This window comes from Esox lucius, chromosome 6 (genome assembly GCF_011004845.1).
Source record: "Esox lucius isolate fEsoLuc1 chromosome 6, fEsoLuc1.pri, whole genome shotgun sequence".
In the NCBI taxonomy this organism is placed as follows: Eukaryota; Metazoa; Chordata; class Actinopteri; order Esociformes; family Esocidae; genus Esox; species Esox lucius.
In genome coordinates, this window is record NC_047574.1 from 17,615,244 (window position 1) to 17,676,191 (window position 60,948).

Consider the following 60,948-nt stretch of genomic DNA (forward strand, 5'->3'; position numbering starts at 1 on the left):
CACGTGGCCTGCAGTTGGGAGGCTGGTTGGACGCACTGCCTAATTCTCTAAAATGACGATGGATGTAGCTTATGGCAGAGAAATGAACACTCAATTCACTGGCAACAGATCTGGTGGACATTACTGCAGTCAGCATATCAAGTACAGAATTGTTGTTGTTTCGTAACTCAATTTTAGAGTGTGTGTGGCATTGTGTTGTCTGATAAAACTTCCCATTTTCCTGTCTTTTTTTGTTCCCACTACATGGTACCTGATTAACTTGCAGCTCAATTCAGACCATGATAATAGGAAAGCAGACATTATAACCACAACTTTAGCACAAGATAAATGTCAGTTGAAGCAAATGTTTCATCCAGCTTATAGATAAGAAAATAACCATTCTTGCATGTCAACCACCTACACAAGCCAAACACTTAAATGTATTGTTTTAATAATTGTCCACAAAACCAAGCTGCGTAGCTTTTTTAAGCAATAAAGCAAGAGGTGGTATTGTATATGGCCACAGTTGAACAGCTGTTGGTAGGCATAAAGCATTGTGGACCTATGAGATACCTTACTGCTATTACAAAACGATTACCAATGCAAAGTTAAAAGTGATGTGATGGTGTCATATACAACATCTGTCAGCCAATCAGCATTCAGGATTCAAAGCATCTTGTTTATATCACTGGACCAAACATCTGCCATGCTCACATACAACGAGGAGACCCCTCGCGTGTGCAGGCTCAGTCCTCAATTTTTTATTCACCCACAACTCCAAAGCCTCACATGACTCCCACACCATCTTTGCATTTGCTGATGATAGAACTGTGGTGGGCCTGACGAGGCAGTCTGTAGGGACAAGGTCAGAGAGAGTTGGGACTTAAATGAAGCATTCCATGGTCCACTTTAAAAGAATGAAATGCCCCTTAAATTCAAGCGTACAAATCCCGCCTGTTGTTTTGGAACAAATAAAAGTATAACTATTTATGTATGAGGAATTAGGTATCTGTAAGTCTAAAAGTCATGCATAAACAAATGCACATGTCATATAATTAGGCATGTCTATCTTTTCTTTTGTGAAAATTGCGCAAGCTCAAAATCAATGCAGTGTGTTATGGGATTCCAGTTCGCAAATGGAGGCTGCATCAGTGCACACTTGCTGGAAGGGGCCACTGGAGGGTCTAATTAGCCCCTACACCCTCGATCATTTTCAGTCCATCAGCTTTGGGACACTTGAGGCGTGTGTGAACGTGCAAATGGGGGGCCGAGAATGGAGTTGAGTTAAAGAGGGGCCCATTTGGGATTTAGCAGCTAACATAGTCCACACACACCCAGACAGTTGTGAAGAAAGCCTCAGGGCTTTAACCCCTCAATGTTATTCTGCTACACCATTGAAACCATTTTGACAGGCTGGTATTGCAACTTCACAAGGTGCTTTAGAGGGTGGTAGGAACGGCAGAGTTCATCACTGGGTTCAAGCTCCCTTCCATCCAGGACCTCTACACCAGGTAATCATTTGTTTTACCAATGTATATTATTGTTTGATCAAGTAGACCAAACAGCATGTTGACATGGTTGACAAATTATGAATGCATTACGTTACCCAATTTATTGACTGCAGGCAAAAGACAATTAATGGGTAATCATTGAATTGCAACCCACAGCTAAGGGCTCTTTGCTAACATGAAGCACAAAGTTGGCCATGCCCAGAAGACCAGACTTGTACCATACCAATATGCGGAAAACCCACTTCTCGGAAATCATCAACACACTCCTCCAGGTTTCCCCATAATAAGATGCATTGAGGCAATAGTATGATTTTAAGTGTTTTTAGCAAACAAAGCTACTAGATACACTTGGCTTGTAGTGATAGATACTAGCAAGACTTGTCATCACAAATCTTGTTTAAGCCCTGAAAAATAGTGTTCCTTGTTGGACCAGAAAGAATGGCACGCGTTATTATGTAGTTCTTAAAAGCCAGTAAAAACACCATGACATAGATATGAAATTTTGTGCCACATACTGTAGATTAAATTGCTCTATTCTAGGACATCTATATTACCTTGGTTCTAGACTTCATTAATAGCTTGGTTCTAGACTTCCTCATGGAGTATGGGAAACACAAATCATAACTGCTACAAAACATGATTTTTGCATCAAACAGAAGGCTAGAAATAATTGAAGCTGTATAATAATTGAACGCAAGCAGTTTTGAGATATATATATATATATATATATATATACACTCACCTAAAGGATTATTAGGAACACCATACTAATACTGTGTTTGACCCCCTTTCGCCTTCAGAACTGCCTTAATTCTACGTGCCATTGATTCAACAAGGTGCTGAAAGCATTCTTTAGAATTGATGGAGATTTGTGGGATGCACATCCAGGGCACAAAGCTCCCATTCCACCACATCCCAAAGATGCTCTATTGGGTTGAGATCTGGTGACTGTGGGGGCCATTTCAGTACAGTGAACTCATTGTCATGTTCAAGAAACCAATTTGAAATGATTCCAGCTTTGTGACATGGTGCTTTATCCTGCTGGAAGTAGCCATCAGAGGATGGGTACATGGTGGTCATAAAGGGATGGACATGGTCAGAAACAATGCTCAGGGAGGCCGTGGCATTTAAACAATGCCCAATTGGCACTAAGGGGCCTAAAGTGTGCCAAGAAAACATCCCCCACACCATTACACCACCACCACCAGCCTGCACAGTGGTAACAAGGCATGATGGATCCATGTTCTCATTCTGTTTATGCCAAATTCTGACTACCATCTGAATGTCTCAACAGAAATCGAGACTCATCAGACCAGGCAACATTCTTCCAGTCTTCAACTGTCCAACTTTGGTGACCTCTTGCAAATTGTAGCCTCTTTGTCCTATTTGTAGTGGAGATGAGTGGTACCAGGTGGGGTCTTCTGCTGTTGTTGCCCATCCGCCTCAAGGTTGTGCGTGTTGTGGCTTCACAAATGCTTTGCTGCATACCTCGGTTGTAACGAGTGGTTATTTCAGTCAAAGTTGCTCTTCTATCAGCTTGAATCAGTCGGCCCATTCTCCTCTGACCTCTAGCATCAACAAGGCATTTTCGCCCACAGGACTGCCGCATACTGGATGTTTTTCCCTTTTCACACCATTCTTTGTAAACCCTAGAAATGGTTGTGCGTGAAAATCCCAGTAACTGAGCAGATTGTGAAATACTCAGACTGGCCCGTCTGGCACCAACAACCATGCCACGCTCAAAATTGCTTAAATCACCTTTCTTTCCCTTTCTGACATTCAGTTTGGAGTTCAGGAGATTATCTTGACCAGGACCACACCCCTAAATGCATTGAAGCAACTGCCGTGTGATTGGTTGATTAGATCATTGCATTAATGAGAAATTGAACAGGTGTTCCTAATAATCCTTTAGGTGAGTGTATTTCAAAGCTTTTTCCAGCACATCCTACAGATGCTCAATTGGATTGAGATGTGGGGAATTTGGAGGCCAAGTCAACACCTTGAACTCATTGTTGTGTTCCTCAAACAATCCCTGAACCATTTTTGCTTTGTGGCAGGGAGCATTATCCTGCTGAAAGAGGCCAATGCCATCAGGGAATACTGTTGCCATGAAAGGGTTCACATGGTCTGCAACAATGCTCAGGTAGGTGGTACATGTCAAAGTAACATCCACATGAATGGCAGGACCCAAGGTTTCCCAGCAGAACATTGCCCAAAGCATCAGACCAGGCCACCTTCTTCCATTGCTCTGTGGCCCATTTCTGATGCTCATATGCCCATTCTAGGCACTTTCAGCAGTGGACAGGGGTCAGCATGGGCACCCTGACTGGTCTGCGGCTACACAGCCCCATATGCAACAAACTGAGATGCACTGTGTGTTCTGACACCTTTCTATCAGTACCAACATTAACTTTTTCTGCAATTTGAGTTACAGTAGCTCATCTGTTGGATCAGCCCACACGGGTCATTGTGCATTAATGAGCCTTTTCCGCCCATGACCCTGTCACCGGTTCACCGCTTTTCCTTCCTTGGAGCACTTTTGATAGGTACTGACCACTTCAGACCAGGAACACCCCACAAGGGCCTCAGTATTGGAGATGCTCTGACCCAGTCTTCTAGCCATCACAATTTGGCCCTTGTCAAAGTCACTCAGATTCTTACACCTGATTCTAACACATCAACTTTGAGGGCAGAATATTAACTTGCTGCCTAATACATCCCACCCACTTATGCACTTCATCTGTCAGTGGTCATAATGTTAAGGCTGATCGGTGTATATACAGGTACAGCTATTTTCTTTGAATATTTAGTAATTTATTTTCCATAATTCAAATCGAAAAGTGACACCTTCATCTATTCTAGATTCATTACCCCTAAAGTGAAAAATGTCAAGCCTTTTTTCTTTCAATCTTGATGTTTATCGCTTACAGCGTATGGAAATCAAAAATCCAGTAGCTCAAAATGTATACAGAAATATACAATACAGAAATGTCGACCTGAGAAGAGCTCTAATCAACTAATGAACTCCATGAGCCGTCAGTACACAACCACAATCATGGGGAGGACTGCTGACTTGACAGTTGTCCAGAAGACACTCATTGACACACTCCACGAGGAGGGTAAAGCACAGAAGGTCATTGCAGAAAGGCCTGGCTGTTCGCAGAGTGCTGTATCAAAGCATATTCATGGAAAGTTGTCTGGAAGGGAAGAGTGTGGTAGGGAAAGGAGCACAAGCAACAGGGATGACCGCAGCCTTGAGAGGATTGTCAAGCAAAGCTGATTCAAGAACCTGGGGGAGCTTCACAAGGAGTGGACTGAGGCTGGAGTCAGTGCATCAAGAGCCACCACACACAGACCAGGAAATGGGTTACATCCTAGGGTCAAGCCACTCCTGAACCAGATACAACGTCAGAAGCGTCTTACCTGGGCGTAGGAGAAAAAGAACTCGACCATTGCTCTGTGGTCCAAAATCCTCTCTTCAGATGAAAGTAAATTTTGCATTTCATTCAGAAATCAAGGTCCCAGAGTCCGGAGGAAGAGAGGTAAAGAATCCAAGTTGCTTGAGGTCCAATGTGAAGTTTCCACAGTTAATTATGATTTGGGGCATGTCATCTGCTGATGTTGGTCCACTGTGTTTTATCAAGTACAGAGTCAATGCAACCGTTTACCTGGAAATTTTAGAGCACTTCATGCTTCCATCTGCTGACAAGCTTTATGGAGATGCTGATTTCTTTTTCCAGCAGGACTTGGCACCTGCACACAGTGCCAAAACGACCGGTAACTGGTTTGCTGCCCATGGTATTACTGTGCTTGATTGGCCAGCCAACTCACCTGATGTGAACCCCATAGATAATCTATGGAACGTTGTCAAGAGGAAAATGAGATACACCTGACCCAACAACAGAGACGAGCTGAAGACCGCTATCAAAGCAACCTGGGCTTCCATAACACATCTGCAGTGCCACAGGGTGATTGCCTCCATGCCACACCGCATTGATGCAGTAATTTGTGGAAAAGGAGCCCCAACCAAGTATTGAGTGCATAAATGAACATACTTAGGAATAGAGCTCTTCTCAGGTCGACATTTCTGTGTTATAATTTTTTTATTATAACAAACAGTTCAGGAGATATAAAATTAATTGCCTTTATAGTGCCACCTTGTGGTCAATCTGAACATGCTTGCATGCTTGATGTCCTACCGTTATCATGAAAATGTTCACAAAGTTTTATTAAGATCTGAATAACTTTGCCTGACTTACATGCTCGCATTAGACCCCACCCACATGTTAATTCATTGGTCAGTGGTGGGCAGGTTTTTTGTTGCAGCCTCAAAAATAGAGTGTTGACGGAGCCTTATCCGTAGATGCTACACACCAAGTTACGTACAGAATGGTCACTCCATCCCAGAGGAGTAGAGATTTAGGTGGCTTAAAGAAAATGTAAATGCCTGATAATCATCAAAATCAAAATGGCAGACTTTATGGGTCCTAGACATAAATTTGTTTCTTGTGTGGAGGCAGATTTAGGTACCAAACGCCACAAAAAAGTCCCAGTATATCGCTTTTGATAGCGCCACCATGTGGTCAGTTGGCATTGCATTGCATGGGAAGGTGGAGACCAGTGCCATTTACAATTTTGCAAATATTCACCTTTCTAATAAACTGGGGTTCAATTGAATAGGAACTACACTGATGCTGCACATTATTTGTACTGGTTTACAAGGCTAACCAAAAGTAATGCCTTGGACACTGAGTAGCCAACCCTCAAATGTGACAGGCCTACGTGGCTTAAAATAATTGTATCATGTTGAAGTCCAACTATGGAGTTCTCCTTTATTTTTATCTCTAGTCTTATGAAGAGCTTGGAACAATGTGCTCTGACAGACATTCTTTGTAAGAGAGTCGTGGTCTCTATAATTTGACACATTTGTCAGAGATAAAGCTCCTTAGAGAGTGTGGCCATGCTCTAGGAAAGAATGGGGATTAAATTAACACCCCCACCTACTTTCACATCGTGTGACCCCAATAGTCCAAAATAAAACATACACCATAACTGAATTGGAGACTACTTCACGGTTCAGGATTATTTTCTGGTGTTCTTGGTCTCCTAAAAAAAAAAAAAAAAGAATTTTTTTTTAATTCAAAACAATATTCCAGAATATATCTGACATTCAGTTATTGTCATATTTTATGAACCATGGGACCTTTGATTACTATTAGAGCAAAAACACCATGAAAAACAGTTGGAACAACAATTCAAAACACACACATTCACTGACAATATTGTAAATTCAGCACACACGCATCATGCAAACACAGGAAATGAGTTGAAATGGACACCCATAGCAGCAAGGCTGACAGTGCGCAGGAATACACTTAGCCGTGTTTCATTTCTGATCAAATGGCTGGACACAGAAAATCAAATCAACAGTGAAATAGATCAAATCACATTCTAAGGAAAACATAATGTGCCCTTAAAAAGGCTGTCCCCTGTGTCGCCAGACAGCCAATGAGTCTTCCCTGGATGATGTGATGAATAGGGAACACTGATGGAATATGCATCAAAGAGCTCATGATTTATGTAATAGCAGTCACTTGGACACTGATTAGCTGCTCTGTCAAGTGTGTAATACAAGAGGCACAACCCCTGGATTATCAGTCATTTATCTGAAGAGTCCTGATATTATCACTGGATCCTAATGTCATCATTAAGCTGCGCAGCATGTGCGGACCAGTGTGCAGCGGCGTCGTTGACAAAGCCTGTCAGGAGTTCAAGCCCTTTCATTTGTCAAGTGCTCAGACACTCTTAAGACTGTGTCAACAATAAAATAGGAAAAGCCACATACAAGAAAAAAAAAAAAAAAGAGGGAGAGCATGGCAGAGGCACCAGCGTTGAGAACGTGGTTTCACTACTTTTAGCTTATGCAGGGAGAGAAGGCAATGTAGTAAGCATATTTATTCTGTAGAATAAAGTAACATAATAAAGAAGGATGGACGGTATAACATGATGCAGTAAATCTAACATATTATTGTAAAAGCAAAGAGTGTAATGTTACAACAATACCAAAGAATTCCAGTGGGTGCAGAAAGCCTTTCTTCTTGATAATATTATGTGGTTAAGTTCCATTCCAATTGCAGTCAATTCAGGAACTGAAGTTTCAAAAAGTGGCAATGCTTTTGAACAAAGAAGAAAAGTTACCTTTGGCTTAATGTTTTATGACTGAATGCAATTTAAATTGAATCGACCCCACTCTGACTCACAGTTAGATGCAGTACCTAACAGAATGAGGGTGTTCATATCTCCCAGGACATTGCTCAGCTCCTCAAGCAGGCTAGATATCACACATGACTGTGGCTCCTTCCACGTCAACACCAGAAGAAGTCCAAAAACAGGAACACAGAGAAACGGAGACACTGGATAAAGTCATGACAATCATACATAAAGAAACGGATGGACGGATTGCTCATAAACAAAATGTCTTCGAAATAGGTCCTGTTATTCTCACAAACATCTGGTGCCATAGTCTATACAGAAAGGAAACTGTACTCGATAAGTCCATCAACACCTCACAGAAGCAAAAATAGTGAGGGAAACCAAACAGGAAAGGGTGCGCTTTGAGTTTCAAACAAAAGAGATCAGCCCTGCTGCCAACAGAGACAGGGCACCACACCTTTACACTGATGCTGCTCACAATCAAAGGAACCGCCGTCACCAGTGGAACTGTTTTTAAAGGATATCTTAAAAATATTCAAATATGTGTCATTGACAGAAAACAATTGGGACTGGAAGCTGTAATGTACTAATGTCACTGTCACGCCCATTATTATTTTGACCCCAAAATGGTCAGTGTTTTTTATCTGTGTAAAACATTTACACACATTCATTGAGACCAATACTGTACTGTTAATGCCTAAATTAAAATAGGATATATGTGGCTTAGCCAATTCAATGGATAAGAAAAAATGAACAAGAGTATGTATGATTTTTTTTTAAAGCTAATCTCAATTCGAACATCTTTCCTTGAATAAATGGCATTATAAAATGCTTTAAGTGCAGGGTAGGCATATATTTTTGTTGACATCATAATCAAATCAACAATCAAGGAATCATGGCTCGATATTACCAGCAGAGGGGGCTGCTTACTGCAATCATATGGTGATTAATTGCGCTTGAGTCTCACCATGCTGTGAACATAAGCTGTCCTACATGTAGGTATGTGAATAAAGGTCGCAATGCCTCTAATTTTCTCTAACCAACTTACTTATAGCCTACATCACCAGAATCACATGCAGAATTAAGAAAAGTGTAATTTATATTATCACTCAAGCAAGCTAATATCAAAACAGGTTATGTTCATTTTCATTAATTGTACATGTTCCTCTAATTAGCTAACCAGAGACAAAAAGCGGGTTTTGAGCAGCAAAATGCAAATTACAAAAAAAATTCACAAAAAAAGTAAATGGCAAGGCTGAGAATCATCTTTCATTGAAATGTCAGAGATAAATGGCTCAAATGTCACATCAATTAAAACGGGGGACAGTTAGTAGTTCATTAAAGAGAGAGCCATATTGCACCGTCGGGTAGTGCTGCCAACCCTTACTATCTGGGGCAGACTGGCAGCGGGTCCAGATGGCACGGAAATCCTCACAGATTTCAAAATGGTCTCTGCAGGGGTGGCGTGGGCCTTGCCTGGCTTGCCACACACAGAAGCTCAAATGGAAGCTTGCAAAGAAATACAGAAATGCGAAAGTGTACAGATAAGATACCTGCTGCAATCTCATGAACAGTAATAATAATAATAATACATTTGATTTACAAGAAATACTGCCTTTCTACCAACTGAGGTAGTCAGTTTAACACTTTACATGGTAAGGGGCATACTAACCTCATCCACCACCAGTTATGCATGGTTACCAATTTTTGCCAGAATGCTCATAACACATCAGCTATGAGGTTTAGAGGTGAGGAATGATATACTGCTTGCCAATTAGGAATGAAGGGGATGATTAGGTACCCATGTTGGGAATTGAACCAGTACACTAGAGATAACACCCTTACGTATGATAAATGCAAGGATGCAGGGCAATGTCCCCTTCACTGCCCTAGGGCATTAGGATTTGATCTTAAGAACAGAGGGGTGTGCCCCCTACTGACCCTCCAACACCATTTTCAGCAGCATCTGGTCTCCCTTTCATCAAGGACTGATCCTGCTTAGCTTCAAAAGCAAGCCAGCTGTGGGAGGCTATTTACAATATATATTGACAGGATCAGAGAAGACACAGGAAAGTTTTGTTGGTTACAAGAATGTAATAATGTCTGTGATTTGTGCTGAAAACTTAGTTTATAACATTATTATTGTTTCAAACTGATTTTTAAGCAGAAGCCAAAATTATCTTCCCTAGCAAAAGGGAAAAATATTTTTATTGATCAAGATATTTCACGATATTGCAAGATATTTCACCTTGTCCCCACGGTGAACAACGCATGTATGCCTAGTATATCAACAATTCTAAATTGGCCTTAGTGGGACTGACCTAAGCATTCTATGGTAGTGACATAGTGAGGAATGTATATGTCATAATTTAGGAGAGGTCACGGCTAGAAGGGATGCAGCTAATTACAAGAACAGGGCTGACTGGCGTCATAGACTGACTACACAGCTGCCTAGGGCCCCCAAACCTAATATTTTTTTTTTTTTTTTTTTTGCAACTGATTTAGGGTCTCATCTTACAATCAACTGTAAGTAGTAAAATACACCTACTTACCCATGTGTAATTTCAAAGTTGTAGTAATTATGACAATATACCATCTGGACATACATGGCACGTGCATAGGGGCCTTGACCTTTCTGCATCTATTTTGCCCTGATCTCCACGATGTCTTCTGGCCAACTTGCCACCAGTAAGAGTAATTGACTCTTCTGTATCCTTTGAACTATGTCCTGGGATCCCATGTTCTGTACAGATATTCGTATAGGTTTCCCAATTAGTATTTTTTATTTCTCTTTGCCTGCCCCCCTGAGCTACTGTTTTTCCAGTGCTGTCTACCCTGGACATCTTTGTTGTTTGTTGGTAAAGTGCCTAGCAATGATACCCTACCATTCCAAACACCTATTAGGCCAACACCTGTGAAGCTCAATGAGCTGACAGCATTAGATCATACATCTATACCTGATGTTCTGACCTTCTCAGAATTATGGCTCAGAAAAATTCTAACACAAAAACTTTCATTCTTGGTAATTCATTTTTATATCCATATAGGCATGGATATAATTCTTCTACTTTTTCAGATTAAAATATTACTTTAATATATAGACTTCTTTACTGATCATAAGGCAGCTGGCAGGCAGCAGGCGTCTGACTAGTAAAAAAAAAGTTGATAGATTGAATGGAAAGGAGGAAAATGATTCATTTGGTCTCTGAACATCGAACTTACCTAAAATATGTCAGTCACTAGGATGCCAGTGTTTACTGAATACCTAAAACATAAATGTAAAAGGATATAACTCAAATCAAATTAGGACACGTTTAGGATTGTGGTTAGGGTTATGGTTTGTTTTCTCAAGAGTTCTGAAACATTGAATATTTCAATTGATGATGCCGAAGAATAAGTGGAGTTGCTTTAACTTGGGCAGACTTGTCTCCCAGGCTCCTTCAGCACACCTTTGTCATGTGGGCCTGGGATATGCTCAACATGCCAAAATGAGTGCAACTCCAATTAGACGATTTAAAACTTTGCCAAATCGTTTTGCCCCCCCAATATTTTTGTTTTATAACGCTAATGTCAGAGATTTTGTTATCACTAATATGCCTACCAAGTACATGGCTGCTATCTTTTGCTTAGATTTTAGTGATCATTGTAGTATTGTTTTTGTCCACAAAGGCACATGTTAAGGCCCTTCACTTATTACTGTCAAACGTCCATTAAAAAACTTTAACACAGAGACGTCTACGCCTTTCTATTTCCAATTCTTTTTGCACTGTTTACTAAGTAAACATGTGGACATCGATTATTTAGACATTTGAACGGGGGTTTTCAGAAATATGTACATTACCTAATCAGTTTTGTTGAGGATGGGGCTCTCTAATAATCTGCAGATTTTACTTCAAGTAAATCTTAATTGTTTGCAAAATTTTCATACAGTGGGGAGAACAAGTATTTGATACACTGCCGATTTTGCAGGTTTTCCCACTTACAAAGCATGTAGGAGTCTGTCATTTTTATCACAGGTACTTTTCAACTGTGAGTGACGCAATCTAAAACAAAAATCTAGAAAATCATATTGTATGATTTTTAAGTAATTAATTTGCATTTTATTGCATAACATAAGTATTTGATACATCAGAAAAGAAGGACTTAATATTTGGTACAGAAACCTTTGTTTGCAATTACAACGATCATACATTTCCAACACTTCTTGACCAGGTTTGCACACACTGCAGCAGGGATTTTGGCCCACTCCTCCATACAGACCTTCTCTAGATCCTTCAGGTTTTGGGGCTGTCGCTGGGCAATACAGACTTTCAGCTCCCTCCAAAGATTTTCTATTGGGTTCAGGTCTGGAGACTGGCTAGGCCACTCCAGGACCTTGAGATGCTTCTTTCGGGGCCACTCCTTAGTTGCCCTGGCTCTGTGTTTCGGGTCGTTGTCATGCTGGAAGACCCAGCCACAACCCATCTTCAATGCTCTCCCATTCCTCCTCTGAATCATCCAGATGGTCATTGGCAAACTTCAGATGGGCCAGGACATGCGCTGGCTTGAGCAGGGGGACCTTGCGTACGCTGCAGGATTTGAATCCATGATGGCATAGTGTGTTACTAATGGTTTTCTTAGAGTCTGTGGTCCCAGCTCTCTTCAGGTCATTGACCAGGTCCTGCCGTGTAGTTCTGGGCTGATCCCTCACCTTCCTCATGATCATTGATGCCCCACGAGGTGAGATCTTGCATGGAGCCCCAGACCGAGGGAGATTGACCGTCATCTTGAACTTCTTCCATTTTCTAATAATCGCACCAACAGTTGTTGCCTTCTCACCAAGCTGCTTGCCTATTGTCCTGTAGCCCATCCCAGCCTTGTGCAGGTCTACAATTTTATCCCTGATGTCTTGGCCATTGTGGGGAGGTTGGCGTCTGTTTGATTGAGTGTGAGGACAGGTGTCTTTTATACCGGTAACGAGTTCAAACAGGTGCCGTTAATACGGGTAATGAGTGGAGAACAGGAGGGCTTCTTCTTCACATAAAATGTGATTTTCTGGATTTTTGTTTTAGATTCTGTCTCTCACAGTTGAAGTGTACCTATGATAAAAATTATAGACCTCTACATGCTTTGTAAGTAGGAAAACCTGCAAAATCGGCAGTGTATCAAATACTTGTTCCCCCCACTGTATTCCTCAGTATTTAAAATTCCATTGATTTTGAAAGAATGTTGACACTAGACCACGGGCTGAAATGCAACCCCTAACTTCAACTGAGTCGACACCATCTTCACAGAAGGCATCAATGTTCTTCTTGACAACTCTTTTTCTGTCATACAGGTGTCTTTGTGAACCCAAAATGTCAAATTAGACTCATCACTCCGTAACACATTATGCCACTGGCGCTTTAATCGTTTATGCTTTAAGTTCTACTGCATATTGCAATGTATGTGCTTGTTGCCTTTCTGCAAAAATTGTTTCATAGCTGCAACAGACCCTACAAAACATATTTTCACGGTCAAAGCATGTATTTTGGCGACAGATTACTGTTTTATCAATTAAAACAAACTAAATTTACGTAAATTTTTATTTATGTTTTTTTTTTTTTTACCAGCAAATAATCACTTCCCATCTGGATACTGTACATAGCTTCTAAAAATAATGATCAGGTGGCCTAAGGCTTTGGAACAGAAGTGTTTATTAATTGGAACTTTGAAAATACATAGTGGTTCATAAGAATTCATAGGGATACCAAAGATTGTGGGTCTTTGGGGAAAATCCTCATTTCCAGATTAAGAATTTGGTTTTATTTGATTCATTAAAGTCACCATTTAGTTAGAAACTTCCCTCACATTGTTGTCTGGCTCTTAATTGCAAATAAATTGACAGAAATAAAAAATACAAATTGAAAAGAATTAGCAGATTCTGACATGATTTAAACAAAATACAGTAAAGCAAAACATACTTTTATTTCATGTTACATAAGATGAATCCTTTCTAGTAATCTATGTAGGCCAATTAGCCAAAACAAAATATCTTATAGCTTTTCCTATCATTAGGCCAATGACATATGTTGCCTTTCCTGTCTATATCGCGCCTTGGCAACATTTCTGTTTTCTTGTCCAACCACAGATTTTAAATATAGCGTACTTCCCATTTTCAAGTACATTTGCTTTTCTGAATGGTCAACTACAGAAAAAAGAACTGACTCTTTGGATACAGAGAGCATTTAAAAATACCTGATGAATTCCACAGAAAAAAAGAGATCTGCGATGTCTAAATTTATGCAATAAAGTTTTTAAATCTAGCCTATGCTACTTATCCATTTTTATTATGAATTTACAAGGTGGCACTATATTGGAATTATTTCCTTAGATCAGTTGAACTGGCAAGTGCAACAGCAAATTAATCTAATGGACTTTCTACTCTGATAAAAATCATTGTGGGGAGTTAGAGGTATTTCCAGAGGTATTCAGCCATGACAAAAGGTGGCCTCTCAAGCTGTTCTCACTTCAAATGTGACGTCACAGCCTGCACAGTGCACAGTATGCACACGAACGCCTTCTATGCTTCAGTTCCACCAGATGCCTATGCATTTAGCCGTAAGTTGTTATTCCTGGATCTCTATCCCCCCCCATTTTATGTATTTGTCACATGTCAATCAATCAACGTTATTTGAAAAAGCCCTTTTACATTAGCAGTTGTCACAAACTGCTCATACAGGCACCAAGCCTAAAACTCTGAAACAGCATGCAATAACAAGAAAATGAAGCACAGTGGCTAGGAGAAACTCCCTAGTTAGGGTTGAATCCAAGGAAGAAACCAAGAGAGGAGCCTAACATTACATTATATACATATGTTTTAGGGCCACATTGGTCATTAGTAAATATATATGTTCAGATGACCAGTGGGTCAATAAAAACAGGTGTTCTGTGGTCAGAGTCGTCAATGACCAAATGGGCTATGGGCAATAACAGCAGGAGTTGTCAGGCAGGAACTAGATCCTCAACACAACCAGATGAAGTCGCCAAGCCATGTAGTCGTAAGGTTTGGTCCATGTGCTCAGGTCCTTCTAAGATTCAACAGGACACCAGGGAAATTAGGGGGAGCATTCCTTGGTTAAAAATACTTTACCCTATAATTCAGACCGATCCTAGTCCCCTATTGCATAAATGAATACAAAGTACAAAAATAAGGCCCGAGACAGGACAGACAGACCCTAGTCCCCCGGCGCATAAACTATTACAGCATAAAGACAATGCTCAGTATAGCCCACAGAGTTTTCTCCCATCGCAGGAGTGTTAGGGATGGCACAGGGCATCACTAGTAAGCCAGTCACTCAGCCCCTGTAATAGCATTGGCGAGAGGATATCCCAGTAGAGAAGGGGAAGCCAGCCAGGCAAAGAGTGCAAGTATGGTTCATCAATCCAGTGCCTCGCCTTTCACCTTCACCCCTTGGGCCGGACTATGCACAATCATAGACCCACCTAAAGAGACCTAAAGAGTGAGACAGTGTCTGTGTCATGGGCAGGTAGATCATTGAACAAAATGTAGCTCTATGTTAGAAAGCCCTGTATCTAAATGTTTGATAAGAAATTCCTGTAAAGAGGCATGCATTTTGTGACTGTGGCGTACTTATAGGTATGTAGGGCAGTACCAATAAGCGAGATACTTTAAGTAGGAGTAAGTCCATGCAATGATTTTGAGTTTAGCACTGAGAACTTGAAATCAGTCCTAGACATAACAGTGTTAAGAAATACATTCTTATAGTCACTGGTCATTCTTGCTTCCCATTTTTAAGGTCAGGTGTCATCGTACATGGATAGAACTTATGGTAAAACTCCATGGTTTTACTATAACACTAAATGCCCATGTTTTAGATACAGTCTGTTTCATAAAAGATAAAATAATCACAATATATCACAAACTCCTGAAATGCCTTTTGCGATTATAAACTGGATTGCAACACAAAATCTGCTACATTTCATCTCCGTGCTACAGTAACCATATACCACGGCTATCAGCCAATCAGCATTCAAAGCAACCAGTTTATAATACTATATAACGGTTGTGCTACAGACCTCGGGTACGAGGAATAGTTTTAGGCAACTAATTAAAAACGCAACATACACTTGCTGACTGTTCCACCGCGTTGTCAGTTAATGACTTCCGCAGAAACGTAACGCGTTTTGACATGCCTTCATCCTTCGGGTAACAACGGGACACGTTTTCAGTAGTGCTGGTAAACAAAGCACCAGGTTATTGGTACAATACGGGTGATATTGAACAGTAAGTTGTATTTAATTTCACCAGTGTACATGGTATTTCTCCTGCAAATACGTGTAGCTTAGTAAAAATAACTTATTTGAGTTTAGTAGCCTAGCTCTGCCTAATACCTTTTATAACAAGCTAGTTGTTTGGTTCCTGAATGGTTGGATATAGAATAACACACTGCACTGGTAAAGCGTGGTTAATTTTAAGCACAGTTGTGCACTTGCACGACAAAGGAAAATAAGTTACACTTCAAAATCCGGTTTGAATGCCCTTAGTATGAAGTAAAAGTTGGACACTGAAGACGAAGCTAATCAACATTTTACCTAGCAAGATCACTCACCAATTTTATATTTCATACATCCTAGTAAATGCCTAGTAAAGAAAAGTTAATACAAGTGAAAATGCAGCTAGTCACTGTCATTCCAGGTTCTTGTTTGAGGTAGCTGAATATAGCTAGCGAGTGAAAATAACGTTAGCTAGCTATAGGTAGCCAGCCTTAATGGCAACACTTTTGGAGAGAACAGACAACCAGTCCCTTTACAACGAGTGTACATAGATCTTCAAAGGTTGTGGCCACGTTTGTCAGTGGCCACACCATAGATTTTAAAACATCGTAAAAATCTTCACTGGCACACAGTCACACAAGCCCAAAAATGCTTTGTTAGAAGTGCTTCCTTTCTTAAATACCTTGACAGTTTTCCTATGTGAATGTTGTTTTAAATGTCTGTTACATAATACCTTCGTGATAACGTTGTCCACCTACATTACTGCGTAGCCTACCACTTAATGTTTTGTGTGTGCCATGCTAACGTTCATTAAGACAGACGATGAAAAGCACGAAGCAAGTAATTATGAGTTGGTCAAAATCTAAGATGGTGTTTTATTACGCGTTCAACTGTCTTTATGGGGATTCAGGGGCATTTCCCCCCGTCAGTTATAGTAATGGCCTTGTGGTCAGTTTTAATTCACTACGGTTTCCTAATGGTGCCTTCGTTTAAACACATTTGTTTGTATTACTTTGTTAAATTATAGAGTTATGAAGTACATTTTCATGCAGTGTCTGTCATTGCTGTGTGTTGTTCCAAATACTGATAGCATTTTGTTTTCTGTTTCCTTTTGAAGGAATGGCTCACATACACCTATTCACACAAGTTTGCAGAACAGTTGCCTTGCCTTGTGTTTAGGCTACTTGAAGTAAATAACAAGTCAACTTATCGCTGTCTTCCCGTCAGTGAATTTTGTAGAATGCCTTGGACCAAACACATCAGCTTGTTTATTCAACCTTTGTAATCTATTATCAGTGAATCTGGTGGTGGTAGACTGGATTATTTGATGATACCGACTGTCTAATTTCTTTCCTAAACCACATCACAACAATGCAATTGTGGTGAGGAATTTACTAATTATAGTTATGCCACACCTGCAGCATTTTACCTGTTGTTTTCATTCATAATTAAAGTTAACAGCAATAAAAGTAGTTGCCTAATCAAAGATTCCTTCTGAAAACTGAAAGACCCAGGAATGATTTGAGTGGAAGAGACAGCAACATTGTACTTCCTTGAGAAGTTGCCACAGGAGGTGAAACAGATTTTTTCTCAATAAAACTGTAGGCTGGAACTGGATTTTCACCCGTTATATCGCTTATTCTAAGGAGTCAACACATTGATGTAAAATATCAATGTAATAAGAGATTACAATTGCATTTGAGATATCAAAAGCAAGCAGGCCTGCAGTGGCCAAGGAGAGCGCAAGATGAGAGGCATAGTACATAGGTAATATAAGTGATGGGTTTACAAAATAATAATCATATAATGGATAGTAACCAAACATAGAATTAGCGTCTTTCCGGATTCTTCATGTAGGCTATATATTATGTTAATGAAAGAAACTCTCCTGGCTACAGCTTTGCCAATAGTACAAGGCTGAGTGCAAGTTTATGTAGCAAAACTGGGAGTAGTTGGACAGTGGGAGATTAGGTTGTTTACAGGCTTAGTTATTTTCCTAGCAGCTTTTGGTGTGGTTAATGTAGATTGACAGAAAGGGAATTCAGCAGTATGGCCCGGTAAACATTACTAAAATAAGTTATATTGTCATAGTTGTTTTGTCTGTACCATTACACATACTTCATGAAATGCATCAAGGTCTGCATTGAAAATAGTTATTTCAAACCAACATTACAATCAATGTAAGCTTTATATATTATAACCCCATCCCTCAAAAGGTTGTTGTACAAGATAGTCAATCATTTCCTTCTCTCAATAACACTTTTTTTTTTTTTTAAGAAAGTGCTGTCTGGTTATTGCCAAAATCCATCTCAGTCGTCAGAAAAGGCTGCACGTTTTTGCTGTTGTTAACGGCTGGAAACCGAAATCCCCTTAGAGTTGCACCCTAAGGAACACATTTAATGCTAGGAAAACATCCCGGCCATCAACCAAAAATGATGGATTGAAAATAATGTTGAGCTATCTAGGGAATCCCTCACCAGACAAGGGAACAGACTGTATTGTTTTTCTCATTTATGTGATATATAGAACAGAAATGTTGGAAGAAAACTAGGGATTTATTGGTTAGATGGGATCACAGCTTTTTCCATAAAACAACGAAATAAAGGATTTTAATGTAAGGATCATGTCAAACCATGACTGTGTCATAGATTGGCATTCAAGTCATTAATACTGGCCTGCTTGCTTTTTAACAAATGGTTAGTGCAAATATACTGTAAAATGTGTAGAAATTATGAAAGTTAGCCTACCACTTAAATATGCAACAATTCATATTTTGTTCTTACCAGGGCAATGCCATGAAGCGCAGGAGCCCAAGTTGGTGCACACAGAGGACCATCTCTTTGAAAAGTCCTCTGGGACAGATCCAAATCAGCGGATGTAAAATCGGTGTGCACACTATTCAGCTTCTAATGGATGTTGCACCTGCAGAAAGGTACTGTATTTCAGATCCACTGATGTAATAAACAAACCTGTGACATTTCCAGTCAGAAAAAATCCACTTATGATCAAATATCCCAATTCCTGATTGGAAGAAGGGGAGTTTTTGTTGATCTAATAAGTTACAGTGCCTTCAGAATATATTCAGACACCTTCACCTTCTTCACATTTTGTTGGGTTATGGATTCATTTTTTTTGCACAATTGCATCTAAAAACATGTTTGTCATCAAAAATGACAAACATGTTTTTAGATGCAATTGTGCCAAACAATTTGAAATCTCGTACGTAAATATTCAGATCCTTTATTCAGTACTTAGGCATTGATAACAACTTTGAGACTTCTTAAGTATGCCACTGCCAGCTTTGCACATCTAAATTTAGGAAGTATATCTTACTTGCAGATCTTCTCAAGCTCTGCCAGCTTGAGGAGTGTCGGACAATTGCAATTTTCAGGTCTCACAACAAATGTTCAATTGGGTTCGAGTCCGGGCTTTGGATCAAGTTTTCTTCATGAGCCCCTTCAGTATTTTACTCCATTTATTCTTTCCTTCAGTCCTGACCAGTCTCCAAGTCCCTGTGACTGAGAAGCATCCCCATAAGATGATGGTCCCGCCACTAAGCTTCACTGTAGGTGTGGTGTGATCCAGGTGATGAGCGGTACCTTATTTTCACTAGATGTGCTGTTTAACATTCAAGCTGAATTGTTTACTTTTGGTTTCATTAGACCAGACAATCTTTTTCCTCATGCTGTCAGTACTTTAGGCGGCATGTCTAATGCCTTTTGCGCAGGAGGGGCTTCTTCGCTGCATAGAAGCTCTGTAAGAGTGGCCATTGGGTTCTTGATTACCTGCCCAACGAAGGCCTACTTGCCGGTTACTAGTTTGGCTGGACAGCCAATTCTAGGACGTTTTGGTGTTTCTCTCTCCCTCAACACAATTTGAGTAGTCTGTGGAGAGTTCCTTGGACTTCAAGGCTTGTTTTTTTCTTTTGACAAACTGTATGAATTGTGGCATTAAAGACAAGTGTCTTTGCTGAATTTGGAAAGTCATGCAAATGTTCTGCATAGTTAAATACATAAGATCGTTTAGTTTTTTATTTTCAGTAAATTGGCAGTTATAACATTTTAGAGGACTAGATAAAAGAGAAAATGTAAATACTTTGAAATGGCAAACAGACAAAATGAAACTTTTCTTTTTATATAATAAATATGATTTTGAATGGCCAATATTTTATATCCGAAGGCATTAGAAGGCGTCTTACATTTTTGGACAGAATACCATTAACTTATTAGTGAATGTAATTGATAGATTGTGGACAATACAGCTACAATTGTGTACATCACCCTTCTGGCAGTCAAACGGTTGCATTCCACATAGAGTCATTCACAGGCCGGTTGTGAGGGTTCATTATTTAAGCAATGAAGCACATGGGGGTGTGGTATATTGCTAACAGACCATAACTAAAGCTGTTCTTATGACCGACCATATCAAGAGTGCTAAGATATTGCACTTCGCAGTGCATTGATGATGTATCACAAACCTCTATGTTGTTTTCATTATTAAACCAGCTACTGCAATTAAAACAGGAAAAATATTTTGTCATCCCTCTGGTATTCTCTCATATACCAAAGCTTTCTGAATTTCAGGGTTAGAACCACCTGGTTTGTAGTTAAGGAGCAATACTCAGCTCACATTCCTATTTTGGTGTATTGTAGAAGTCCTTCTGGTCAGACCTATACCTACCTCTTTATGGTTAACTGGTGGAGATAAACATATTTATTTGATATTTGTTTCATGCGGTTTGGAGGTTGTGGGGCCTCAAGACTGGAATGTGCCTCAGGCTTTCAAATCACTAAGTCCGCCCCTGGCGAGAAAATAATATTTAACTGAAAATATCCTGTAGTGGGATTTTCTGTTGTATTTACATTGTTTTGTTCACATGCTTGGTGATGCAATGTTAATTCTTTTTAAAACTGCAACTGCTAGTGAAGATGTCAGATTCCCACAGTAGACACAAGTGCAAGTACTGTCTTGCTCACGGTGACCTCCTGCACATGCCCTATTTTGGCTTAGAATCAGGTCACCAGATGTTTTGGAAATTAAGCAATATACCAAGTTATTTGTTACTAGGGACACATTTATTCTTTATTTTTTTTACAAATATTTAGTTATCTGCTTGATTCATTATTCTCAGAATAATGACAGACAATAGGCCTATACCTGGTGTTAAATATTTAAGTTTCAAGGAGCAGATCATCAGACTACTGCAGATTTTGTTTATGCGTGAAAAGCTATGGATATCATAGTTTTATATACAACAATGTCAATACCCTTTTCGAGTAATTGGCATTTATTTTTCAACAATGTTTTGAAGCACTTACAAACATGAATAAAACACGTAACAGAACAGGCTTAAGCATCATTAGATTTTGGGTTATGTTCAGATAAAAAGTCAGATTCTGGAACATCAAGGTTTATTGGATTACTTGGAATGACTGAATATCTGACAGACCTTTAGTGTGTAATGTACATATGTAGCCCAATCATATTGAAGTAAAAAGCTATGGTTTATAAACCCTTTTTCAAAGGCACTGTAGCCTACACAACCCATAAGGTAAAATGCGAATTCCGTTTTTGGCCAGCTATGTAAACTCTAAAATTGATTGATCCCGCAAAAGTTGTTCAGTTGGGTATATGCTATTCCTATTTTTGCTTCTTAATATGTAATCTAAAAGTAATTCAAAGTAATCAAATTACGGTACTGTGTTTGAGTAATCAAAAAGTTACGTTACTGATTACAAATGTGGACTTGTAACTTGTAACTGTATTACATTTTAAAAAGATTACATTTAAAAAGTAACCTACATATATCAATGTGTGCCACTTACAGACAGTTCAACACAAAAATGCGTGTGAACAGACACAGCCAGTTACTCACTAGCTTGATACCCTGAACGCCGGGTGCGGGACATTGTTGCTCTGCTCTGATGCTGGTGCTATAGTAAACTGTGTGAGATGGTAAACTGTGCTCAGCTCGGTAAAACAAATGTTTTATAAAAATATTTAGTTTTTCTGTGTAGGCGCACTACAATTTAGCAGCGGGGGAACGCAACTCTGATTACAATAAGAGGGAAACAATGAATTTACTATATAGGTAAATATACATATTTTTAAATGAGACAATAACATTTAAAAAACTATAAAACTAGTAGAAATTGCAAATTATGTAGACCTTAGGGCTTATCCTGCAGTTCTGGATTTTGTTTATATCTGGTTTCTTCTTTACATGGTAGAGTTTTAACTTGCATTTGTGGATGCAGCCAGAAACTGTGTTCACAGTTTGGTTTTTACACTACATAATCGTGTCTGTTTTTAATGCAGTGCCACCTGGGCCCGAATCACCATCCAATATTGGTTTTCAGCCTTGTCTTTTGCAGATTCTCAGAATTATCTGAAGCTTTTAATTATTTTATATGCCATTGATGATGAGATCCTCTAACTCTTTGCAATTTTACGTTGCGAATTTTCCTTTTTGTTGCACTTTCTGCCTGCGCAGTGTTTCACAGAGTGGTGAAACTTTCCCCATCTTTACTTCTGAAAGACTCATCCTCTGGGATGCTGTTTTTATACAATCATGTTACTTACCTGTTGCCAATTATCCTAAATATTTGTGAGATATTCTACCAGGTTGTTTTTAGCATTACACAACTTTTCCAGGCTTTTGTTTCCCCGTTCCAGCTTTTTCTTTTTACGTGTTGCTGGCATCAAAGTGGGCAACCTTCGATATGTTAAGTTTCAACCTTCGATATGTTGTCTTTGTACCATTGAATATAGGGTTTAAATGATTTGCATATCATTGCATTCTGTTTTTGTTAACATTTTACACAGCATCGTAACTTATTTGGAAACGGGGTTGTAGAATGTTGTTGAAGTTATAACACTTTTTAAAACGAGCCATAAAATGTTGGTCACAATTCAAATTGTATACTCCAGAAAAGGCAGAACCAGTATTACAACAGCATTATTACGGAATATTAATATTGATGTTAAAGAACTGTTGTTATTTATTTGTAAATGCATTTTTAATAACATTTTGAATAGATATTGTGGAATTATTTTACCTGGATTGCAATTGAAAATATTCAATTGCAAAAAAAATAAGTTTTTGGTCAGTAATAAATTGAAACCAACCGATTAAAGCCATTCCTCTGAAATTCAGGAGTCGAGTGGCAGTGACCTTTGGAGAAGGTAAAAACATTTTAGCCTTTTTTCTTTTGTTTATATACTTAGGATTTAAAATTACACTATTGGGTTTAAAGGAAATGTTCTTAGCTTTTTATTTTCGGGTATTTTTTTGTTACGCTTAAAAACAGGATGGTTAGTTTGTTGAATGTACCAAAGAGCCTGTCTAGCTCTGTGTACAAGTAATTTGGACAAATGGGACAAAGTAGTAGAATTATGGCAAGGCCAAAAAACTTCAAAGATTAACAGCATGGAGTCATTATTTTGCTGCATAATCAAGCTCTGTCTAATGAGTTTGGTGGCATTTGCTTGTACCTTAGCAGATATGTTACTGTGTACTTCACAGTTCTTCCTACTGCTGCTGTCAGCAGTTACATATCAATGAAGACAAGTGAGCCAGGTCAAGTGGCAGCCATACATGCTTAAGTCATGACACCCACTCCATCTTTTGTACACTTAAGTTGACATCAAGCATACTGCTATAGTAGAGTTTTTCAGGGTCAAAAAGCGGGATGTTAGATGAATGTTCCAGTATGTGGCAACATGCAAAATATCTTATAACAAATGACAACTGAAGAGGGTTTCAAGCTTGGGAGAGGATCACTAGAGAAAGCACCCAGTGTTCTTTAGGATTAGGTTTGTAGCAGACTTCTGTCCATTACTTCATACAAATGTGACCGCAAACAAAATAGACGTGCTTAACTTTGACATTGTATTTATGTCCCAGTTTAAAATGGGTTGTCATTCCTAAATGGTGAAAGTAATTTTTACTACTTTGACCTGCAACTTTACAACTTTACCCTTATGGCAATTGTTCAATTTTCAAATCCAGTTTAGTCCCCTAATAGAAAATCTTCATTGTCCCTATAAGTACTAAGTGGTTCGATTAAAAGTGAAACTTAAAAATAAAAAACATTGTCTTCTGAAGAGGTGTAAAGCCAAAAAACAATGTAATCCCAGAGAAAGTTAATCAAATATGTAGCACTAGAATACAGGTTACCTTGAAAGTAATGGCAGATGGTTATTATTATGTTATTAATATGCATATGGTATTTATATATTGCTTCCTAGTTGTCCTGTAACTGATATCTTTAAGTTCCAGACAAATATTTCCACTCTTGAAACAGGTGCTGTGGAATGCCAAATTGGTTGGTTTTACATCAGTATATAGTATACTTGGAACTTTGCTGAAAGTTTCCAGTTATTCCTTGTTCAGTTAATCACTCTACATAAAAAAAATATTAACATGGAAATTATGTATCACTGATTTAATCAACTTAATTAGGATGGAAAATTAAACTACATTAATTTTTGCCAAAAATGTAATTCTTTTAGTAACCTATAATTTATGGAAACATATGAGTGTCCTTGTATATTATAAATCAACATTTGTTGGCTTCCCAACTGTCTCATCCTGTAAAATTCATCAAGCAGTAAAAACATTCTACTTGTTAATGAGCAGAAGAAATTAATAATATTGAATATGATTATCGAAGATATCCTGTAACCATGCACATGCATCTTTTCTTCCCCTCATTGTGGATGTGGTTTAATTTCTGTGTTCAGGTTCAATAAGAATATGCAAATTATTTTAATGATTTGCATCAGTAGATCATTTCTCATTTTAATATTCCGTCGGTAGTTTCTGTTAGACTAATGCATCCTCCTTAATGTTACGAGTAAGCATTTAAACTAGCCAGGATTCTTTTATAAACAGAACAATAATGTCAAGATCAGTTTGATACCCATTTAAGTAATGAGTGTGTCAGTAATAAATGTATCCTAACATTATTGCCATTATTAGCTTTAAATTCTCTGCCCCATTAACAAAATATGTAGAATTGCAGTAATATTGATTTATAACACAATCTATCAATTGACCTGTTAACCTGTTTACTACCATCTTTATAATTCACTCCAAAATGTGACCTTGTTACATGTTACTGTTTGGGGTCACTACAAGACATCTCTAGACAATGACTTACCAGCTAGTGCCTGGTAATATAAGTATGATCCATTCTGAAATTATTCAGAATTATGTTCAAATGGAACTATTTGGTAAACCACGATTACGCTCAGTATGGACATAAATCGGTGGAATTATGTTCACTATGAACATATCCCCAGTGTTATTGGTCCTTAATGACTCACTATAACCAGGGTTCCCGCTGCTTAAAATTAAGGTCTTAAAATAAAGTCCGGGAAATTAAGGTCAGAAATTGTCTTGAAATTACTGTAAATTTGCTGTAGGTATGACATTTGCAGATGGTGCGTTTAAAGCTGATGGAAAAAGTTGCGAGAGCAGCAGAGCCACGCCACGTCTTGAGGAGAGTTTGGGGTGGTGTTACGAAACAATGTTGTGGGGATTTTGAACGGCTTACGTAGGAGCTGCACTATAGCCATCAAGCATTTAGCGTTGCCATCAGCCATCAAACCTTTAGGTATGCCCCCTTCGAAATTAATGACTGATGCTACACATCTCAAGTTGTGTCACGTCCAGTGGCAGCATCCAAGCTTCACGAAATGCTGAGGTTGAATTCTAGGCAGCCAACACACGCCTTCATTCTGTCTTGTGAATTTAAATAATAAGAAATAGATTTTGGGGGGCTGATTATGTGTATTGACTCATAAAAACTGTAGACAAATAACTCATATTGGCCTATTATGTAGGGGGAAATTAAGGGTTTGCAGCATATGTTTATTTTAGCTCTTTGGGCTTCTGGCACTTGACTATTGTCAGCCTATTTTCTAGACAGTTTTTTTGGGGGGGGAAGATGCCATAGATCAGCTGACCCACCAACCTTGCTATGGTAAAAGTTGGATGATGGACGGCGAACGACTGATCATTGAAGTGGAGAAGCGGAGGTTTTAATCCCAGTTCACCCCTAGTAAAGACTACCATAAAGGAGAAATTTAATAATTGTGAAAAAGTTACATATTTTACTTACCCTTTATTAAAAAAAAAATGTTGTCGAATATTTCGAATACCCGAAATGTTAGCATTTAAATAATTGTGAGTATTCAGTTAACTCCCATTTCTACCATGACATTTAGAAAAAAAAGTATAACGTCTTAGCTCGTTTTTATAACGTTTGAAAAACATGTATTTCGGTTAACCGAATGCTATTCGAATAACAACACATACTATTCGGATAGTAAAATATGGTCTAATGCGCATGCCTACTTCATTGTCTTTTCTCCCCTGCTCTCTAGCTGGTGAAAAAAAAACCTGCTCTGTAGCAGGTGAAACGTCAGGTTGCTGTGGTGCTGATGGCAATGCAATGCAACGCAGTATTGTTACACTGTTACAAAAACATATATTAAAGTAGGACTCAAATGATCTTGTTTATATGAAATAAGTAGACATTTTTTGGGTATTAAATCACATTTGTTAAGGTCTTAAAAAGCATTGAATTTGGCTTTTAAAATGGTGCAAGAACCCTGATAACGTGCCTGGTTTTTTTCTAAATGTGACGCTTGGCATTCAGGCAGAAAAGTTTGGTCTTGGTTTCAACAGACCAGGGTCTTGTTTCACTTTGCTTGGTCCTGTGAGGTTCATGGCAACCTTTTTTCAATGTGCCACCACACGGCCAGTCATGTGCTTAAAGAGACGCAGAAGTTGTTGGACGCGCTTTTACGCAAGCGGCTGATTAACATGGTGACCCGTTTGAGTAGTGTGCTCGAGATCCTAAAACGGAACAGGTGCATTCATGTGCAGTTTGCGAATGATTCTTTCTATTTGAACACACACACACACACATTTAAAGAAAAACATAGTTTTCTTTAAAAAAAAATGACTTGTGAACGTCTCATTGAATGTTACGGTTTATGTGAACACCTTTTTCATTCAGACGTGTTTGCTTTAACTGATAATTGGACGCAGGGTGCTATTTTGAGTGCAGGTACTGTATTGAGTGCAGTTATTATTAATTAGGATCATACACACATTTAAATGAAAACAGATTTTGAATGACTGACTCAATTCAATTTTAACGTTCATCCGAATGGCTGGTTGCAGAGTTTTACAATATCACTGACTGTGTTCATATGCAGTACTCATTATTTTTGTTTTTTATTATTAATGTGACCTTTTCTGGAAAAACTTCTACAATTTTGAGAGACATGTCAAAGCATTAGGTAATTTGTTAATTATTTCTAATTTGTCAATTATATAAAAATAAAAACTATTTATTATATGGTTATTCATATTTGTTGAATAAAAAGCAATTCAGTGAATTGTTTTGGGCCTAAATGTCCAGGTTTAACTTTAATCTTCAGTAATCTACCTCATATATGCTAGAGGGTTCCCTGTGTAGTTCATAGCCTTAATTCTCAGAGAATCTCTTAAAAGCAATATTGGTATTGTAATAATCGCTTATATACATAGGAAATAAAAATGCAATCGTAAACGAATTGGACATTTCCCTTGTAAATCGAAATTGAATGGTGCGATCAGTGCCGATACCCAGACTTGCATAGCAATTGGTCTGAATACTATAAAGGTGATATTTCTGTTAAACTATTTCACTAGTTCCACAAACGTATTGAATTTTATTCTATTTGTATTGCTAATTCCTTAGTCCAATTGAGTCATAGTTGATTATGCAATAACCATATAACCGCTGCTGTTCCTATAGTTATTGTGGTAGTTATTGAGTAGTTTAACATAAAAGATTAACTTCATGTAAAGCATTTCTTTATCAATTTAGCATTGTCCAGTGAAAAGCAACAGCGGTTTGTTGCTTTGCAGGAACAAAGCATTTACCACATTGTAAAATAGTGATTGATAAATGACATTATAGCTACACAAATGCTCTTGAAGCATTGCTTACACACCATGACCGTCAGCTTTTCTAATAGAAACGTCTCAAGCCCCTTTTGCTTCCTAACTGATCTAGCTAGTTGACATTTGCTGAAATAAACCTCCACCAGTCTAACGACAGCCCTGAAGGCAATGTCAGATGAACAAATTCATTATATCTCAACAACCCCTGTTGGGGCCCTGGCCGCCCAAAACAATGTTAACCAGCTTTCTCTGTTTAACATGGCCAGACTGTTTGCTGAAAAATGATACACATTTTGTTTACAGGAGATTACTATTATCTGAAATATGATGCTTCTCAACCTTTAACACAAAATAGACACAAGCTGTATTGAGGAAAAACACAGAATATTTTTTTATTAGAGTGAAGAATGGAAAAGGGCTGGACTTTTGCCCTCAAGACATTTTGTGAGCATGTTATTTTACAATGCTTTGATCAATTTGTCTATCAACCATGCTGAGATGTGGGCGAGCTACAAAAAGCAATTTAGCTTGTGAGGTCCTCAATATAATTGTGCTTCAGAACCCTGTGTGACATGTTGCATTAGAACTTGAGTAGTCTTTATTGCCTGATAATGTTATCAGGCCATACTGATATCAATCATTCTTTAACAGCCATGTAGCAATTTTGGAACAAAAGTAATGCATATCATATTTAACAGAAATAATTGATTTTTCTTTCAAAGGTAAAGTTGTAAAGTGGAATTTCTCTGCATTAATAAAAAGGAGGGAACATTTAAAAAAAAAAAAAAAAAAGTCTGGTTGGTCGGTATATACATCCATAGAATATTCTCATTAATACATGGATAAGCAAACAATCGGAGTCTCATTTGCATATAGATATAAACAATATATTTGTCCATCTGAATTCCCATCACGCCTGAATCATGTGATGTGCCTAAAATCCTAAGTGGCAAAGACCAAAATAATCATTATACCGCCTTAAGCCATTTTTTCAGCTTTTATAAATCTGTCAGATTTTTCAACAGTGCCCATTGTTTTTAGGTAATGATTTTCATATGTTTGTTGTGCCTCTGATAGCAGGGAAATGTACCATATGCTCTTCCAGAAGACAAATGATTAGCAAATGAAATTCTGGACAGCTGTCTGACTGAAAGCGTTTGGTTGATAGCATTCTGCTACCATAATTAGCTTAAGCTTTGGGTTAATTAACTTTCTACCTGGATATGCATAATAATAGCGGCACCCTGCAGAAAGCCAAGGAGCATCACAGTATAACAGCAGCAAAGCCCCTGTTTTTATTTTTGTATTTCAAGAGCATATTTCAATTTCAAGAGGTGATTTAACTCGGTGAAAATCATAAAATATGTAGATTTTTGTTTCTAAGACAGATTATTCAGAAACAAAAGGGGTGTATTAAGCAGCAGAAATGCCATTTCTGAATTGTAATTAAAGTGGATGAAAGCCATCCCAGATTGCTCAATGCTTTTGTTGAGCATCAGGCCTGCTTGTTAAAATAATCGTACTGAGTGGAGGAAGAGGCAAGAAGTCCTTACATTAATGGCTGTTCAGAAGTAATTAGTCTTTTGTAATGTGCTCAATATGCTTGTGATAGTGAAGTACAAGGGCAGCGTTATACATAAGAGGAATGGATACCCCAGTTTTATAGTCAACTATTTTGGCAGGAGTTAGTATAAACCATACTCTCCATTGTCATAGACCGAGTGTTTGATTTGTAACTCCACTACATTTAAATCCTCACAGTCAAACCATATAATAAGCATGTCTAAGCTGTTGTCTGATACCCAAGCTGTCACAGCAGGTTTAACACACTACTAACACTTGAATACCATCATGGACATTGATAAATAGAAAAAAATACTGTTTTAATGAATGTCACAGTTATGATTATGATTATGATTATGGAGTTACTCAAATATTGGTTTATTAAAAAAATTAATCCATATGCTCTTGACTATGTTATAGGCTTTTAAAATTGGATAAGTAGAGGAAGGCAATGAAATCCATGCATTTCTGGTAGGACTCAAAGTAAAATATGATATTCTTTATTTATGAGTGTTTAAATGATACAATACCTACTGTAAGTTTAAAAACACATGGTCCTTTGTTTTGGTATTATATTGATTAAATATTAATGTTAATTATATAAACTAATTTGCATATACATATGGGCATAATTTAATAAATTAACATTAGATTACTGTCTGTCTAACCAGCTCATCTAAGGTACCGCCCCAAAGAAATGTGACTGTGGCACCACCCTTCACAGTCTCTCCCTTCAACTATCAACATGGCTTGTTCCCAAAGACATGCGACATTACTTATTGATGATTGGTGTCATGTGGAATATTAAACACGAGGCAGAAATACCTTGTTATGAAATAGCGTTCACTGGTTACAAAAATCTGTGTATATCTTTCAGTGGCCTGGGGTGGCCCAGCGGTCTATGTCGTGTGCTGCTGAATCATGGGTTTGAGTCCGGCCCACTGCTCTTTAAGCAAAAACTCTCCTACCTTTCTGTAAACTTCTCTCCAATAAAGCAGAAAACATGCCTGAAAATAAATAATGTAACATATCTTTCTGGAATATCCACCTCTGCAATACAGCTAAATGATGTCAACATGGGGCTGAAATTCAGATGGGCCATTAACTGTAGTGACATGGTGTGTTTGTCTGTTTCAAGCAGCAATGTTGCTAGGGTCACATCGAATAGTGTTAGCCAGGTGCGTTGTGACTATTTCTCTCCCGACGCTTTTACACCTTTCCCCCAGGTACCCACTGGGTTAGCCAGATTGACCTTAGTTATTTGAGCTGTAGCTTCTCTCCTTTTAAATACCTCTGCAACGGGATCCACCATTTAGCAGAGGCTGATGGTACATGCAAGTCAACACATCATCGCCGGAATTAAGTGCATATGTAACTTTTTAGAAAAATGTAATTACTTTCAGTATGAACATTAGTGCTGTTTCATTCAATGTCAACATCTCCCATTGGTCTTAGTGACCGGCAGTTGCCTTTAGTGTCTACATATGATCATCATTATCATTGGAACCAAGTTGCAGTAATGAACGTATTCATAGTTAAATATAGTAGCTGTTTGCCCATGCATCGTGGTCGGGATTGTGGGTAGAAAGTTACACAACTTTCAGTCCAATGGTTGCAAGTTCGATTCCATTGAGAGGCAGCACATTTTGTTGGGGAGTTGTTTTCTTTAGTCTGGTGTTTTTCTGAGTTTGATTCCAGCGAGAGGTGAGAGTGTTTTTTTATGGAAGATTGTTTTTTAGACAGGCATTTTACTTTCTTTGTAATATTTCCCTTAACCTTCGTCCTATCCTGACCATCAGCACTGTGATGCCTAACCGTAACCCTAACATGGGTACAGTGCTGCCTGACCTTTACCGTTCACTAACCTTAACATATCCCTAACGCAGGTGCTGTGATGCCTAACCTTTACAGATAACCTTAAATGTAATTTTTAACAGGGTGTTTTTCATTTTGAATCAATTACGTTAGGGCCCAACATAATAGTGAAACATTAAAGAGTAACATAGAAGCGAAACATTAAGGACCAATATAACTGGGGATATGTTAATAGCAAATGTAAGTGAATGTAATCGCGATTGAATATCCTGTATTAGGGCATTGTATATGTGTTAGGCCATCTGCTTGTGTTAGAGAGTGTCTAGGGTGTTCATCTGACCGTCTTATCTGTGGTCAAATGTGCAAAAAGGTATGTGAAAGTACATATCATTTCTGTTCTTCGGGAGGAACCCCCAACCCCCTAATAATTGGTCCCCTCAATGTTTGACTCACGATCAGTGGGGTTTTGGTGCTGTTTGAAACAAAGGAAAAAAAAAAAAAAAAAAAACTAAACCTTCTACATGAAACAAAGACTAATTCTCTGGCCCAAAAAAGTCTCATCCACCTATCCCATTATTTTTGATTTAGTACAGTGGTTCATTCTCCCCATCTGTTTACAATATATATGTGAACATTAGATTTTGAGTTTAAAGGCATTTTAATATAACCAATATAGAGGTAGTTCATTTCGTTTTAATCTAAATTTCTTAACTATGAGGTTGAAATAACACTGATTTTGTGAAACAATTATGATAATGCACTTTGTGTGAGAGATGTTGGAAAATAATTGCCTACAAATGCAACCTGTATAGAGCCCTCAAGGTCCAACTCGAGCTCCAACATGCACGCCTTTGTTGTTGTTTTTTGAAAGGGTAATCGGGAAGGGTAATCTTAATCATGACTTTCTATGTAATTATCTTATTTCATATTAAAATGCATTTCCTAAAGGACATTTGATCAGACTAAGCAATTGGGATGGACAATGGGAAATTAATTATAAAAAGTGTAATATGTGTCATATAGGCCTACAACAATTTAAACAGTGATTTATTTTTAGACGTAGTTATTTTCAAAAGAAAAAATGTAACAGGAAGCTGACAAATAAAAAAAAAACATTAAATAATTTTGCAGAAGCAATAAAAAGCTTTTGTAAGAGAAGTTAGATTACACTTATTTTATTTATTTTCTCCTGAGGTACTATACATATATTGTGTTTGTGTTGCCCAGTGCTCAGCTGCGGGATCATTAAGGTGCAGTTCCCCCTGGCCCTAGACCCATCTGTGCTCAGTGTCTATAGCTCTGTCTCCTGGGACTATGTCCCCAATCAGGCTGCCTGTGTTGTTTCCTGTGGAAACCAACACCTGTGTTGACACTACCTGTAAACCGCCTTAAAATTTCACCAACGGCTGAATTCTAACCTAAGATTTGTGTGAAGCATTATAGAATAGGTTGCTTCTATTAACCTGCTTCTATTTGATTTCAACTGAAAATACCATATTTTCAGTTGAAATCAAAATGTTTTCTTGTTATCTGACAATGTAGCAATGCTATATGCCTGGTTTTGAGCCTGACATTCTACATTTTTGCTATATCACATCGTACAATATGTAGTGCATTGTAACAGTAAGCAGCGAGATGATTGTTCTGACATCTTGGAATGGGCTATGAGTCAGTCATGCCCAAATGTTGTTCTTCCTTATCTTCTTTTGGCACCAAACAAGGATTTAGTGAAGGATTTAGGGGTGGGGGTGGGGGTGGCGTTGGGGATCATGGTAAGCGGTTCACAACAAAACACTCAAAACTCTTGGGAATGTGCACTGATTTAAAAATAAATTACAGAAGACGAAGAGCTAACACTCCAGGGCCCTCAGCAGTGCTGCCATACACAGGTGAAGATTAGCCTCCTCCCTAATCAGAAGAACAAGGTATTTATTTGCTCCAAACACAGACAGTAATTAAGACTTTGTGACACAAGTTTCCCATAATGCCTTTGTGCTTGACATCAGCCAAATTTTGACATATGCTATCCATGCTGGGTCACTGTCCTTTTTTCTCAGGACAACTGTTAGTTTGTGTAGTTCCGGAGGTCTTTAGAGTTCCAGGGGATTCTTAATACACTAATTTCTCCCTCACTGGCTTGTTACTGTACCACACTGGTAATTAAAGTATCCTTGCAAGACACTTGAGAATTGCGGCTAAACGCTAAAATGTAAAACTGCTTGCTAGTTTAATGTAAATAAATATTGCAAAGATGTTGTTTTTTTTATACATGATTGAGTACGAAATAAGGCACTTTTAATTGTGTTTGTGAACTACATTACCTTATTTCAGCTGTGAGTAAGCTATGTGCTACTGCTAGCTAACTGTAACTAACTGTTTAGTTCTCTGTTGTGGCTAGATAGTGTAGCTGACTAATGAGGACATTTCTTATTAAGAAGTTTCATTGAACAAGTGGCTTACGGTATCACCGTTTTGCCCTAAAATGTATCAAGTTCTTAACATTTATAGAGACATGCTGTATTTCGTTCATTTATAGATGGTCATTTCAGGCTGTTTTCATGCTCTCTCGCGTTCTGACATCTCTGAGTTAAGTATCTGCAGCTGTAAGGCTAAGGGAAATATGGACTGGTCTTGCCCTTTTCTGCTTCATCCTTTCACCTGCCATGTTATCCATGATTGGTGAAGGAGAACTCTGACAAGAGGTGTCAAATGTGCCAGTCGAGACAGGATGAGCAAGATTACACTTCACAGTATGGAGGCATGAAATCTGAAGGCTTTTCCTCGTTACCCAATACTCAAAACAATGTCCACAATTAAGTTAGTCATTTCTTTCAAGGACATTTGATATACAAATTCTATATATTACTAAAAAGGAGCTATAACCAGATTTGGAAAAACATGGGAATAATATTTTTTTCATGCTATATTGCTCAAAGTTTTGATCCTAAGGTAAACCTAATGGCCATACTAATGACTACATAAATCCTTACTTAATTCTTTGTGTTTGAGTTAACATCAAATAGTTAGTGTGCACAACCACTCTCACGCTGCACATAAATGATTTATGGTAATTGAAAATCGATCATGACGGGAGCACATTATTAAACTTTCAAATCCCAATCTACTATCAAGGGAAATATTCTCTCATGACGTATACACAAGTGAGTGTGGACACTGATTCAGACAATGGAAATACAGAGAACATGATGTTACAAATATTCCCGTCTAAACTCAATTTAAATTTGTGTATTCTGGTGAAAGTTGTTGCGCATTAATTAATTTTATTATCCATCTGCAGGGTGCCCATCCCATGTTGGTTTACACGTACTGCAGTGCAAAATACAACTCTTTAACATTTTGTATTGGTGTTTGTATTTCTTGTTCTTCAGCCATTTTGATATCTGATATTAGACTTTGATTATTGGTAAAGGCCCTAACTGTGGAATGCACTCTTTGGATTTCTAACAAAAAGTTCCACTTTTGAATAATCTTTCCATAGAGCGTTGTTTCACTACTCTTGAGGATCATGGATTGATTGACTGAAGTGCTTTTTGCAAACTTTTTGGCAAATTCACACATTGTTTTTTGTCATGGCAATCATTGGTTTCTGCCTTGTTGTGCTGCCATGAATCCTATTTCTGCTAAGTGTGTTTCTGATGGTGGAGTCGTCTTAGCCAAGGTACGTGAGGCATGCAAATACCTGGATGTTGTTCTGGGGTTATTTATTATTTCTTGGGGAAATGTATGCCATGCTCTTGGAGTCATTTTCGCACAATGAACACTACTAGGGAGATTCACCACTATCCCAATCTTTCTTTGGAACCTGAGAGCCTTACAAATGGCTTTGGAACCCTTTGCAAGCAGATAAGCATCAACTACCATTTCCTGTAGTCTTAAAGAATAAATTTTTATCATGCCTTTAGTGGCATGCTGTACCATTAAAACCTGTGTGCAGACAATCACTTATGGTAAGCGCCAAATGTATTCCAATTTATATTGAGCAGGGTGAAAGCACAAAAAGATCTGATCAAATTCACTTTGAAAGTCAGATACAGTGAATATACATACATGAATACTACTCAAATTTAGTAATGAGCCTCTCTGTGCCTATGTATATTTTCCATTTTTGTCATTTACAACATTAACTTTTCCTCCAAAAACAAGGGACGTTTCTAAGTGACCCCAAACTTTTGAACGGTTGTGTAAATGCATGCATGCATGCATGCATGCATGCATGCATGCATACATACATACATACATACATACATACATACATACATACAGACAGGTGACATATTAAAGAATAAACCAACCGTCTCTGTTAAGTGTTGGGCACTATGAGCTGCCAGATCAGCTTCAGTCCGCCTTAGAATAAATTCTACGAGTCACTGGAAATCTACTGGAGGGAGGGAACACCTTTCTTGCAAAAGATATTTGTTTTTTTGATGATGGTGATGAAGAGCGCTGTCTTACATGTAGATCCTGTCCTCTTGTCAACTTGATCCAAAATCAAGGTTAACTGGGCTTGCTCAACATCTTTTGGTATGCCACGGAGCATGATGTTAGTTGCTTTGTTGTATGATGCAGTGCACCTGTATGTACTGTAAGCATCAGCATTTGTTCCTCCACATGTTTACTCAGGTTTTTCTGTTTATATGTCACCTGTCTGGGCATGCATGCATACATACAGTTCAGGCATTATGATATATTTGTGGATCATAAATGAAGTGCTAATCTCTTAATCATAGTTTATATAGATTTCTTTCAAAAAAGTGTTATATTTCCATAATCTATGCTCACATTAGCAGTTTGAGTCTCTGTTGTCTCATTAACTGCTCTTGTATCCTGGTGGGCAATGCATTATGGTCCTGGTAAATAATTACCAGGTTCCTCCCTCTGCCTGAACGCCGAAGTTCACCATACTTCTAAATTGCATTACACATGCACATTACTACCTTTCTCTGTCAGAATCATACCTGTTTCCAGAAGAAAACATAATATCCAGCCATTACACAGTTACTGTGTTCAGTGAGTTGCATAAGTATTCAGTCCCATGTACTCATTCTCTTGCATTCAGAACTCTGATCCAAATGGATTTGATTGTGGCCTGGGGTGGTCCAATAGTCTAGGCCGCAGCCTCCAGTGCACTTGTGCTGTTGTAGCATTTTTCAATGCTGTTGTAGCATAGTTCAATGCTCTTCAGGGCTCTATCTATCCCCGCTTTCAAATACTGCATAAAATAGAGGAAAACGTTTATTCGGAAATATAGATTTTTACAAAAGTATTCAGACTCGTGAACAATTCTCTTATTTTACTGAATTGTTGTATTGAAATTGTGTGTTTTAGTTCTGTTTGGTATTTTACTAAGCTGAAACTCTTTTTTGTGTAAGGTAACAGTTTGTTTTGGGAGATATTTGTATGAAAATAAAAGCTAAAATACAGTTCAGAAAAAAATGTAGACCACTGCACCTTTTTCTTTCCTTTCCAAAAAAGTCAAAAAGAAGGTTTTGAGTGAGGAACAGAAGGGTTAAAATTAGGAGACCACTGCAAATTGAACGCATCTGTTCCTCACTCAACTTTTTTTTGGAAAGGAAAGAAAAAGGTGCATTGGTCTCTTAATTTTTTCTGGAGCTGTGTGTTACTTACATACATATTCGAACCTTGTGCTATGGAAGCACCATATTATGACCAAAGAGCATTCTGCAGAAGTTATGATAAAGTAATACAAATGCATAGATTAGGAAAAGTGTACCAAAGAAGTGTTTGGATATCCCAGTGAGAACAGTTGGATTCACCATCAGGAAGTGGGAGCTGAATCACACCACCCCACACTGCCTAAAAAGGCTATCCCTAAAAACTCCAACATTAAAGACATCTGTGAGAAAAGCCAGGGAGAGGCCAACAATCACTTTGACGGAGCTACTGCATTCAGTGACTGGGAGAAAAGTAATGGTGTACCAGTCAATTATGTCAGGAGCTCTTCACAATGCTGGCCTGTATAGGAGGGTGGCAAGAAAGAAGCTGTTACTCGAACAATACAATCTGACATTAGGTGTGGAGTTTGCCAGAAAACATGATCCAGGTGCGGTGAGGGAAAAGGATGTGGTCAAGCTATACATTTGTGTATTTAAAAATAAATAAATGTTTTATGTGTTGCACAAACTTAACACAAAGTGTCTCTAATTCTCCAACCGTTTGAGCTATGAATGAGTTGTTAAATAACTGGAAAGGAGAAGGCCTATGGAACATGCTGGTCTGGTCTGCAGCTATTTTGTGAAAATAATCTTGTAACAAATTAATCCAAAGACTTAACTTGTAGTTGCAAACAACTTAACACCCTGGAACATAAGGATGGGTTTGGTTTTGCTGCGCGCTGCCTGTCTATTGATCTAAAGGTAAACCGATTACTGTTGCTGTACAAATGGGTAAAGGGGATATGAAAGCCCATTACTGCCACTAAAATAGAAAACAAATCTATACATAGATTAACATATTTTGGACTAATTTAGCCATTTAAAAAAAAAAAATGTTTTATGAATATTAGTTTGTTTGCAACAGTTAGAGCTCATTTTCCTGTGATCTCTGTTTTTGTGGAATACCTACATCGGTCATAAAACTATGGAATTGCTATGTAAACTGAAATCACAAATTAAGAGGAAAGGATGGGCTTGAACATGTCATTGTGTTGCACTAATTTTGTGAGGCATTAATGTCCATATCAGTGGATGTATACCCTTCATTTATATGTCTGAAAATGTGTTTTAGCAACCCTGTATTTCCCTTTCAATGTTGTTCGGACTCAGAAAACCTTTTTAGTTCTACTGTCCTGGCAAATTGATAAGGTGAATACATAGCCTAATTCTTTTTCCCTTGTCTTATTTCACATGGCTCTAATCCCATGCCTCATCCTATGGCTCTATTTTTAAATACAGTTTACTTAAAATGTTTTCCTACTTTTCCTACCTATTTCCAACTGGGACACGAAAGATTGACATGGAACTCTGATGCTTTATATGGGTTTACAAATGACATACTGTATGATAGGATAAACACACATCCTCTCAGAATGTGTGTAATTTGGTCTTCAGGTAGAATAATTTACCAAATAGCATTTGTTTTTTGACTGATACATTGACGTCTGCTAAATGTCAATCTCTGATCACTCAGACACTGTCATGGTGAGGGTCTGTGGCAGAGTGCTGTGGGATAATGGCAGTAGTGACAGGTCTGAAGTCTGAGTGAAGGTCAGAGGTCCTCTGCCTTCGGCAAAGGTGCTCTAGCCTCTGTCCAGTAGATTGTATAGGCCTGCGAGTCCAACAGGAACATTTCCACACACAATATCCCCGAGCTGTCAGTGTGCACTGGCTGGAACATTCTCACTGAGAGAACTAGAGGGGGTGTGTAGGGGGGTTGGTGGTGGATCTGGACAGGGAATAGAGAAATTCAGAGATGGGAGAAATGAGGAGAGAAGGGGGGAGGTGCTGTGGGAGATGGAGAAGGGGGTGAGGGAGGGAGACAATGACAAGTAGGGGCTGGCTGGGCACTCACCCGTGCTGAAAGAGATTGCCATGAGCCAAAGCCATTGTTTGACTGGGTCTCGGCATGGACCGGAGCTGGGCCTCTGAGTTGTCAGCACTTGACTATAAACTCAACTGTGGTTTGGTGTATTTTGATGAGTATTTACAACTTGTACGGTGTTTACACCTACTGTTAAACTAGGATGTGGGTCATTGTAACTCAGTTGTTGAAAATAACATCGTAACAGTGATACATTGACAATATGCATGAAATACTACTTTAGGAATTACTTACTATTCCTGTTCATCTTTGCCATTTGTTAGTTAGCATAAAATGATATATTTTGCCATAATACTGTACTGTCTATCAGGGAATTATCTGTCGTTAATCTGTTTTATTGAAACATTCGTACTTCTTATCCCTTACAGGAGTGACAACGCCTCTCTAAGCTCTGTGTTCATTGTTAACGATGGCCAAGAGGAAATGAGCCCAGAGTTGCGGCACTGCGTGGAATGGCTTCGGGCTTACTTCAGCAAGCCATGGACCGTAGGGAGGCTCCCACTCCCGGCCTTCCACCACCCCGCCCTGCATGGAGGTCTGTCTGTCGCTATTGATAAATATTTGCAGAGCCACAACTAGGATCAGGCTTTCACTCTTAATTGTCAGTTACATCACTTAGACTCATTGGCTCATTTTATAATAAAGTATTTTCTGTCTGAGAGGGAGTGGAAAAGGCAGAGAGAGACTGAGCTAGAGAGAGAACAGAACCCAGAGCTGTGAATTGGTTCAGTAATCTGTGACAGCCCTTTACTGCGTGTGTTAGTCTTGGCTGTTCTTCCCATAATTCTTGGCACATTCTCTCAAACTGATCGAAATCCACACTTGACATTTTAGGACAGGAGCTTTTTTAATGAGACTATTTTAATGACAGTAGCGTTTCAATGTGGGCATTGTTGGCTCTCTTTTAGCAGGGGACAGGAGAGCCTTCACATTGGACAGTTAATGTGCTTCAAAGAAATAGCTGGGATTTTTTTGTTTAAGGACACAAAGCAGTACATTTGATAAAGTTAGTTGGGCAGTTATCAGAGAATTTTCTGCAATATTTTTTTTAAATTATAATGCCAAACTACACTGGTAAAAAAAACTTTGGAAGCCTGAAGAAACGTTTGCAAATAAATGTAAATATGATTAGACTTAAGTCCTATTGCTTACCATATTGGTACTGATCATTATTCATAGAAGTTTCATTTAGGAGGATGGAAATCTAAGCCAACAAATATGACAGCACTCCAAAGCACTCCATTGCATGTACTTAACAACCATGATACTCTTCCCCTGCAATCAGGTTTTATTTCTAATTTCATGCAGATCCACACAGTGCTTGAGTGATGGGATTTTCAATGAGCAGGTACTCCATTGAGACTCCGTATTCTGCAGTCCCACGCTCCTGCAACGGCAATGCAGAAAAACATCAGGACCAATTGCAATATCTACTTTCAGCGTGATTCCCTCTGCCACCAAATTCTTGTTTATGCGCCCCAGGCTCTTTCAAATGGCATCTCATCTGAAGTCTTTGGGGTTTTAATTAAGTTTCTGGAGAGATGGAATTCTTCATTAGTACCTGATTTGAATAGGTGATTGGGCCCGCCTCCCCCTACCGCACACATTCACATCTCTCCTGTTGTTGTGGTGTTGGTTAAATAGATAGTATTGTAATCAAGATTGAACAGTGGGTTCACTGTAGTTTGAAGTCTACCTGTAATTCTCAGGGTTGTGAAACATGCCTTTCTGTCTTTTGTCTCCTGATTATGCTTCTTGGCCCCTACTCTCCTCCTTTTCGACATCTTATGACTCTCATGATCCTTTGCTCTTGGCTGCCTCGGCCCTTGCCTCCTGCTCCATGATAAACTGCAAACTCACTGAACAGGGCTGCGGACAGCTGAATTAAAATGGGCGGTGGTCCAAGGAGCCTGAGAAAAACCAAACTTCTGAATGGCTTATCACCTTTCACTACCTTCTCTCCCTCTCCATCCGACTCGAAAGCCACTTTCTGCTACTACAACATATCCTGCTTTTACTCCTGGAAACCTTTTGCCATTCATCACCCCCCTCATCAGCCCATCTTTGACCAATTGCTACATTCCATATGATTTCAAGAAGAACTGTCCCTTCCCTCCTCAAGAAACCAACACTTCACCCCTCTGACGTCTTTCCGTGTGCAGTGTCTGCCAAACATTTCTGTTATCTCTGTCAAAACAATCTCCTTGATCCTAACCAGTCAGACTTCAAGATGAGTCAATAAACCGAGGCAGCTCTCCATTGTGTCACCAGAGGCAATTTGCACTGGCCATGTTCTCTTCTCTCATCCTCCTAGTTCTATGTTCTGTATTTTAGTCTATGCAGACTCTTGGATGGCATCCTTCATGCCGTTTAATGTCCTCCTGTTATCTCTATACACCACATAACTTAGCTACATCACATCGTCACATAGTATCTCCAATCATTTCTATGCAGGTGACACAACTTTTTATTGCTACCCATCCTTCTCACGCCCAGGTAGTGACACACATTTCTGTGTGCCCCACCGACATTTACTTGGGTGTCACAACACCACCTCAAGCTCAACCTTGACAAGACTGAGCTGCTCTTCTTTCGAGGGAAGGCCTGTCACCATCATGGGTGACAGCTCTATGGTGTCCCCCTGCTAGAGTGCAAAGCTTGACATGACACTAGACAATGCGTTCTTCTCTGCAAACAGTGATGTTGTGATTCATTCCTGCAGGTTCATACGACCTTACCTCACAGGGGAAACAGGGCAGGTACTAATCCTGTCACTTGTCACCTCACGTCTGGACTTCTATCACTCACTGTTGGTAGGGTTCTCTGCTTTTGCCATCAACCCCCCTGCATGTTATCTAGAATGCTGCAGCTTGAAATTCTTCAATGTCACCCTGCTCCTCTGCTCACTTCATTTGCTTTAATTTGAGTCTTGCATCCATTACAAAACCATTGTGCTTGCCTATGAAACAGCAAGGGAAAGCGCCCCTCCCTACCTTCAGGCAATGCTCAAACACTACATCCCTACTCGAGCTGTTCGTGCTACCTTCTCTGTTCTGTTTGGTGTCCCACCCGTATGTGGGCTGAGTGGGAGGTCAGCTCCCACTCAGCCCACTCATTGCTCTTTGTTGCACTCCATTCAAAGAACAAGCTTCCTCATCATCCCTGCTCCTTTCACTGTTGCCTTTTTGGACTAATGCTTGGAATTTGTATTTTTGCAATGTTTTTCTCTACATTCTAATCCAGACTTGGCTAATAGCTACATCATTGAGTAAGGTGAACTTAATACTACTAACTTGTATAGTTGTTCCACCTATGTTTCGTAAGATCAATGCACTCTTATCAGTAAGTTGATCTGATAAGTCTTTCATAAATGACTGACATGTCAGTGTAATGTTGGTTTTGTCTGTAGCGGTACTGTAGCAAATCATGTATTTGGATCTGCATGAGTAACACCACTTATAGCCAATCAGTAATAGGACAGTTTTGGTTCCATTTACACTTTGCCTCAGTTGCCTTACATTGAACAGACAGACAGGCATTATAGGTATTTTATCCACAACTATAAATAAGTGAAAGAAAAAACATAGCCCCATTACCCCCTCCCCCCTCTCATTCAGGAATAGTGGATCAAACCAATAGCTTTGCACATTAGAGCACAGGGTTTAGGAGACAGTGAACTACGGTTTAAAACCAAACTTGTTTTATTGCCAATATTATAATCTTTGTCAAATCTTGTCTGGAGTTAATTTAAGAGGTATGAATGTGTTCCAAGCCTTCCTCCTAGTCTGCTATGGACAGCAGTGCCTAGGTGCTGATTTGACAGATTGAAATGCATAATCCAAATTGCATATGAGCTTGGTTGATGTGCACATTTGAAGCTATAATTTGTGACTGTGTTTGCTCTAGCAATACATTTGTGACTGCTACTCATCCAATTATAAATGTTTTGATACCTTTGAAATTAGGTCTAGTTGCATCAACCGAACTTCTGTAGGTAGTAAATAGCTCTTGAAATGCCTTGAAATAGACATCGCTGCCGCTAGTGTGGTAAGCACAATATTGTTTCCAAACAGAAAATAACTATTTGTTTAGTTTTAAAACTGAAGCTTTGAACATATATTTTTCTTCTCTATATGCTGCCTTTGGCTTGGTCTGTTTTCCTGTGCACACATAATAAAAGTTTGTTGTACAGAGCACTACATATCAATCCTGCAGGCCTTTGGACAAACCAGCAGAGCTGACCTAGACTGTGATATTAACAAAGCGCCAATTTTATTGGTTCATTGAATAATTGAAGTAGCATCGGAGGTGTATTTCAGTTGTTTCTCTTTGTTTGAGGATTTCCGCTCACAGGAGGGAATGCATTCCACAGTTATGGCGGCTTCCTGGAGCATTGGTTTATACATCACAGAGGAGTTAAGAGGCTCTCCTAAGTTGCTCCCAACTTGTGGAAGTTTGCTTGATAAGTTTACAAATGCTATAAAAACAATATTTAAAAAATATGAAATAGCTTTTTTGATGGCGTACTGATTCTCACCGTTTTTGTGTGCTTGTTTTCCCACTTGATCAGTGAAATGTGGAGAATTTTCGCAACCAGGAAATGATGCCATTGTTTGTTTTTAAGCCTGCAACAGAAATGAAGGGGGCAGATTTTCCTTTTGACAACGGAATCAGTCTGGTCTGGCTTCTGTAGGAATTCAGCATTTTAGGATGTGCTTTAATATGCATGTAAAACAATTTCTGGTGAGTAAATGTTGAGAAACACTATCATTCCACTATTACTGCAGACATTGAATATAATCTACATAATGCCCCTTTAAGACGGGTATTTGTATTTTGCTTCCTGTGGGTATGATGTTTATAGAGACTGTCCTCTGGATATGAGTACGGTAAAGGTGTGTTTACAGTGTGCCTGCATTGTTGGTCATACTCGCTGTTACTGCAAGTGCACACAGGAGATTTAATCCATCTGTAATTAGAACTAGACTGTAACCTTTAAAGCATAGTTGTGGAGCTTGCTTTTACTTAGTATTGTTTTAGTATTAGTATTTACATTTTCTCAGCATAGAAGTAAATGTTTGGGAGCATTTTTTTTATAAAGCAAAAACTGCTATATTGTTACATTAGTAGAATTTTGTTCTAATTTCAGATTTGAAGCAGAAGAAGATTACGTGCACTAAAATACTGCTCAAAATGTCAGTTATTTAGAAAATGTTCATGGAAAACCTTTTTTGTGTGCGTTGACTGAAACGAGTGTTTATTCTTGAACGATGGGGGAATTGCTTTAGTGGACAGTGGTTTGAGGAGCAGGGATGATAAGTACCGTAATTTCCCGAGGCTTATACACAGATTTTGATAAAATTTTCATCTGTCGCGGTTAATTTGTGGGTGCGGCTAATACATAAGTTCACATTTTAAAAATATTTTCACAGATGATTTCTTGACAAAATAGATATCTCAGAAACTCATGTAGCAAATATGATGCATACATTGGCGTTAGTGTTTTCTAAAATGTTATTCTAAAAAGGCCCGCCTATCTTAGTTACTGTTGCTTTGTCCGTAAAGCTGCCCTTCTTTGAAAGCTGCGACTACTGTAAATGGCTTAGCACGGAGAGGAAAAGTGGCATATTGCCGGTCAGTGTAAGTTATACTTTTGGAATAAAACCTCTGCGATATCCGCAAGATTGAGGCATTGCAATATGCAGTGTAAGGATGTGTTAACAATATTCAGAGAAACAAGGAAGGGGACACAAGCATACAGATCTCGATCAACGAATGAGGAAACCCCATGAACTCAAATGCGACCAGTGGACCAGGCATGCTCTTGCACTGCCTGGTAAGTTTATACAGCTATTATTGGGCTCTTGTCAGTCAACATCATCCTAACAACTTCAGCAGTAAGTAACCTGTTAAAGTTAAGCCTGCGAGTGTCCTGTCATAGCAAGCTAATATTAGAGGTATCTAGCTAACGTAGTAGTAGCAAGTTAATCGTATTAATCGTCGTTAGCACAAATAACTATAACATCAGCATTAGATAACATTGTGGTCTATTGAATAATCTTGTATAAATGCATCTAAAGCATTTTACAATCTAAGAGAAGTCACTGTAAATAACCCCCCCCTCTTTTCGGGTGCCTTCTGTTGGATTTGCATCACGTACCATAGCGAAAGCACACCGTTTCACCATTTTGAGCCTTAACAACGAAAGCTTGACGGACCTTCAAGTAATGACCGGCTGCTAAGGTAGGATTGGACAGGGACCGTTTGGGGGAGGAGTTTTGCGGAAGGTCAATTCTCTGAGCGGTTTATATATGGGTGCGGTTAATACTTGGGTTTGTACACACAAAGCCATGAAATGAATGGTGCGGTTTATACAGGGTGCGGGTAATACATTGGGAATTACGGTATTTGCAAGCCCCATAAAAATAGATTTCCACCATGATTGAATCGTTCTTGTGAGAGAATATTGATGTCACTGTAATCCTATCTTTGTTTTGTCTTTTTTTCTAACAAAACTGTAAAACCTATAATGTAAAGCATTAAATTAGCTGCTCTGTTTAGGTGACATGAAACAATGGGTGTGAGTGTAGCTGAGTGGAGTGCATCTGACCAGTAACCAGGATAAAATTCCGGGGGAAGACAGTAACTTTAGTTGCTCTTAGATTTTTTGTTGGAAATTCGAGTAAGGTTAAAAAGAAGGATGTGAAACATGTTTTCCTACATTCTGCTATGACTGTTATCACGCTCCACATCAAACACAACGTGGTCGAGGTAGAAAAGAGCAAGAGAGGGAGTCGGTGTCTCCTTGGAAGCACAGACACCACAGGTTCTTAGAATGATGCATATTCTTCTCTCATTAATTATACATCCATATGTAACAGACGCGAGGATCTTAGTCTGGGTAATCGGCACAGGGATTGTGTAGGGAGGGGGGAAGGGCACTTTTCAAAGCCCAAATGACTGCACTCCTACAGGAGTCTGAAGCTCCCTCTGTGCACAGCACAGGCCGAGATGAGACACACACCAGGACTCGCCCCTGTGATGTGGGGAGGAATTAGGGAAATGAACGTTTTCAAAAAATCGAATAATCACAGAATCATCAACACCCCGTCAGCCTTCAAAAGTATGGATCCCCCAAGACTCAGGAGACACTTTGACTGGGAGCCAAAGTCTCTTCTTCCTGCCATTAGACACAAAGGATAATGAGTGGTCCGTATTTCCACTATTGTACTTTGTGCTCGAAACTGCAGAGGGTTGGGTAGGAAATGGAAAAAGATTTATCCAAAGTCTCATTGCAAATCAGTCCCGATGTACATGTTCGTTCCATGCAGTCACCTACCCAGAATTATGAACAGCTAATAAACTTCAGGAGGAATCGTTTCATGTACTGTATTTTTATTTTTTTTATGAATAAGAAATCACAATTCCTCCACATACATTTTAGTCCCAGGCAATCTGGCCTTTCCAATCTCCCTGTCTGTCCACTTATAATAGGAAATGACCTGTGACATCATCATGAGAAGTCTTTTAAGCTGTGAATGGTGCTCCTAAACTTTTATTTAAACAATTGACATCGTTGTGCCCCTATTTAAACAGGGTATTGAACCCCGACACACCATATTAAGCCCTTTATGAAGTATGGGGCTTGGGGACCACTCTCAAATCATTTCTGGTCACCTGAAGTGACCCTCATGAAACTCCCTCTCCAACACTGTTGAGGTCAGCGTTGTTCAACCTCCAGGTTTATTTCTGTGGAAGTAGTGTAAACCTGTTCCTTGTTGGACAAAATAACAGGAGTTTTAGACTTGATACAGTAACAGTACTTGTCGTGATGTACAGTCAATTTGATGTCCACTCATAGTCACAGGAAGATGTTTTGATGCCATGTGCGGGTGGTGTAGAACAGATCTTGAAGGAATGGACGAACGGCAGGGGCACATCTGCAGTAGTGACTATGATGTGGGATGGCAGCACCCCTAGTTCCCATAGCTACAGTGGGAGAACAAGTATTTGATACACTGCTGATTTTGCAGGTTTTCCTACTTACAAAGCATGTAGAGGTCTGTCATTTTTATCATAGGTACAACAACTGTGAGAGATGGAATCTAAAACAAAAATCCAGAAAATTAAATTGTATGATTTTTAAATAATTAATTCGCTTTTTATTGCATTACATAAGTATTTGATCACCTACCAACCAGTAAGAATTCCGGCTCTCACAGACCTGTTTATTTTTCTTTAAGAAGCCCTCCTGTTCTCCACTCATTACCTATATTAACTGCACCTGTTTGAACTCGTTACCTGTATAAAATACACCTGTCCACACACTCAATCAAACAGACTCCAACCTCTCCACAATGGCCAAGACCAGAGAGCTGTGTAAGGACATCAGGGATAAAATTGTAGACCTGCACAAGGCTGGGATGGGCTACAGGACAATAGGTAAGCAGCTTGGTGAGAAGGCAACAACTGTTGGCGCAATTATTAGAAAATGGAAGAAGTTCAAGATGACGCTCAATCTCCCTCGGTCTGGGGCTCCATGCAAGATCTCACCTCGTGGGGCATCAATGATCATGAGAAAGGTGAGGGATCAACCCAGAACTACACTGCAGGACCTGGTCAATGACCTGAAGAGAGCTGGGACCACAGTCTCAAAGAAAACCATTAATAACACACTACGCCGTCATGGATTAAAAACCTGCAGCGCACGCAAGGTCCCCCTGCTCAAGCCAGCGCATGTCCAGGCCTGTCTGAAGTTTGCCAATGACCATCTGGATGATCCAGAGGAGGAATGGGAGAAGGTCATGTGGTCTGATTAGACCAAAAAGCTATATTTTTGTCTCAACTCCGCTCGCTGTGTTTGGAGGAAGAAGGATGAGTACAACCCCAAGAACACCATCCCAACCATGAAGCATAGAGGTGGAAACATCACTCTTTGGGGATGCTTTTCTGCAAAGGGGACAGGACGACTGCACCGTATTGAGGTGAGGATGGATGGGGCCATGTATCGTGAGATCTTGGCCAAACCTGAAGGATCTGGAGAAGGTCTGTATGGAGGAGTGGGCCAAAATCCCTACTGCAGTGTGTGCAAACCTGGTCAGGAACTACAGGAAATGTATGATCTCTGTAATTGCAATCAAAGGTTTCTGTACCAAATATTAAGTTCTGCTTTCCTGATGTATCAAATACTAATGTCATGCTAATTCATTACTTAAAAATCATAATGTGATTTTCTGGATTTTTGTTTTAGATTCCGTCACTCACAGTTGAAGACTACCTATAAGTATTAAAGACTTCTATGTGCTTTGTAAGTGGGAAAACCTGCAAAATCGGCAGTGTATCAAATACTTGTTCTCCCCACTGTATGCATCGGCTATAGTTTGTGCATAATTAGTGATTTTGCCTTTATTTAGGATTGGAGCAGTTTAACCATAGAGGTGACAATATGTACCACACACATACCATGCACATAAATCCATACTTTACGCAAGAATAAAAAAATAATTGAGGACAATAAAAATTGAGGATAGTTTATTTTCTCTTAAAATTACGTCTGCTTTCATAAGAACCCAGCAACTCGTAGACAGCATGATTATTACCTGAAAAATAATTATTAAACAGTACCTACAGGCCTTGTTGCAGACAAAGAACTCACATGGGTATGCATCAAACAAAGATATCCCCTTTAGGTTTTACACTTATTCCCCCCAGTTTAGGCAAATTGCCTTGTTCACGTGGCTTTGTGTAGCAGAGAGTGACTATGAGGTTGGAGCCTGGGGAGTAAAGGATGTTCGCTCTGTAGAAGAGAGACAGGGGGTGACATGTTTTCACACAATGCCAATTTAGAGTGATTTCACATAGATCACTTGTCATGTGCTCTCTTAGACCAGAATGAGAGGGAATGCTATATTGCTAATTTAATTTTCATGACTGTAGGATGCATAAAATAAAGGACTAACATGCTGTTCACCGGTTCACTTTACAAAGGTACAGTTCACTTGTACACAGTGAGAGTCAATGTTCAGAGTGAAAATATAAGATTCTTATATATTCCCTTTTCTACTGTAAGTAATGTAAGTAGTTCAGACATGCTTGTGCAGAGGATGTCTCTTATCCACAGTCTCTTAGTACAGTTGAAGATAATGCTACTGCTAAAGCACTAATGAAAACATAGACTCCTAATGTGGCCTCTTAAACTGCAAATGATTTGTGAATTCTACCATTTAAGAGAACATGATATAATGAATCCACTCTGAATAGAAAGCAATTAAAAATGACAAATTGGTCTTATTAACCTCAAAGTCATTCCACTGCCACAAATGGTGTGCAACATTCAAATTATTTTTATTTCAAAAAATTAGAGCAGATTTGGGGTCTATTTGGCCTCTCTTAATCCTTCTAAATGAAAGAGCAAACTTTTAATTTTAGCTGTGACCTTATCTAATATAACCTAGATTGTCCTTCTTCAGAAATAATTGTATTAATGTAAAAAAAAAAAAAAAGTTTAACTAATAAAGAGTTATCTTTATTAGTCTTTCAATATCATAGTTTGCTCAACTAAAAAAAACATGGCTATCTTGTTGTTATTATTATGTGTTGGTGTCAGGAAATTTACAAATTAATTGAGCTTCAGTTTTTATACCTCCCACTCTTTTTTTCTATTGTAGATGCTTTCACCAGCCGGGTTTTGCAGACTCTTTTGCGGGAAGTGAAGGTGGGAGAGACAGTGTCGTACAAGGTTCTGGCTGAGAAGGCAGGAAATCCAAAGGCTGTGAGAGCTGTGGGAGGGGCCATGAGGAGGAACCCGGTGAGTAAAATTCTTTCATTTTCTTTAATTGACATACCTTCAATATTAGCCATTGGTAGTCAGGAAACCCTCTTTTGCCTAGGTATTACCAATATTACTGTAGCTAGCTAATTAACTTGAATTGATAGCTAGGAACTATCCAAAAGTGGATTTGCCATGAATTATGGGCTGAAAATAAACACTAACGCATATAAACCAGACTTGATCTTAAACTTAAAGTCTGGTTTATAAGTGTAGTTGTTTATTTTTACTGTATTACAGCCTCCTTATTTTCATGTGTGTTGGTGACTCCATCATGGTATCTGTATTGACATTAGCAAGACTGGGTTTTTCAAATACAAAGAAATTGGATGTAGATAAGCACAGGCAAAATCCTACAGGAAAGCCCGCTTCAGATTATCAACAAACATTAGAAGAATATCCAACAGGAGGACAAATCTAAACCGGAGGTACTTAACAAGAGTTGAGTGACAATGTATCTCACTTTTTTTTAATTGTTGTCTTGCAATGAACCTCAACATCTTGACAGACACTCTCTAGCCTTGTACCTTTCCGGCCTTCACTGTGAGCTCAATCAAATTCCTTCTGCCGCGTAAGTATTCTGATATTGACTTCCTAGTTGAGTGAGCAGCATGAAAAGAACAGGAACAGTTCTGGATGTGCTTCAGAAGACATACCTCAACATCAACTGTCCTGCTGGGAGTTGCTAGTGTGATGAGACAAGGCAACCATATGCAATTACTAACCCCCAAACCAGCAGTCACAAATGTGCTGGCATTTCTAAATGGTTTATCTGATATGTATGAAAATCCCCCCAAATTAAAGCTGGCAGTTTGCACTTTAAACCTGTAATCATTTCAATGAAACTGCATGAATACAAAGTAATGCTAAGTATAAAATATACATGTGCAAGTATAAATCAGTTGCCATAGCTTACCAGGTGAAAATCTCCGTTGAGGCCATACCCATTAAAATGCTACATTATACTTATTTTTTTGTAAAAGGTGTTTGGCGTTAAGCTAAATGCTTGTCAAAGGAATGAGACTCACATGATTCATGTCTCAGTTGAATTGTTTGGAAATCAATTGTACTTCCTTCAATTCAAATTATGTTTCCTGTTCAGTGTGGCCAATTTCAATTCACGAGTTGAAATTCCCGATTGACCCCCACCCTGGTATACAAAGGCATTATTGAAAACAGTTTGGGTGTCCTAGAGTGATCCAGTGTGCTAAGCTACTGCCTCTGCTTGTCTTTCAGTAAAAACTCTCCTATATCTTGTCCTACTTTCATGTGAAATAAAGCTTAAATATATCTGGAAATAAAGATATAATGATCACAATTTTCCCCCATTTAATTTATATCTTGGCAATGGATGTTTTGGTTGGTTTCATTTAATCTTTTGAAGGAAAATATTTTCCACAAATTACATATGTTCAGAATTGTCTTATGCTGTCTTTTTCAGTCATCATATTCCATTCTCTAAAAAATATTTTTACAAACTGATGAATTGTACCATAATATTTTCAACAAAACTATATTTGTCTCCATTACCTTAGTGTCTGCATCATTGTAAAGGCTATGTTCAAATGTATCAGCCTACAAAATTTTCTTCTGATTGTACAAAATCAAAAGCTGGAGGGCAAACAGTCTTTCTTTTCATGAGAACTGTTGATCAAAAGTCAGTTTAGATCTAATCATGTAGCGCTATAGGCATGTGTTTGAGTCACTGAACAGTAATAGTAGTTTTGTAAAGAGACCCATGGACACATTCAACTTTAACGAGGTAACTAATAGTTGTTTAAATGTGTAAAACAAAATATCAAGTAGGATGTTAGTGTTGCTCTGTTACTCGCTCTGTAATATGGAAACATACCTTTACTCACAATTACATGCTAGAGTTGTTCTGTACCTTCCAGTTGAAGTTGACCAATGAAGAGTCTGGCCTTTTGGCTCATACAGATCCAGATCCGCTCACTTTCCATTCCTTGACACTACTGCTGATACACTTACGCTTCATCTGTGAAAATCTCAGCAACGTATTGATTTTAGCTTCTGTGTCGCTTCTTTACCAGGATTTGAGTATTGATAAGACTTAGCGTAGTGTTCTATCCCCAAGTGAAGAGGCTAATCCAAAGGCCTTGAGAGTACCCAACCCTGACTGCACTCCAAACCCGGGGAACCCACTATCGATCCACACAGTGTTGCCGCATCCCTTTGTCAGTAATGTTTATCTGGGGTCAGAAAGTCATATTGCTGTTGACATGGGAATGGTTTTAATGATGGATTCAATCCACATAGGATTTCCCGCAGTTGTACAGTTACAGAAAGGCTGAAGGTACATCAAATAATTAAAACCAATCAACTGAAACAACTAGTTTCCTTTCAGGGCTGTCAGCTAATAGGTAATGGCATTCTTTTAATATTTGATCATGACACCAATGCCTAGGCACAGACAGGCCGCTCTGCAGGCTAGACTAATGCCTGGAAATACAACTTTATAGGCCTTAATGCCCACGATAGTGCCACTATTGTTGTTGTCAATCCGCAATCAATAAATGTATGTTAGCCCGCTTGTTTAATCTTTCCCTGGTCATTTCCTTTATAAAGAAGTCCAGACCCCCTGGCAGTTGACTCCATCGACTGTATACGCACCATTGACTTCCTGTTTTTAATGATCACAGGATTATCAGATCTTAATGTTGACACCCTCTGCCTTGTATATTTATTCTGCTTGTGTTTTTGTCTATTAATTCTTGATTGCTGCTTCACTTTATAATATTGAACATAATTTCTAAACAAATACTGAACATTCATATTCAGTGTGGATCAAACCAGGAACTTTTGACATGGCTTTTTTTTTTGTGATAAATGAAGGGAACATTTCATAGATTCATGTTTTTCTGTTAGTGATGCCTCAGTGATTCTGCGTCATCAATGCCAGAAGAAAGTGCTGCATTCAGTGTCAAAGTCACCATGAAAACACACTTTGTGAATCCTCATTTTGCTTGACTTAATGTTATGACGTGGATGCATTCTTTTCATAACTATTGGTTTAAAACAAAAGGACCGGCTGGTTTACCAAGTGCACGTTCCACAATATTGCCAAAAGATGCTATTTTGTCTGTGTACCCTCAGCTTCCTCTCCTCATTCCCTGTCACCGCGTCATCCACGGCAGTGGTCAGACTGGGGCATACATGGGTGGCAGAGGTGATCATCTGAAACAATGGCTTCTCAACCACGAGAAGGCAAAAGGGGAAGACTGAAGCACAATGGAGTAGTATGGTAAGACAACTCCCCTATCTCTGAAAAGCAGTAGTTTCTGGATGTAACTTAAATGATTGGTCTTAATGCATATATATACAATGAACAGAACTGCCATGAAAGGCAGCGCCCCTTATATCTGCATTTATTTCTGATTATTTGAGGAAAAACTGTGTCCAGTCTGGTATTCCATTTTACAAACCAGGGTTAAAGTGTTGTGCAGACAACCAAAATAACTGCTTCCTAAAACAGTAAGATATACTTGATAGGGTCTTAGAATATTTTTTTACTTAGTAGTATATTATAGTGTATTATTCTTTATCACCGTAACCTATGTTACTCTATCCTTTTCTGTGAAATGCAACAGTAAACAAGATGTGTTGTTAACAATGGACCATTGCTGAGGAAACCCGTATATAGCTGTGTGACATGGACACATGGGACAGCTTCACAAAGAAATGTGTGTCAGCTCTGCCTTATTTACTGCTCTGCATCACCGAAGGGAGAGCTTTCATCTTTTTGTTTTTCTATTTGCTTCTGTTCAGCTTATTAATACTGTCCAGTCTGTGTTTTAATTTAATTTCTGGGAATAGGATTAAAAGCTTGGGGGTGTTGGTAGGGTAACTGTTGGACTCCATCTACCCCCTGAGTGTGCCCTCAGATTTAGGATGGGGTAATGTTCCTGCATACCTTCCGTAGGTGCATTTAAATATGTAAGTATACGGCCGTGGCACAAGACAAGACATAGAAACACCAGTACCCATATCCATGAAAAGCAACGTTGTCTTTATGCCAATCCTACTCTCTTTTGTTACTCTGTCTTACTGTGTAATTAATGTGATTTAGTCAGAATGTGTTGTGAAAATACCAGTGAACAGTTGGGGTTACAAACGTAGTATGTTCCCATGGGTTGCTAGTTATTGTTGGAATGTTTTTTTTTTCGAAATAATAGTTTCCCAAAATGATGTCTCTTGAGTCGTTTTCCTTCCTACAAGAATGCAAGAATTTTAAGTTTAATGGAACAATGGCTTCAGACATGGTTTTTGTTGGTGGAGAAATAATGATAATAACATTATGAGGTAGGAGACAGAAATTAAAACAAATTAAAGTGACGTGAGACAACATGTATATCTGTGGCATAAACATTTGATCTGGAGAATACCCTTACACAAAAAACATTGCAACTGCAATAAAAGTGCAGTAACTGCAGTTAACAGGAATATTTTGGACATTTGTCATGCTTCAATGTCTTTGTTAAAAGAATTGCTACAAAATTGCTGCAATTACTATGCTAAAAGAAACATGTTAAACTGATCATATTAACAGTTTCAATTAACTTCCCCGCTCTCTAAGTATGTGAATTGTCTTTCTCTTTTAAGTGCAATAAACGTTGCAGTTTAACTTAGGCTAACTGAAGAGATAGCTGTGAAACTGCAGTAAACCAAAGTGATAGTGAAGGTTTTGAAACTGCAGTAAAATACAGGAACGGCAGCAAACTGCAATATTTTGGCAGCATTTATTGCAGAAAACGCAGTCTGCTGCAGTTGCAAGGCAAAATTAGAGCAGTACAAGTTCCATTAATTTAAACACTGTAGACTATTTGCTACAAAATACTGTTACACTGCATTACGACTGCACTAAGGGCAGAGGTCGCTGTTATGCCTGAATTCAATCCAAAAGCAAGTCTGCAGTATTAGAGCAGTTGAATTTAACCAATGGCTACATCCATCAAGCCTTTAACCATTCCAGACCCTCTCTTCATTATATTCAACTCGCCACAATTTAATACAAGTGTTGATTTTGTGGCTTTGTACACTAAAATTGGCTATTAAAAACTTTGGGGGTGAAATGACAAACTATATATTTGTTTTAAATTTGAAAAACACAGAGAAAATGAAGCTAAAACAGCACTGTTCTTTTTTCTGCTGGCCTGGTCATTATCACACCTGGGATCTCTTACTCACGTGTCCATGACAGTCAGTTGCCAGTTAGATTAAAATTATATTGCATTAAAAGCTGCTGTTCTTGTTCGCTGTTGTCTTTATTTGCCTAATTCCCTTCTTTCCCTTCAAGCTTTGTCATTATTTTTGATTAAAACAAACTACACTTCAAGTGTGTAGAAAAGGAAACGGGACTAGACAACCACAAAATGGGAGTCTTAGGCTCTTCTCAATTGCCCCCTATCTACTGGTGGAGATATGAGAGGATTTGATGAGTGAAAGCAATCTGGTAGTAGATCCAACTTACCCTCTGACTGGCTGGTTGTAAGAATCACCTTGTCACTTATACCAATCAAATCCTCTGTTCTCAACAAGGTTATTTGGGAGTGGTCCTTTTTCACATACGCTCTCTCACTCACACACTCACGCACAAACTCACTTTATAAGCCACCATGTGGTAGTCTCCTTCATCTCTGTTGTGGTTTTCTTATGCTCAGCATCACACGTGGGAAAAGCTGCAAAGTGCCATGTTTCATGTAATTTATCATATAAATATAAATTCACATGTTAGACAATACACAAGTTAATGTGTTTGTGTTCATTTGGGTTCTTTTCCTGCTGTTTCATGAAATGTTTATTTTGATATGCTGCATACAATTTACCTGGTTTTATTCATAGATGTACTTTATACAACTAATAGTCACCTAGATATACATTATTTGTGGCATCACTCATGCTTACCTGTTATTTGTGTGATTATTATGTTTTGCTATATGTAACCAACAAACACAGACGTTCAAGTGTAGAAGGTATTTAATTCATGGAGTGCCTTTATTGCAACTGAGACAAAAAGCATGTCAGTTGGGTCAAATTAAGAAAATACTGTACAATGTCACTTTATGATAGTTTCAGTATTTTATTTTTTTCCTCATTAAAATATAAGACAGAACAAAATGTCAATACTCTATTTGGAATTCTGTAATATGAAGTATTCAGACCACATCTCTCATAAGATTTTAATAAAACTCCAGAAATTGTGACCACGAGTCTTATCTTACCGACTCCTCCTTAATGCGTTTCTGCTGAACTGTTGTACGTTTCCAAGCATCATTGAATGCACTGTTCACCTCGGAGCCCTGCCACCGGAGCACAGTTCCAGCCGCGGAAGGGAGCGTGCCGGAGACAGCCAGATGAAGAATGAGTTTCAGTGTGTCATTTCACACAGGGATAATGATACCTGTGGTGACTACAGGCTTCAGTCGGCTCCTAACCAAGGCTTCTGTGACCGGGCCACAAGGGGTCCTGTGTAAAAGAAGTACAAACTCAAGTGCACTGTAAGCATCTATTTCCTGGTGCCTAAGTTGAATGTTTAATCGGCTACACCACACCACACAACAGAAAGGAGAATCATGTAATATATGCAAGCACTAAAAAGTACCCACTATGGTAACTTGGATTGGCAATATGTTTACGTTAGTACTCTGTATCTCCCGGGTCAGGTGATTGAAGGTGTTCAAATAGGCAGTGAGTTCATTCAAATTGGTTCAGGCTGCCATGTTATCATCCGCTCTGTTATTCTCTGTAAAACCTCCATAGGGCGAGTGGGCCGTTTGGGTTCGTTACATGGGGTTAAAATGGATGCTGAGTTCCCCTTTACCACTGTTGCCCTAAACCTGTTCTTTTTGGGTGGGTTTCTTTTCCCAAAATAGACACACAAAAAAAAATCCCCTGCCCCCCACACCATTGCCCCAGAAGATCATTACAATAGCATCTATTGAGTTTGACTTCATAAATCACCCAGACACTGATACACTCCCCATACACCCACACACCGCTAATGGTCAACCCTTAAGGAGTGTGAGTGTCGTGTGCTGCGTTTGATTCAACATTTATTAACCCCCTCTCACAAGGACATACACACACTTGCACTCCGAAGAGCTTCTGAAGGACTAGGGAAAGGGGGCATTCACAATGTTATTACAAGGCTGTGACCAAGTCAAGCTGAATTAATAACTGCTGATAGTGTGTATTTTGGCTCCTACAACAATATTACCCACCATTTCCATCTTATAAGTTATATCCTGTCTCTAATGTAACTCCCTGTTTTCCATCTCATATCCTGCCACCCCCCGCTTCAAAACAGAGTAATTGTCTGCCCCCACATTAAATACAGACATGCTGTGCTCCCACCTTAAACAGTCCAGTTGGTCCCTCCACTTGAACCGTGGCCACTCCCTATTCAACTCCATCAAATTCCAGTTCAGTCCCAACTCACAACATGCATTGCACCCATGCATATTCTGTTTACCTGACACACAATACAGTTCAGTCCAGCAGCCTTACTTTACAATACAACACAGTGTTTGCACCTACCTTTTGCCTAAAGTGCTCTTTTGGATTTCAGAGTGTCGAACATGAAGATAAGGATTGTCCCACATACATATGTGTGTTAGGGCCCGGCCGTCCTGTATCGTTCCCTTCCTTTCCATCTGGACCGTTCTGTAAAGCCATGACGGCAAGGCACCATGCCGTTAGATCACAGCTGCAGTTAGATCACAGCTGCCGGCTCCAGTACTCTCGTAACAACACACACTGCCACAACCCAGAACCATAAATACTAGTATACCTGAAAATTCGTCATTTTCACATGTTTGCGGTAGGCTATTGTGTTGAATTTCAATTGTGTTGAATTTCAGTTCCGTTATAGTGGGAATGGAAAACTGGCATGCAAACCAAGAAACATTGAGGGGAACCAGACATTTAGATGGCAGCCTTTCTCTTCTCTGTCCTGTTGGCCAAAATGTCATGACTGACATAGTTACCATGCTCTGGGGGCCAAACAGGATGCAGCCAGACCAGGACAAGGCCATGCAGATGTGTCATCTGCAACGCCACACTTACATACTTTCCACTAGGTAGCATGTAAGCCAGCCTCGTGATGGTGTTTGTGCATATTGAGTGCCTGCTGGTGTATGCCCTGCAGTTAGAGACATGCTTTTAATGTGCGTGTATTCCTTGACGGTTTTACCTCAATTACAGCCTAGTTGTCAGAAAGTGGGAGCTAATGTGTCTCAGGCTGGTGAAAGTGCAGGTCTAGCCTGCAGGTCTTGATAACAATGGGGCGGCACTTCAGAGGCTCTTGGACCCCCTGGCTCCAGTCTTCCTATAGTCCACCAGACTGACTGGGAGCATCTGGGCTCTGTCAGCACCTCTGCCTCCAATAGAATGAGATCTATATAATCGCGGGCAGGAGTGGACTGGATCAGGGACAGGGGAAATAAGAGACTTGGTGCCAATTATGTTTCCAACCTTGCGCAAAACACTTCACCTATTCTATGTTCTGTATGACTCTGAATGTTATTTTGATTATGACGTGTATGTAATATCTTGTTGTAACTCTATTCGTAGAGTTGCTTAAGTTATGTAACATAGCATCTGAGTAGGCTTTCTCAATAGGCCTGTAGTAATTTTATTCTCTTTCTGTACTTTATTTTGTAACAGTTAGGATTTGTGTTCATTAAAATGCTAATGAACATGTACTTTTTAAGCCATTATGGACTTTCAGAGAAAAGGTTTATTATTCTATTAAGGCTATTAATTAATGTTGTAAAAAAGTTAACTCACGTTAACTCACTTTGAATATTGGACAATAAAGTATCTGCCTCACATTATAGCTGCACCAGGAGTTTGAATCCTGGCCACGGCACACCTATGATTGGGCCAGGTTTGGTGTCCGGCGAGGGTTGCCTTGACTTGTGTTTTAGCAACTCTGTGTTCAAGGTCAATCGTGGCCAGCGAACGTGTTCTCGTCTAAGTGTGTAGGTGCTGGCAAGCTTCCTCGTTGAGCAAGCAGTGTGAAAAACTGCTGTCCTTCAGAGTGCATGTCCGTGCCTGACTGGTGTTTCTGCGATGAGAAGGCCATAAGTGCAAATGTAACAAAATTGGAAAGCGAGAAGAATGAAAAAAGAAATCCATAAATAAACAATTCATTTGTTATGATTTATAGGTAAGTCCACCTGCAATCACTACAAAAAGCCTGTGCATTTTAACTGGATTTAGACACCTACTCAGATCTGCATGTTAAGTTATTTGTTGACGAGGGGCCAAAGGAATTTATGGAACAGTTGTATTGGCACGCCTCGACACTGGAAACGCAATGATCGTCACAGAGTTTTGGTACGTTGTGACGGGGACTTTTCAGGGAAAGTTCCTTCGCTGGCTTTAGTGGGACATGACCTGTTACAAGTCTTTCTAAGGTTTGTTTTTTCCCTAGTGCTATACAGTTGATTCAAATATTCTATCTACCTTTTGGTCTGCAAATACATTTGCATGTACAGGAATTTGTACAGGCTACTCTATTATCCCTGAGGTACACTTAGTGATGTAGCAACATTGGAAGTATTAATAAGACTGTAGTACAGAAGGATGTGAAATAGACGAAATGTCAGAGACATACAACAGACTGCTGAGTACAAAGAGAAAAATGCTGTTTCTAGACTCTGAGAAAAGGTTCCAGAAGTGTTGTTCGGGTGTCTCCATAGCAGAACTATTATTTTTTTCAGGAAATCTGTTTTTGTAGAACTGTTTTGCTTTCCATGTAGAATTCTCAGTGTGAATATTAACTGGAAGCAAAAAGTGTTCTTTAAAGGGTTCTAGGGGAACGACTGAAGAACCCCTTTAGGTTTAGGATGGCATCTTTTTTTCCTCTGAGTCTAAGGTGTCGATGCGGTGTGCCTGATCCAAGAAGGACAAGATGATCCTGGACCAAACCACTGGGTGATAAGAGTCACACAGCGCAGGGGAAGAGGCTGTTCAGGTGGCAGGACGTTTTGGTCACGACCTGACATGAACTAGAGGGAAGTCTTTAGAAGAGAGGTGCAAGGGGTCGGTAATGCTCTTTCCTCTACACTTCCTTTCCCTGGAGTTCCGCGGGACCTCAATACAGGGCAGGTGGTGGTCTATGACCCTTTTAGCAGACCGTACAATCCATCGCAGTTTGCCCTTGGACCCCGGCAAACCTTCTCAAATCAGACATTGATCGAGGTGGTAAGGATGGACTGAAGGTGGCGTAGAATCAAATCAGTAGTGTCTGTGATCATTGTAATTCATTCGCCCCATTCACTGTGTAGTGCTTGGACAACAAATAAAATGAGCACTCCTTTTGACCTTCGGACCAATGAGATACGCTATTTTACATGGTTATTTTGCAGTTACTGGTTGAAAATAGATCCATGGTACTGAGAATGCTTTTCTGAAAAACAAATTTCTGTAAATTCTGACAATTGCAGAGGCACATCCTCTTTTTGCTGCAGGGTAGGGAACTACTATTTGAATTGTGATTTGGTACACTTTTAACTGGAATTAAAATGGATTTCACCTCAACCCTGTTGGGGAGTTGAGGCATTTAGGTTAAGGGTAGTTTAAAGTTTCTAGAACTTTCTGATGACTCTGACAGCTGTTTAGAGATGTTTTTCAAAAGTTCCCTTTAATCTGGTTACAGATGTTTTCTGGTAACATAACCGATTCCAGTTACATTCACGTGTAATGTGTTACAACCCAACCGTGGGTTTCTTAAAACCCACGGATAATGTGCCTCGGTGACAATCAAGCTGGCGCTGTCACCCCCCTAGGATGCACAGCTCTCAGGCCCTGCCATTTTGTCACAGTATCCCCTACTCAGTGTCGATTGTAAGACCGTGGCTGGCAGACAGTTAGTGGTTCGCGCAGCGGTGCTGACTGAAAATGGCCCGCTTCCTGTTGCTTTGCAGCTGCCACCTCCGCTACATCTATTACTTTCTATGGCATGCAGATGTTGTATCAACATTCCCCGCCAAGGCAACTGCAGTAACTGTGGGATTCATGCCATGTTTCAGACGCATGTCAATTTCTCAAGTGGCACAGTTAAAGGGGGAAATACCGTAGCAGGTTTTTAGGCTTTTCATAAGGGTACTGAAATCCACAGGATTTTTCCAGCCCTTTTCCTGAGTTAAGCTGTTCTGTGAGTCTTTGTGTGGCAGACCTGTCACGACCCTCAGTGGATACGGATATGGAAATGGGGA

General features: G+C 39.1%; 1 protein-coding gene across 1 annotated transcript; it reads left to right on the forward strand.

Annotated features, from left to right (window-relative positions):
• Positions 1-15,718: 15,718 nt before the first annotated feature.
• Positions 15,719-55,929, forward strand: mgmt (O-6-methylguanine-DNA methyltransferase). The gene is made up of 6 exons (XM_010869959.3): positions 15,719-15,969; positions 18,746-18,891; positions 39,249-39,415; positions 49,548-49,687; positions 52,823-52,970; positions 53,317-55,929. The coding sequence occupies exons 2-5, from the start codon at positions 18,755-18,757 to the stop codon at positions 52,949-52,951; spliced, it is 573 nt and encodes a 190-aa protein (XP_010868261.2). The 5' UTR covers positions 15,719-15,969; positions 18,746-18,754; the 3' UTR covers positions 52,952-52,970; positions 53,317-55,929.
• Positions 55,930-60,948: the final 5,019 nt, after the last annotated feature.

Excerpts from the sequence above, each read along its gene's own strand:
- mgmt (XM_010869959.3), top strand. The coding sequence starts at position 18,755 with ATGAAGCGCAGGAGCCCAAGTTGGTGCACACAGAGGACCATCTCTTTG. Across the intron at positions 39,416-49,547 it reads CCACCCCGCCCTGCATGGAG|ATGCTTTCACCAGCCGGGTT; the intron begins GTCTGTCTGTCG and ends TTTCTATTGTAG. Across the intron at positions 49,688-52,822 it reads GGGCCATGAGGAGGAACCCG|CTTCCTCTCCTCATTCCCTG; the intron begins GTGAGTAAAATT and ends GTGTACCCTCAG.